The sequence below is a fragment of the Dama dama genome, chromosome 5 (assembly GCF_033118175.1).
Source record: "Dama dama isolate Ldn47 chromosome 5, ASM3311817v1, whole genome shotgun sequence".
Lineage (NCBI taxonomy): Eukaryota > Metazoa > Chordata > Mammalia > Artiodactyla > Cervidae > Dama > Dama dama.
In genome coordinates, this window is record NC_083685.1 from 124,139,296 (window position 1) to 124,190,634 (window position 51,339).

Here is a 51,339-nt window from a genome sequence, read left to right on the forward strand (position 1 = left end):
GTACTGGGTATTTACCCTAGTTTTCAAAGGGAGTCGGGCCTACCTGGGACTCAAGGGCGCTTCCCAAGGGGCTCTTGTCCCCAGTATCTTGAGTCACCGGGGGCTGGGAAGGTCGGGGGCGGGCCGGGGGCGTGGCGCGGCGGGGACTCCGCCCCGGGGCGGGGCGAGGGCGGGGCGAGGCGGGCTCCCTCGGGGTCCCCGCGGGCGGGCACTCGGGTTGCCGCGGCGCGATGGAGGCGCCGGCCGAACTGCTGGCCGCGCTGCCCGCGCTGGCCACTGCGCTGGCCCTGCTGCTCGCCTGGCTGCTGGTGAGGCGCGGGGCGGCCGCGAGCCCGGACCCCCCGGAGCCCGCGCCCCCGGAGCCCGCGCCTCCGGCCGAGGCCAGCGTGAAGCCCGCGCCGCCCGGCCCCTGCGCCGCGGAGCCAGCGGCCGCGCCCGAGGGGCCGGGGGAGCCGGCGCCGCCCGACGAGCCCGAGGCGGCGCCGGCGGAGGCGGAGGAGCAGGCCGCCGAGGAGAGGCAGGTACGGACCCGCCCTCCCGGGCGCCCCTTCCCACCCCTGGGCCCGGTTCCCCCCGCCACTCGGCGCCCCCTGGCGCCCCCGGCCGAGCCGAGAACCGGGCCCCCAACCTCGGGCCGGGCCGCACCGAGGAGGGCAGAGCCCTCCATCGGCAGGAAGCGAAGGTCCCGGCGTGCAGACTCTCAGCCCTCCCTCGAAGTGTGGCCGAGCCTCGGAGTTGCGGGTTGTCGCCTGGCTGGCTTTCCTCTGCTTGGCCTCTCCTCTGGCACGGGACACACCCACCCCCCTCCCCCCCGCCACACACACCCCCTCCCCCCCCCACACACCCCCCTCACCCTCCAGCCCACGGGATTCCAAACGCACGTGTCGGTGGCATGTTTCCAGGGCTTCAAGGATGGCAGTTGTCCTGAGAGTAATATAATAAAATAGAATACTTAAAGAAGGAAAACTGCGTTTTCTTTTTAGGCCTATTTGGAATCCGGATTCCTGAGTCATTTATGTGTGAAACCCATTGGGTGGGGCTGAAAGAAAAGTACTGGACCATTGCAATCCTTTTTGTTGTCCTTTTCAAACTGCATGGTGCTCTGCACACCTCACCTGGGGCTGCAGATAAGCCTGGCCAGTGTGCAGTGAGCAAGCAGGATAAAGCCTTCGTGCAGTGCAGCTGAGCATCCCCCAAGCCCACCCTCCTGCTTCTGCTGTCCTGCAGCTCTGTCCTGAGCCCTCAGTCTTGCTTCAGGATAGCCAAAGAGGTAGTCCTTAGTAGAACTAAGAGCTTCAGGATCTTAGTTCCCCAACCAGGGATTGAACCTGGGTCCCCAGGAGTGAAAGCGCACAGAGTGCTAACCACTGGACCACCAGGGAATTCCCCGATGTACGTCTTTACATTGGAAATCTATTTGCTAGCTGCACATTCCCAGGATTTCAGCGCCCTTGGACCCTCGGGGCCAGCACCAAGGGCCCAGACCCTGATCAGAACGCCTTTTTCTGACTCCCCGGCTCCTTTCCTTGCGAGGGAGGCTGGCTGGGATGGTGGAAACCATGAGCAAGCGGTTTTGGTGCGTTGTCAGCGTGCCTGCAACGCCCACTCTGAATTTTGCTGGACACAATGGTTTATACTGGAGAGAACCCTTTGACAGGAGGAGGAGGCAGCAAGTCTGGGCGGAGGCATGCTGAGTAATTGTTCCAGACCCCCTGTGAGCAGGCGCTTTGCTTGACAAGAGGGTGACGAATTGTGTCATTAGAGTGTATTCTAACCAGCTTGAGCAGAGTTGCTGTATTCTTCCCAAGGAGCGCCGAGGCCCTGCTGTTCTTGCTGCCCTCACCTGTGGTGTTGGCAGGTAGGGTTTGGACGCATGCTGATGTGTTAGCTTTGCTCTCCGTGTTTAGGATTCTCTTGGGAACAGGAAACGTGTAGGGGCTATTCTCAGGCTGCCACTTGTTCTCAATCGGCCCTGGTCCTACAGTGAACACATTGGCCCCTTTTCATCCAGAGGCAGGTTCTGGACTGAAGTTTAAAATGTCCTTTATGGACTTCCCTGGCAGTCCAGTGGTTAAGACTCCACATTTCCGCTGCAGGAGCCTGGATTCAATCTCTGGTCGAGGAGCCAAGATCCCGCATGCCAGGCAGTGCACTCGTGCGGTGCAGCCAAAAATTAATTAATGAAAAATTTAAAAAGTCCTTTAGTAGTGCTCAGTCATCTCCTGATCGTCCAGATTACAGCACTTCTGAAAGAAGTTTCTACCAGGCCTCTAGACTGTCAGTAATATATCTAGGTAACGGGTTTCGTGGTGGCTTAAAAAGCAGCCCTATCTGCCTCTGTCCTGTGAGGGTGAGTAGAGGCTTTGAAGGATGAGACGCCTCATGGAGGCTCACGTGTTGGGCACAGACTCGGAGCTGAACCCGATGCACTGCCCGAGCGGATGACCGTGACAGCTGAGGCTGTGTGTCCGTTCTTCGTCTCCACGTCCTGACCTGACATGACCCAGGCAACAGGAGAACTAAGTCTGTTTTCCTCCCTTGGAGGTCTTGCCCTTCCCTTTCGGGTCCAGGTCTCCAGCCTCTTCTAAGCTATGAAGCCCCTGTCGACTCCGACTGTGCATAACGCCCGGGACCAGGTGCTGGGGACACAGATATCAGCTGTTCCCTCTCCTCTGCCTTGCCGCCAGTGGGATTACTCTGGAAGAAGCTTCTAAGAAACTGTCCCCAAGTGGACTTGGGCATTTTCAAGAACGGGTCCCAGGGACTTCCCTGGTGAACCAGTAGCTGGGACTCCAAACTCCCAATGCAGGGGGCCTGGGATCGATCCCTGGTCAGAGAACTGGATCCCACATGCTGCAACTAGGAGTTCAAATGCTGCAACTAAGACGCAGTGCAGCCAAATAAATAAATATTAGGGGGAAAAAAGAGCAGGTCCCGGCGCTTTCTTCTGATGACCATGCTGCCCCGTCTTAGAGAGCAGGCCAGAAGGCCCGCCGGGAAAAGTAACTCATGTCTGGGTTTGGGGCTGCCGTCAGCCAGCCTTGGGTCTGTCTGTCACTAAGGGAACGGCAGCAGTGGGAGAGCAGGCGGGCCCAGCCCCAGCCCAGCAGAGCAGCACTTAACTCACCTCTCCCCTCCCCCCCCCCCTTTTTCCATTAACCAAGCCCCTTCTAATCCAATCATCTTCCTTCCCTGCGAGGCCTGGGAGGCCCAGGGGCAGCTGCGGCCCAGGCTCACAAAGCTGATTATTGAGAAGCATCTAGAGCCCAGGGAAGCTGCCTTCCGCTGTGGCTGCGGGTCACGGGGAAGCGACCCCGGGGTGCAGGAGAATCGAGTCGCTTGAAGGCCCTCGATGGGCTGGGAGGCTGAGCAACTGCTGAGGGAAAGGGGGTTAGATCAGGCAGGCCGGGGAGGCTGAGCGGAGAGCTGTGTCGTATTATTAAACAGCCTGTCATTTCTCTGAGGCATTAGTGTGGAAGTGGGCAGGGATGGAGGCGGCATGCCCACCCTCACAAAGAATTACGGAGAATGATGTCAAGAACAAAAGCTGGTCCCGGGTAAGGCCAGGAAGCAGCGCTTTGCGGTGCTGAGGTCGTTGTTGTTGTTTAGTTGTTTCAGTCGTGTCCAACTCTTTGCAACCCCATGAACAGTAGCCCACCAGGCTTCTCTGTCCATTGGATTTTCCAGGCAAGAATACTGGAGTGGGTTGCCATTTCCTTCTCCAGGGGATCTTCCTGTCCCAAGGATTGAACCCGTGTCTCCTGCATTGGCAGGCAAATTCTTCACCAATGAGCCACCTGGAAGCCCACAAGGTCCAGGTTAGGATTTAGGATTTGCAGACCTCTCACCTAATGGAGGCGTGGATTCCAGCAGGGCTGGATGCCAAACTGTGGTCATGGACAGAGGATCAATGTCACTCTAGAGGTGGAGTCGAATCACTCTGTCTGAGCCAGGACTCAGACATCCTGGTGCTCAGGCCCTCAATCTGCTCAGAAATGGAGAAGGGACTTCCTCTAAGGCTGCTGGCCAATGCAGCAGGCAGGGAGATGCTTAGAGATTGAAGGAGACTAAAGAGACAGGAAAGACAAATGAAATACCTGGTCCTTGATTGGATTCTGGATGGGGTGGGAAGCTATAAAGAATATTTTAGAGATAACTGGATCATGTTGCAAATGAATGATTTATTAGATCATTTTATTGAATCAATGCTCACTTTCTTGAGCGTGATGCCGGCATTGTGATTATATAGAAACATGTCCTTGTTCTTAAGAAGATGCACGCTGAAACATCTAGGGAGAACATGTCATGATTCAGATAGTTACACACACACACACACATGGATGTGTATGGAGAGAGAGTACAGAGATGGAAAAATGTTAACAATTGGTGAATCTAAGTGAAAGGGTGTAGGAGAGTTCATTGTATTATTCTTCTCTGTAGGTTTGGGACTTTCCAACATCCAGTGCTGGGAAAGAGGAACCTGATGGGGAATTTCTCAGGAAAGGGCTTGGTGTTTCGGGCAGTCCGTGGTGCCGATTTGATTGAGCTGCACAGCCTCCTCTGTCTGCCCTTACCATGTGGCTGGGCCCCTGTTCGCCTTCCTGACATTATCTTGCTCTTAGGCCCATCTTGATAGCAGCCTTGTCACCACAGGTCTGTCCCCCAGGGAGCTGCAGAGCCCCTAGCCTTCTCAGAATGACCACGAAGGTAAATCCCATCCCCCATCATCTGCCCTGACCTTCGTTAATTTTTTTTCTTTATTGTATTTTCTTTTCTTTTTTTCTCTTTTGTGTCCTGAGCTTCGTGATGTCAATGTAGCCCCACTTTCTGTTCTCCTAACAGAAGTCCGTTTAGTGGACGGCCAAACAGGTATCTGGCAGTTGTTCATACCACTTTGAGTCTTGTCCTTTGGTCCTCTCAGGCTCCTATAACACAAAGAGTACTGCTATAGATTGGCTGGCAGTCCATAGTACTACTATAGATTGGACTTCACTGGCAGTCCATTGGCTAAGAATCCATGTTTCCACCACAGGCAGTACAGGTTCGATCCCTAGTCAGGGAACTAAAACCCCGAATGCCCTGTGGAGTGGCAAAAGAAAAAAAAATCATTAAACAACAGACATTTATTTCTGCCAGTTCTGAAGTTTGAGGAGTCCAAGATCAAGGTAGCAGCAGATTCGGTTCTGGATGAGAACCCACTTCCCAGCTAGCCGACTGCTGTGTCCTCACACAGCACGGAGAACACTCAGGTGTCTTCCTCTTCTTCTAAAGGCCCTAATCTCATCATGGGGGCCCCAAGGTCATGACCCCAGTAAACCTCATTGCCTCTCCTCCAAGTACCTCTCCTCTAAGTACCATCACACTGGGGGTTCAGCATATGAATTCTGGGGAATACAAAAAAAATCTGCAACAGATCTAGTGATTTTCTGGGGGTGGAGGGACAGAAATAATCCAAATGTTAGCAAATTGGTAGAAGTAAGTAAGGGAAAAAAGCTGAACACAAAACAGGAATAGTGGGACTTCCCTAGTGGTGCAGTGGCTAAGACTCCACATTCCCAATGCAGGGGGCCCAGGTTCCATCCTTGGTCAGGGAACTAGATTTAACCGTGCACAACGAAGATCAAAGATCCAGCATGCACACGCAACTAAGACCCAGCACAGCCAAATAAATAAACATAAATATTAAAAAAAATGAGGGGGAATATTTTCTTCACAATAACTACAACAATGTACATCAACAGAGGATGAGATGGTTGGATGGCATCACCAACTCAACGGACATGAGTTTGAGTAAACTCCCGGAGTTGGCGATGGACAGGGAAGCTTGGCATGCTGCAGTCCATGGGGTCACAAAGAGTTGGACACGACTGAGCAACTGAACTGAACATCAACTAAACAAGATGACGAAAAGGGCTGCAAGCAGAGTTCAGCATTTAGTCATGTAAAAGGGTATGTTTTGCAAATTTCTTTGAAAGTGAAAGTGAAAGTCGATCAGTCCCATTGGACTCTTTACAACCTCACAGACCGCAGCAGGCCAGGCTCCTCTGTCCATGGGATTCTCCAGGCAAGAATACTGGAGTGGGTAGCCATTCCCTTCTCCAGGGGATCTTCCAGACCCAGGGATCAAACCCAGGTCTTCTGCATTGCAAGTGGATTCTTTACTGTCTGAGCCACCAGGGAAACCCAAAGTTCTTTAAGCCCATAATTTAATTTTTTTCTTATGAGAAAGAAATTGGGGCTTTCCTAATAGCTAAATTTTGCTCTTTCTTTCAGTGATAGAGTTTTGTTTGCATGTGGAAAATGTAGCTGTCAGTTAAAATTTTTCTGCTTAGTGGGAAAAGGAAATTCCTAAAGAACATACCTTAAGGGAAAAAAAAAGTGCCTGGTTTCAGAGAGTTAGAAGTAAAACACTGAGCGTGCTCACTTTTAGACAGCTTCTCTTCTGTAGCCCTTTCCTTCCCAGACCACAACGTGGGAGGGCTGAGACCAACTTAGACCTCCGGTGGACATTTTTTTCTGAGAAATGCCAAGTCCCTGGTGGCCACAGCATTTCTGGAACAACCTGACTCTGACCGCACTCGGTTTTGCCCTTGTTGAGAACAGATAAATGGAACAGGAGTCCGGAAACCTCCTCCTATCAGGCCCTGATGCACAGACAGAGCTGCTGGCTGCCCTTCTGATACCTCAGTGCTTGGTCCAAACCAAAAAGGAAGGCTGGAATGCTAACAGCAATCATTCCTTGTCTCTCGCCAGGGAGGTGGGTGCATGGGTCCCTTTCTCCTTACAGTGAATAGCTAAAGAATAGCCAATGAGATTGAATGGTCTGAAGGAAGTCCAAATGTAAGAATTCAGGGAACTTGCTTATCTAAGATTTTTGCCTCTGAATAGCCTTGGAGACTTGGGGAAGCCATTTAACTTTGGGTCTGAGTTTTCCCATCTACAAAACAGAGGGATTGAGCTAAAAGGAGGTCTGCAATCCGGGACTATTTGCTTTCTAGCCATCAGCTCTTGTTTCATGACCTGGGTAGCGAGCATGTGTGTGTGTGCACACATGTGTTTATTTGGCAGTGTTGAGTCTTAGTTCTGGCATTCAGAGTCTTCGTTGGTCACGTGGGATCTTTCGTTGCGGCGCACAGACTCTCTAGTTGTGGCGTGTGGGCTCACTAGTTGTGGCACTCAGGCTTGCTTACTCTGCTACATGTGGGAGCTTAGTTCCCCAACCAAGGATTGAACCCAAGTCCCCTGGCATTGCACAGCAGGTTCTTAACCACTGGACCACCAGTGGTGGTCCCTGTTTAGTATTCTCAAGTTAGAAATCCTTGCAGACATTGCTAACCATCTGGTCGAGACAGCCCTGAGCCTGGTCTCAGCAAGGGCCTAATTCTGTGACCTTGGCATTAACACTCTCCCGGCCAAGTTCTTACTTGCTGAACACTCAGAGTCTGAGATCAATCTCATGACAAGAAAATCCCTCCGGCCCAGTGGCCTCCTATGAAAATCAATAAGCCTACTCTAGGGTCAGACCGTCCTTTATCTTTATTCCTCATGATCTAAAACTGGTTTCCCTTCCTTGGGTAGAGATCTTAAATTCTGGCCATCTGTGTTCTGTTATTATCCTTGGAGTTAGTCATGCTCAAAATTCTTCAGCCTGGCTTTCCCCAACACAATGATCTCATTTCTTCTGACCCTCTCAGATTTGGTCAGTCTGATTTAGTCAGACGGATTTGATCAGTCCCTTGGTTTTCCTCCCTGTCCTTGACCTTCTCTGTTAATCCTGAAATGTAGAGAGGAGAATTCAACCTAATTCTCACTGATTGAGGGTCTGGTAGATGCCTGATTGCTGCCTCAGGGTTTTGTTTTTTTTTTTTTTAATGAAGCTTTTGATGTGCTCTAAATCCTATTTGTAGGAACAGTGCCAAAACCCGTTAATCTGATAGGATTGAATCTGGCAGGCTGATGTCTGAGCCAGACAGAGTGGCTTAGGGTTAGGGTTTGGGGCTTGTGAATGTGCCCTCAATTGGGATCTGAGGTCAGGGTCCAGGATGGTCCTTTTAGTCTGGACGTTTGACCACACCATCCTGCGGGCTGACTCCTGGTGCCCTGGGGCGATGTGCAAGGTCTCAATCTCTCTCCCCTCTCCTCCAACTCCTGCCCCTTGAGTCCGAGGATTACCAGGTGCTTTCCTTTTGCTAGAAAAGCTCATGCTCATAGTATCAAGTGGAGGACTCACATCTGGGCCCAGGCCACCCCTGCCGCCTCCCAGAACACATTGTCCAACATGGGCTTCCTGGTCAATAAGGCTGATGCAGGACTTCCCTGGTGTTCCAGTGGTTCAGAATCCACCTTCCACTGCACGGGGGGCTTGTGTTCTGTCCTTGGTTAGGGAACTAAGATCCCACATATGCCACAGGCAACTAGAGAACTCACGTGTGTGTGTGTGTGTGTGTGTGTGTGTGTGTGCACGTGCTCACTCAGTCATGTCTGACTCTTTGCGACCCTATGGACTGTAGCCTGCCAGGCTACTCTGTCCTTGGTGATTCTGTAGACAAGAATACTGGAGTGGGTTCCTGTTTCCTTCTCCAGGGGATCCTCCTGACCCAGGGATCAAACCCGAGTGTCTTGTGTCTCCTGCGTTGGCAGGATGATTCTTTACCACTGTGCCCCCACCCCACACACCGCAGCAAAGACCCAGTGCAGTCAAAAATTAAAGTTAATTAATTAATTTTAAAATAGCTAAGGATATCAAAATATATGCACCCAGCCCAGCACCATCCCAGCAGTTTCTTGGACATCTCCCTTGCCCTCTCTCATGAGCACCGCAGATAGCAAATCCGTTCTCCTGCATAAAGCCCCTCAGTGGCTGATAGAGTAAACCTCACCCTCTTACCCAGGCCCCTGAGGCCCAGCAGGACCCCACTTCAGCCTTTTCTTCAGCCGCCCCCCTCTGCCCAGCCCACACACCAGGCCTGGCGGACCCTCCCCGGCCTACATCTTCACAATTGCTCCTCCTCCCCATCAAGTCTCTGTGTCCTTGACCACCTTGGCGGATATGAAATCCCCCAACACGTCGTACCCTCTGGGCTGACTTCCTTCTCAGCTCTCAGCATGGGCTGAGGTCATCTTTTGTTTCAGCCTGCGCTGTTGGCCGCGGCGGAATGTCAGTGCGTGAGAACAGGGTCCTTGCCTGCCACGTCCAGGGCCACATCCCCAGCTCCTAAACAGACTTGGCGGACACTGGCACCACCAAAGTACCTGCTGAATGAATAAGCTGCAATAATAGCAAAAAGACAGGAAAACTCTGTCAGTTCCTGCTGACAGGCAGGCTCTGCCTCCCCGCAGAACCGCCCTGGGCAGCAGGAGTCTACTTCTCTATGTGCCCAAGGCCTTGCGTGTTGCCCGCCTGCAGAGCATCCCTGAAGTCACATATTATGCTCCAAAGAGGCAGGCGGCTCTGTAAACTAGTGATCTCTCCGACGAAAGACGAGTTCAAACACAGACTGGATAAGTGGCAATTCATCAAAGATTTGATCAGCGGGAGTTTTCTACTGGGTAGAAGCCACATTAAATCAGTGGCCTCCTAACATTTTTGAAAAAGAGTTATTCATTTATTTTTGGCTATGCTAGGTCTTCCTTGCTGCACGCCGGCTTCCTCTAGTTGTAGGGAGTGGGGGCTTCTCTCCGTGGCAGTGCGCAGGCTTCTCTTGCTATGGAGCACGGGCCCTAGAGCTGGAGGGCTTCTGTAGTTGCGGCTCGTGGGCTTTAGAGCTTGGGCTCATTAGTTGTGATGCATGACAGGCTTAGGCTTGTGGGATCTTCCTGGACCAGGGTTCGAACCCTTGTCCCTTGCATTGGTAGGGGGACTCTTAACCACTAGGCCACCAGCGAAGCCTGCCTTCTAAGGTTTTTTAAAAGCCTTGATACCTTTTACCCTCTTCAGTCTTCTACAGAAGGAAATCCAGTGCATGGAGGAGAAGTGGAACTGCTCTGGGTTGGGGCGGGGTGGGGAGGGGGCGATGGTCTCAGCCCCTTGGCTCCTCCCTCTCCCCTTGCAGTGGTCCCTGCAGCAGTTTCACATGGCTCCAGTGCTCAGCCGACTGAGGGTAGAATAACTGAGCTCAAGATCATCCAAGTTGGATCCAGTGATCTCAGAAGACCCTGTTCAGAGGAGGGAGGGAGGCTCAGGGGTGAACAGCCAAGGACAGATCTGTGCCTGAGGCTGTGGTCCCAAGGATGACCCTGAGTTCCAGCCCACCCTCTCCCCCCCAGCCATGCATGGTGGGTGGGAGGGGACAGCACTTCCCAGGAAGCTCTTAGACACTGACCTCACTGAGTCTGGAAGCCAGAGAGCTTCAAAAGCCAGGGGATTTTTGGATTGAACGTGGCAACCACCATTATGGGGCTTTGAAAAGGAAAAGCATGATAAAGTCATCATTTTAAGATATCCTCAGAAGAGATGATTGCAGGAGAGTGGAATGCCTCTGGTGCCTATGAAGGTACTGAGTGATTGAGGCAGGAGCAGGGAGAAGGAAGGGGTGGATCCCAGACGGCTTTCAAAGGCAGGGAGAACAGGTTCAATCCCTGGTTATGGAACTAAGATCCCACTTGCCACATGTCATGGCCCAATAGAAAGGAAACGGCAGGTTGGCATCAACATTCCCAGGCCATGATGAAGAGTCAAGATGCTGTGACCGCAGGGGAAAATTGGACAGGTTGAGAAGGGCCAGTTTGAAACATGAGATGTAAGTTCCTTGTCACAGGGGATGAGCCTTTTCCAGCTGCACCTGTGGAGCTGGCCTGAGTGGCCTCAGCTTGGAGCTCTCATCTGGAGGCAGGGATGGCAGAGTTGTTTTGATGGTGCAAGCAGGGAGCAGTCTGGCTATGACCTCTGCCAGCCCATCCTCCCCACCCAGTACCCGCCCAGCACCAACGCCCCGGGCACTGGCGCCGGCTTGGCTCACCCCACAGCCAACGCTCCCCTCTGAGTGCCGAAGATGAGCAGCCTGACTGCCTGATGAAATCCTCCTGCGAGGACTGCCAGCAGTGTCGAATCTGCTCCAGCCTGAGTGGGAGCCGGGAGGCAGCCCCTGAGCCTTGCCTGTTCTCGGGGCCCCTCTCAGAAACCTTCTCCAGAGACCGGGCCATTGATTGGCCTGTCCCAGGCTGCGGCTGTGGGCAAGGGATGCTGTGGGCCCCTGAGAGCTTCCTGTTATCTCCGTCTTTGCCTCCGCAGGGGAGCTGGGCCTCCTAGATGCCTGCCTGGTGGAGCCCTGGTCCTCCAGGTTTAAAATCAGTCTGGAGGGCATATCAGTAGACCTCACCTTGCTATGTCTTGGCTTGGTGAGGGGGACAGCATATGCCAGAGGAAATGTGGAGAATGTGGAATGACTGTCAGATGCAGCCAGCAGAATAAGTGGTTTTGGCTGAACTGTCTTACTCCCACATCCTTCCCCAGGGATCATTGGATTTGAACCTCTCCTTTACCTGTTTGGGGTTGGGGATCTCTTCAGCAGTTTGGGCATTGCCTCCTATTGCCCTGGGTCACACAGGGTTGGTATATCTTTTGTTGTTTTAAAATTTTTGTTGTTTTTCCTTTGGATTGTGTACATTATGTTAATCCTTCTGTTAACTTGCAGAATTTCTCTGAAAGAAATTGGTTGGCAAAAATTAAACTGAGTCAGTGTACTAACCTAAAAAAAAAAATCAGTCTGGATTAACTGGGAGGGGGGTGGGGATGGGGGTGTTGGTGCAGCTCAGGTGGGTGGTCTCAGGGTCCAACCGACCCTGTTTGCAGGACCCCAAGGCAGACTCACCTCCTTAGGCAGAAAGACAGACAGACAGACCAAAAAACACCTGTCTCGGCAGCCATTTCTTCCCATCTCTGCTCCACTTCAGCCTGTGTATCAGCCAGGGCAGCCATAAATGGCAATGAGCTGTCTGCAGCGTGTGCCTCTGGCTCCTGGGGGCTCCAAGAAGCCTCCTTCCGAGCCCCTCTGTGCCCTACAGCCTCCTACCTGCCCCCTCTGCCACCCCTCCCCTCTTGGCCTCTGGGGGACCCCCGACTTGGGCTCCTGGCCTTGGTGAGACTGTCAGGAGGCCATCCCTCCACTCACCTCCACTGATGGAAAAGCTGAATTAGATAAGTAGCCCAGGGACTTCTCTGGTGGTCCAGTGGTTAAGACTGCATGCTCCCAAAGCAGGGGGCATGGGTTCAATGCCTGGTTCGGGAACTAGATATATAGGCTTTGGTATTTGGTCACCTGATGCAAACAGCTGACTCATTGGAAAAGTCCCTGATGCTGGGAAGGATTGAGGGTAGAAAGAGAAGAGGGTGTCAGAGGATGAGATGGCTGGATGTTATCACTGATGCCCTGGACATGAACTTGGGTAAATTCTAGGAGATGGTGAGGGACACGGAGGCCTGGCGTGCTGCAGTCCATCGGCATGGGGTCACAAAAAGTCGGACATGACTAAGCGACTGAACAACAACTATATATATATAAACTAGTCTCTAAGACACTGGTTGGTGAGCTGACTGGGGTGTGGTCTCAGCCTCGGGCGTGCTGTGGGGGACCAGCATGGATGAACCTCTGCACTCAGTCCTTCCTGCCTCCTGTCTTGCCAGCGCATTCCCACATACTGCTCCCAGCTGCAGCTCTTATCTTCTTTCTCCCCATTTTTAAATTCCCGGTGGCTCCTCAGTGCCTTGTCTCATGTGAGTTCTCTGGTCCAGGCCCTGCTTTCCTGGCCTCCCACACCCTCCCTGCGGTCACAGCAGATGCCAAGGAGTCACTGAAAAAGCCGTGATGTTCCAGGCCTGGCCAGCTCTTCTCAGACCCAGCTTAGGATTCTCATCCCTCCTGAGGCCTCTCCCCGCACCACTCCAGCTCAGCAGAGCTCTGCTCCTTAGCCCCCACCCAGGGATCGAACTTGGGCCCAGAAGTGAGCGTGCTGAGTCTCAACCACTGGACCACCAGGGAATTCCCAGTAAAATCCTTACTGAAACAAAGCCTTGGATATTTTGCGCACAGTCTCACTTTATTCTTTTCCTTCGCTGTTGTGCACACAGCTGACCATCTTGAAGCACAGAGCCCTGGACTGAGGCTAAGAGCTCCCACCTCCAGAAGGGCTTCCATCCTTGTCTCAATCGCTCTCTTTCTGAAACCTACCCCTCTTATTGTCTGTATCAGCTCTTTTGGTTTTTTGGGTTTGCTCTGTTTGTTTGGGGTTATTTTTTGGCCACACGGCATGGTTTGCAGGATCTTAAGTTTTCCAACCAGGAATTGAACCTGCACCCTCCGCAGTGAAAGCGCTGAGTTCTAACTGTTGGACCACTTGGGAAGGCCCCAGCACTTTTGTTTTTCTGCTGGGTACACACTTTTTATAAACTAAGGGCAAAATGCAATTGAATGGTATTTTTTTTAACTTTTCTTTTCTTTTTTTTAAAATAATGGAAGCCTTTCCATTATTCTGTTATCTAAAAGCCCAGTAAGTAACCACCTCCCAGAGCAACCCCCCACTCCCCATCCCCGGCTGCTGAGCGGCTGGTATGTCAAACAGGCAACAGCCTCCTGGCAGAACTTGAGATGTTCTGGGCTTGCAGAGCAGGATGTGAGTGGACAGTGACAGTGGTCAGGACTTAGGCTGTTGGTGACAGAAATTCAGCTCAGGTGAGCTTTCGGGGAACCAGGATTTGAGTTGCTCACGTACAGCGGAGGCTGGGGTAGAATGACCTTGGGGCAAATCACAGCCAGGGAGACTCTCCACCCAGTGACCCTGGGTCACCCCCAGCTCCCAAACTCTCAGCTCTGGGACCAGAGGTTCCTTGTGCCCAAGCTGAAATCGGGCCCATGGTTCATATCCGCCTGTCAAATCCATCATAGGGCATGGAGGGGGTGGGGTGGTCTGACTGCCTCTCTAGCAGTTCCCACCAGGACCACAGGCTTCAAGGAACACCTTTTGAAAGAAGAGGGTTTTTGTGCAGGCAGAAAAGAGTAAATGGCCAATTCAGCAGTGTTTTCCAAACATCAAGTCTCACCATAAGAAATCTATTTAAATTGCACCCACGTTTATACAGTCACAGAAGATGTTTAAAACAGTATCTACCTCTACCACACATACACACACACACCACTATTTGTCTTTAATTTAATTTTGGGATACAGGGTGCCCCCAAAGTCTTGTACAGTTTTAAGTCTTAATAACTTAAGAAGTGTAAATGCTACAAACCTACAAAACACATTGGTTGAGTATTTACTTATTTAAATTCCTTTTATACTTAGTTTCCTGACATTTGAATGCTGTGTTTTTCATTTTAAGTCTTTGTAAGTGGCAGAATCCAGACAGACAGGGCAGCTAGAGGAGTCTCCTCTGGGCACCTCAGACACCAGGTCGACCTCCCTTGAGGTCACATCCAAACTGTCACGTGTGCATCCAATCCCATAAGATCACAGGGCTGAAATCACAAAGGCAATCCCATTAGTCACTGACCATCCGCTCATGAATGTTTTTTCAAAGTCTGGAAATCAACTAGAGCCACTGGACGGTGGTATTATATGAGTTTGGATAAGAAACATCAATATATTTTAAATGTAAATAACCTTTCAAATGTCATTTTGGGATATGTTTGGAGCACTTGTACTCCTAAAGTTATTAAATTTTAAAACCACACTGAGACAGTGGCTGCACATTTTTAAAATACTAGTAGCAACCTCTAAATTGCTTTCATGACCCACCAATGGGTCACAGCCAGTTTTTTTTAGATTTTTTTTTTTTTTTACATGGGCCATTTTTAACGCCTTTATTGAATATGTTACAGTATTGCTTCTGTTGTTTATGTTCTGGCTTTTTGGTGGTGGAGCATGTGGGATCTTAGGTCCCCAACCAGGAATTGAACCCGCACCCCTTGCATTGGAAGATGAAGTCTTAACCACTGAACTGCCAGGGAAGGCCAGTTTTGAAAAGCAGTACACTTCAAAAGTCAAGAGCAAAATTCAAATGTAGACCAGCCTTTCCCTAAGGGAGTGTTGGCAGGTCAAGTGACGCTGCGTCCCTTTGGACTAAAGAGGTCTGCATCAGTTCTTGAATTTCCCCTCTTGCATGGCAATTATCTAGGTTTATATCTTTCCTACTGGATGGTGAGTTCCTTCACAAAGGGAGTGTGCTTGCTTTTTTCTTGTTTTTCCTTTAACCTTCGTGTCCCTCTCACACAACAGGAGAATTGGCCTCCTCTCTAGTCTTGATATTGGGCTTATTTCTGGGCTCCAGCTCTTAGATTCATCGGTTTTTTTTTTTCTTTTTCCCTTCTTTCTTTTCTTAGAGGAAAATATAGGTATAATAGCCTCAAGCTCACTGTTCAGCGATCCCTATGTAGCATTTTTAAAGTGCAGTTCATGTGTATTATTAGAAAATCCAAATTATACCGAAATGGGTAAGATGGAAAGAAAGGCCGCCCCCACCAGCTCCTCTCTCCAGAAGCAGTCTCAGTTAATGGTATCTTGCATGTTCTTCTGGAAAACATTTTCTCTGCATTTATGAGTGTATGTATGTGTGTCAGTCACGTCTGACTCTTTGCGACCTCATGGACTGTACCCGGCCAGGCTCCTCTGTCCATGGAATTTTCCAGGCAAGAATACTGGAGTGAGTTGCCATTTCCTTCTCCAGGGGACCTTTCTGACCCAGGGATCGAACCCGTGTCTCCTGCTTGGCAGCCGGATTCTTCACCACTGAGCCACCTGGGAAGCCCCCGATGGTGCTGAGCTGCATGTAAACTGCTAAGTGGAGAAGAACCAGCTCCCACCTCCCAACCTGATCCTCCTAGAGGCATCTTGTGGGGTCCATCAAGAGAGAAAGTTACAACAAGAGACCCAAGGGAAACCTTTTGAGTTTGGCACTTACAACTGGCTTTTTTTTTTTTAATATTAATTATTTTGTCTGTGCCGGGTCTTAGTTACAGCATGTGGGATCTTTTAGTTGAGGGACGTGGGGTCTAGTTCCCTGACCAGGCATTGAACCCGCGTCCCCCAGAGCATGGCGTCTCAGCCACTGGACCACCAGGGGAGTCCCATGACTTGCTGTTGGGCTTGTGTAAACTTTGTCTCCCAGCTTAGCTTTCTCTGATTTGTTGGGGAGCCTGCCTGCCCAGTTTGCAGAGGCTGTGGGCCACTGGACCCCCAGGACTCAAAGCCTGAAGGCCTGGGTCTAGTTTGTCAGCTGTGCTGCCTCGTCCCCTGTGGGGCTGCCGTTCACGTCTGCGCTCCCCTCTCCTACACCTGCCTGCTCTGCCCTGTCTGCCGCTGGGCTTACTGGGTCCTCTCGCCGCGCCCTTCAGTCCCTCAGCTCCACCACCTCCCTCTCATCCTCCAACATTCCTGCAAGTTGAAGTCACTCCTTCCTCTCCACCAAGGCCATCCTGGGACATTCCTTCCAGCCTGCTGTTTATTTTGTCCGTGCGTCCATGGGAGAGAACTGGGCTGAGGGAAGTGGAGTTCCAATTTTGGGAAAATGTGATCTGAAATGGTCAGGGACGGAGAAAAGGTTGGAGGAAGCAGAGATGGAGACTGTGAGCGCAAACACGGCTGCTCTGTGATGCTCGGCAAGGCCTGGACTCCAGAGACCCCACCAGCTTTCCTCTCTTGCCTTTTGGGTTTTGTTTGGTTGGTTGGTTGGTTTTTTTTTTGGTTTTTTTTTTTTTTGGCTGCACTGGCTCTTTGTTGTGGCATGTGGGCTTTCTCTAGTTGTGGCACACAGGGACTTCTCTCTAGTTTTGGCACACCAGCTTCAGAACGTACAAGCTTAGTTGTTTTGCAGCATGTGGGATCTTAGTTTCCGGACCAGGGATCGAACCGGCATCCCCTGCATTAGAAGGTGGATGCTTAACCACTGGACCACCAGGGAAGTCCCACGTGCCTTTTGTTCTACTCACTATAGTGTGAGGTGGGAGGTGCCCAGTCCACTTATCAAAGTGGCACCCACCACTTGACCCACTTGGAAAAGGTAAAGGAGCCAAAGTGTCAAGGTCAAAAACATGAGTCTTTGGCCTAGTCTCCCCCCCATCATCTCGGACAACTGACACTCACACTGACATCCCTGTTTCCACCTGCTGTTGACCGTGGCCCCTTCTCAGGAAGGACCTCCCAACAATGCTCAAAGGACAGTGTGGGTGCTGTGTGTGATCAGGCTGTCCCTGGGTGGCCCCTGCCTCTCCCCGAGATGTCCTGTCCATCACTGCCCCACATCTCTCCTAACAGCAGATCCAGGGGTCAGGTTGCTTTGACCGAGGGGTCAAACACTGAATGATGGTCAGTTCACTTCAGTTCATTTCAGTCACTCAGTTGTGTCCGACTCTTTGCGACCCCATGAACTGCAGCACGCCAGGCCTCCCTGTCCATCACCAACTCCCGGAGTCCACCCAAACCCATGTCCATTGTGTCGGTGATGCCATCCAACCATCTCATCCTCTGTCGTCCCCTTCCCCTCCTGCACCCCAACCTTTCCCACCATCAGGGTCTTTTCAAATGAGTCAGCTCTCCGTATCAGGTGGCCAAAATATTGGAGTTTCAGCTTCAGCATCAGTCCTTCCAATGAACACCCAGGACTGATTTCCTTTAGGATGGATTGGTTGGATCTCCTTGCAGTCCAAGGGACTCTCAAGAGTCTTCTCCAACACCACAGTTCAAAAGCATCAATTCTTTCTAGTCCAACTCTCACATTCATACATAACTACTGGGAAAACCATAGCCTTGACTAGATGGACCTTTGTTGACAAAGCAATTTCTCTGCTTTTTAATATGCTGTCTAGGTTGGTCATAACTTTCCTTCCAAGGAGCAAGCGTCTTTTAATTTCATGGCTGCCATCACCATCCACAGTGATTTTGGAGCCCAGAAAAATAAAGTCAGCCACTATTTCCACTGTTTCCCCATCTATTTCCCATGAAGTGATGGGACCAGATGCCATGATCTTAGTGTTCTGAATGTTGAGTTTTAAGCCAACTTTTTCACTCTCCTCTTTCACTTTCATCAAGAGGCTCTTTAGTTCCTCTTCACTTTCTGCCATAAGGGTGGTGTCATCTGCATATCTGAGGTTATTGATATTTCTCCCGACAATCTTGATTCCAGCTTGTGCTACTTCCAGCCCAGCGTTTCTCATGATGTACTCTGCATATAAGTTAAATAAGCAGGGTGACAATATACAGCCTTGACGTACTCCTTTTCCTATTTGGAACCAGTCTGTTGTTCCATGTCCAGTTCTAACTGTTGCTTCCTGACCTGTATACAGGTTTCTCAAGAGGCAGGTCAGGGGGTCTGGCATCAAAGAGTAAGCCAGGTGCCTGGGCACTGACCCTTCTCCTTGTCTTGCAGGAAGAGGAGCAGGAGCTGGATGGTGAGGAGGGTCCACCGCAGGCAGGGCCTGAGGAAGAAGACGGTGAGTGGGACCCGGCCTCCAGGCTGCACATTGCTGCCCCCCCCCACCCCAGGTCGGCATTATTGCCTCTGGCTGTGGGGGCTGGGCTTTGCCATGGACCATTGGATTCCCGAGATGAGGATTCAAGTGGCCAGATGAAGGGGAGTGGATGGTGGAGGGGGAGAGGTGGGGGAGAAGGACTGAGAAGTTGGAGAACACTGAGGTCGGAGCCTGCTCCTCTCTGACCCCTGCCTTCTCAGCCATCTCCCTGCCCACCCGCTTTGCTCTTTTGGCCATCGCTTTTCCATCTGTACAGTATGCATGCATGGATGCTGAGTTACTTCAGTCGTATCTGACTCTTTGTGACCCTATGGACTGTAGTCCATGGGATTCTCCAGGCAAGAATACTGGAGTGGGTTGCCATGCCCTCCTCCAGGGGATCTTCCCGACCCAGGGATCAAACCCGAGTCTTTTATGTCTCCTGCATTGGCAGGCAGGTTCTTTACCACTAGCACCACCTGGGAAGCCCATCTATACAATATGAGTTGTCTGCAAATACAGATGGCCCATCACTGACCTTCTATTTCCTGCGGTGCCTAACTCCCTTCTCATCCTCACTTTGTGCATTTCATGTTTCTCTCAAATACCTCGGACCTATTTTACAGAAACTAAAGCCACTTTCAGGGCCGCCTCTTGGGTTCTGCAGGTTCAAGTTCCCTGGAGAGGAAACGTCTGATTTCCAAGCAGCTCTAGCTGACCAGCCAGACCTGTGTGGCCATCGGATCCAAGGTGGCCGGGGGAAGAGACACGGGGTGACTGGGAGCCTCAAGGAAATGGACCAATTCAGACTTAACTAGGTGGAAACAATGTGTTTGCCCTGGGCACCCACAGGGACCAGCGCCCCAGACAGATGGGACCCAACACGGCGGAGGGGGGGCCTCTGCTGGATCTGTCATGTTTTATTTCTTTATTTAAAAAGAAAAGGAAGAAGAAGAAACTGAAGCAAAAATAGCAAAGTGTCAGCACTGGTCAAATCTATATGGCATGTACCCGGAGGACTTATTACTTGCTGTACTTTTGTGTACATTTGAAATATTTCAAGATTTTTTAAAAGGGGGACTGTTGTTGTGATTTTTAAGTCAACAGCTGGCTGGGGCCCCAGAAAGAGAGGGCTGCAGGAATGCAGTAACCGGGGCTGGTGGTGTGGGCCAGGCGGCCAGGGTTGGGTTGGGGCTGGGGGAGGGGGTGTGTGAGGAGGCTTCCCCCACCAGGAGGCCCGGCAGGAAAGGGCCTTGGGTTTCAATCCAGACAGCTTTAGAGGAAGGGGGTGGGGCAGAAGGCTGCGGGGGACGGGGCTTGGGTGGGGGTGGACATCAGCCCCTTGCCAGGGGCTCCCCTTCCGCTGCTGTCCTGTCCCTGCCACGTCATTGGATCCTATTAGTGCTTTGGGAATGCAGAAGGCAAAAGCTGAGGCTGCTGGTGGCCCCGGAGGCTCCGCAGACCCCTCTTCTGGAACACTGTCAGACATTCCGCCCCACACCCAGCCGTGTGCAGGGTCGCCGGGAGCCCTCCCTCCCTATTCTACTGCTGCTCCTGGACGTTGCCTGTCCCCCAGGCCGCCTCCCGGCAGCCCTCTGGAGGCCGAGGCAGGAGAGGCCCCCGGCCCTCTGCAGTGAGCAGTTCCGCTTGCTAATTAATTAGTGTTTGCCAAGGCGCCTTCCCTAAGTGACTGGGCGGATTCACAGAAGACGGCCCACGAGGAAGTCCCCCTCCCCGGGGGGCTCTCACGTTGAACCCCTCCCTGGTCTAGCCGCCTTGGATGTGGCTGTGTGTCCCTCGATCACCATATGGGATTAAGCGAAAGCCTTTTCAAGTGGTTTGTTCTCTCCAGCTCGGGAGAAGCATCATCAGACCCGCCCCACAGATTGAAACCTTCAGCAGTACCCAGCTGGCAGCATTTTTCCGCTTTATGTTTCTAAAACATAGCAACATTATGACCTTGACATCGAGGTTAATCAGTTTTCTTTGTCCGTTGCCCCTTCCTGAGGTCCAGAAGCCAGCATGGCTGCGAGCTTGTTCTGATAATAGCTCCATGTGATTCTGCCCCTTGGCAGGTTCTTTCCTGGCCACCAAAGACCCCTGGCCCCTCAAATGGTGGCCCCGAATTGCTCAGCTTGGCTCCCAGATCCCCAGATGTCTCAGTCCAAGCCCTGAGCTGTTGGAAGCTCCCAATGCTGTGGGCCCTTGGCTCATCAGCCTGAGGGGAGAGCAGCTGATGGGAGCGGGGTCTCCAGGGAGAGGGGCGGGCTCATCCGGTCTCAGCACCAAGCCCCAGCCCCAGCTCACCAAGAGGAAGAATGTGCTCTTCATTCATTCAGCAAGTACTGCAGACTGAATGAAGAGCCAAGTGCAGAGTGAAGAGCAAAAAATATTCAGCTGGTCTCTGCATTTCCCATACTCAATTCTTTATACCTTAACAGAAACGTAATAAGGCCCCTCCCCCCCCCCCCCCCCCCCCGGCGCCTCGGCTGCTCATCTCGTGCCCCCCTGTCCCCTAGCTCCCTGCCACCCGGCCTCACTGGCTTCCTTGCTTTGCTAGATCCGTCTCCCCAGACCTGCAGCTTCACCTGAAAAGCCCTCCCTGACAGCCCTCCCTCTGCCATTAAACTTCCAAGCAGCGCCCTCCCCACCTTCCTCTCCCCTCCCACTGTCCTTTGCTGAAGAGCTCTCAGGACCTACTGCAAACTCTTGCTATTCTGATTACTCATCTTTGCTCGCTCTATACTTTCTTCCCTGCTAAGCCCCCAGCACCAAGCAGAGTGCTCACTGAATATCAATATTTGCTGAATGAATGAAGAGCAAATTAATCCCTGTCCAGACGTGGGGTGAGGGGAGTGCTCAGCCCTGGGGGCCAGATTCTCCTGCAAAGTCAGTCAGGTTGTGGTGAGAGCAAACACCACCCCCACGACAACCCCCGGGTTCTGAATTTGCATCCAGAACCTTCTTCCTTTGGCCGAGAGAGAACGCGAGGCTCAGAGGCTGCAGCCCTTTCCTGCCTGGAGCCCCGGCCAGCCTGTCATCACTGGGGACAACCGCCAGCTGGAGACCGTCTGGGTGGCCCCAGGGCAGGATGTGGAGGTGTTTGAGATCCCTGACATTTGAGTGACATAGAACAGAACTGAAAAAGAAGACATCTGTGTGGGAAGGCTATTTGCTGGTCTCTGCGTTTCCCATACTCAATTCTTTATACATTAACGGAAATTAGATAGGACAAGCTGTTCAGCCTCAGTCCCCCAGGCTGGCTGGAGGCTGTCTGCCCCTCACCTGCTGAGCTGAAGGACCATGTAAGGCCACTGCTTCCCAAGGGAATGCTCTCCACTGGACACTCAGCCAGGAGAATGCTCACAGCTCTTTCCTTTTCTGCCCTGCAACTTTCTCCCCACATCACACATGCCTGTTTTTCTCTGTCCAGACCCCCTGGTACACCCTCCCAGGCCTCTAGAACTGCCCTTCTGTACATTCCAAAGCAGCTACAAGGTCTTACAAAGGCTGCTCTGGGTTTGGCAAGCCTGGGAACACCCATTCAGTAATAAGTACTTTAAAATATATATGAAAATGAAAGTCGTTCAGTTGTGTCCAACTCTTTGCGACCCCATGGACTATACAGTCCATGGAATACAGTTCATGGAATTCTCCAGGCAAGAATACTGGGGTGGGTAGCTGTTCCCTTCTCCAGGGGATCTTCCCAACCCAGGGATCAAACCCAGTCTCCCACATTGCAGGTGGATTCTTTGCCAGCCACCTGGGAAGCCCAAAATATATATATATATTGTGTGTGTATATATATATATATATATATACATATTTATTTGGTGGTGCCAGGCCTTAGTCGCAGCATGTGGGATCTAGTTCCATGACCAGGGATTGAACCCAGGCCCCTCTGCATTGGGAGCTCAGAGTCTTAGCCACTGGACCACCAGGGAGGTCCCCCTGAGTACTGGTTTTAATGACCTATTTAAACACGCCATGGACAAGCCCACATCCCTTGTCCCATTGTGGGCTGGATGCGTTTTTTTGTTGTTTTTTTTTAATCACCGGTGGGAGGAGGGGCATAGAAGAGACCTGCCGACATGACGCTCCTAGAGGGCAGGGTGGGCACCCTCAAGCCCAGAAGACCCAGGACCCCGGCAGGAGGGTCGCCGGTCCCTGTTGCAGGTCCTTGTTACCCGGGACCCAGGGAGAGGCAGGGAACGCAGCGCCCAGGCACAGCCTGCTTCCCAGAGATAAGTGCCCTCTGTCTGACCGTGTAATGAGCACAGCAGCACTGGGGAGGGAGGATCAGGATGGGGGGAGAAAAGCCCTGGGGACAGCTGTCTGGCCAGAGCCCTTGAGGGAGAGCGGCCGACAGGCAGCTCGGAGGCCCAGCCTGGTCTTGGGAGAATGCCTGTGTGCTGGCCAAGTCGCTGCAGTCGTGACCAGCTCTGCGACCCCGTGGACTGTTAGCCCGCCAGGCTCCTCTGTCCATGGGATTCTCCAGGCAAGAATACCGGAGTGGGTTGCCATGCCCTCCTCCAGGGGATCTTCCCTACCCAGGGATCCAACCCGAGTCTCCTGCATTGGCAGGCAGATTCTTTAACACTAGCCCGGGAAGCCCCTTGGGAGAATGGATGGAACCAAATGGCCTGGCGGGGGCTGGTGTGTGTGTGTGTGTGTGTGTGTGTGTGTGTGTGCAGGTTTCATTCTGGCTGCCTCATCCCCGGTTCAAGTTCCTAAAAAGAGTTCCTGAGTGGAAAGGATGTAGGGAGATCCTTCCAGACGCAGGCCTGGGGTGGGCATGGGCCCCGTCTGCCCCTCTTCCAAGCGGGGAGCCCTCTCTGGCCCACATGGTTCTTTGGAAACTAAGGAAGGGAAAGGGGACTAAATTTACCAGAGAGCCCAGCACGCTAACCGGCTCTACTGGGTGTCGTCTCTGCAGGGGGCGAGGCCTTCTCCTTCAAATACAGCCCTGGGAAGCTGCGGGGAAACCAGTACAAGAAGATGATGACCAAGGAGGAGCTGGAGGAGGAACAGAGGTAGGCCGCCCGGCCCTCCTCCGGGCTGCTCACCTTTCTGGAGTTCGGGTGCCACTCCGGGAGCCCCCTTTGTTGTAGCGGGGAGAGGAGGCGGGGCTCCCACAAGCCACGCCCCCACTGCCCTATTTCCGTTTTAGGGTTTTTTTTCCCCCTCTCCTGGTTCCATTTCCCCCAACAGTACCCTTGGGAAACTCTGGAGGAGCGGGTGACAGGGAGGAGAGAGGGCGGCCGAGCCCTTTCTTGCCCCCCCCCTCCCCCACCGAAAGGGGGAAAGCGAGATGCTTGGGAAGAGCCTGGAGCAGATCCGGCTGTTCACGGTACACGGAGAGTTCATGACAAAACCAATCCATCACTTCAGGACAGAGCACGATTCTTTCTGCTCATCTGCCTGGCAGCCAAGCGCCCCCGCCCTACCCCGCCAGCACCCTCCAGCTCCCCCATTCCCACCCTCTCCCCAGCACCGGGCCAGCAGTCCTTTTTTATCTGTTCTGCTCCGTGGAGCTCTGAGGCAGCTGCAGCCACGGCAGCAACTCATTTTTAGAAATGGGTTCTTCCCCCGCCCGTCGCCAGCCGGACACCCACGCTGACGCATGGGCTTCCCTCCTAAGGGGCAGCGGGACAGCGGGGACGGGTCAGGGGAAGAACCGGTGGTCTGACAAAGGCCAGCCTGTGGCCTGGGGTCCTTTTGGTTCAGGCACACATCTCTATTAACAAATGGGGGCGTGTTTCCTGAGCCCAGTAACCCGGAGGGGCTGGGCGATCACTCCCCACTGGCTACCGCAAGCTGGATTCTAGGGTCAGGAATGGAGGCTCTGTTATTCCAGGATCTAGATTCTATTATTTCCAACCCACCCAGCATCACTCAGGAGTCAGAAAGTGCTCTGCCCACGAGAACCCCTTTTCCCCTTCTGGAGCTGCCGCCAATCCTTCCAAACCTGGCCCGGAAGGTTCTTCACCGGGGGGTGGAGGGGTGGCAGGGTGAGCCCGGCCTGGGGGAGGTGTCCCCCCACTCCTTGGTGCCCACGCGCCGCGGCCTCTGGGTGTGACCCGGTTTGCTGCCTTTATATTTCAGGATTGAGCTGACTTCTGACCTCACTTCCCTGTAGCAAGTTCCTTAGGTCCTGAGCCACAAATATTCTTGCAAATCCTTTTGGTAAGGAGATTGACTTCTTAGATTAGTGGTGCCTCCTTCATCCTGTCTGTGACTGTCCCCATCACGACTGTGATCTAAATCTCTCCTCCTCCGCCGCCTTCATAACTGATTAATTCATTTCTGTGCACCCGGGCCGTCTCATTCTCATCTAGCTCAGGGCTCCTGGGCCAGGAGGCCCCTTTCCCACGGCCCAGGGATTCTTGGAGGCCCAAGTCCCTCCTGGACCTAATGAACCAGCTACTTGGAGGACCAGCGCCCCCTTGTGAGCCTGGGGGGAAACTGTCCTCCCGACAACGTGGTGTTCACCCCTGCAGCCTTAGTCCTACCCTAAGAAAGCTCCAATACTTTGGCCACCTGATGCAAAGAACCAACTCATTGGAAAAGACCCTGATGATGGAAAAGATTGAGGGCAAGGGGAGAAGGGGGCGACAGAGGATGAGATGATTAGATGGCATCACTGACTCAATGGACATGAGTTTGAGCAAACTCCGGGAGACAGTGAAGGACAGGGAAGCCTGATGTGCTGCAGTCCACGGAGTCACAAAGAGTTGGGCACCTCTTAGCGACTGAACAACAACAAAAGAAAGAACAGTGCCCAGCAGAACCCTGTGCCAAGTTGTGGGTCAGGCGGGTGGTTATGATCAGAGCAAGGGTTGGCAGAGGACTACGGCCCTGTTTTTGTAAATCCAGTGTGACTGGAACCCGGCTGCGTTCATTTGTTTTTCTGTGGTCTGTGGCAGCTTTTGCACTGCAGGGGCTGAACTGAGCAGTGTCAGAGGGACCGTGGGGCCCATAAAGCCTAAAGGAGTCGGAACCTGGCCCTTTCCAAAAAAGGTGTGCAGCCCAGCGTTAAGGATGGAGGGGGCTTGATGTGCCTGTGGGTCCCTCAAAGGCCCTTGTGGGCAGAGGCTGTGGCCAGAACCCCGGCCTTATTCTGTGTCTGCTGCAGATGTGAGGGACCATTAGAAAGGGAAAGGCCAGTTAGCCGACTGGATGGCAGGATCAGGCTGGGGTCAGACTGCCTTCGTCTCTGGGTTCAAAGCTGGGACGTCGGGCAGGAAGAAGGAAAGTCCTTCCTCCATGGTGTCCAGAGAGCAGACTCTGTGTTGGCCGGGGGGCGGTGTTGGGGGGGGGCGTGGTTCTTTCCCGGCTGGATCTTTGGGGCTCTCCAGATAAGTGCTGTTCTGTGGGAGTGGAGACTGCCCGAGTACGGCTGTTGGGGTGAAGGTTTCTCACCTCCTCACCTGCAGGCTTGGTTATCACAGCCCTGCCCAAGCTGAGAAGGAGGGACTGGGGGACTTAGTGGCCCGTGAACACGGTCCTCCCAGGACGGGGCTGGAGTTCATGTTCATTTTCATTACCGCCCCTCCCAGCATGCTCCCGGGGCTGCCCCACACATCTGCCTGTGGGGTCTGCTCGCTGTCTCCCTGCACGTGGTCAGCTGCACGTGGTCCCTGCACGTGGTCAGCCCACTCAGCACTGCACGGGGCCCCATGATGCCCACCCTTCTCGCATGGTCCTCGCATGGTGATGCTTGGGGTTGCAGAGGCTGGCAAGTGTGGCTTTGTCTTTCCATCTACAGCGAGATAGATCCCCTGGGGACCAGGAGAGCTGATGGGAGTGAGACAGCTCTGGTCCTGGTTAGGTTCAGAAAACTGCCTTGGGATTGTCAGGGTGAAAAATACCGTCAAACCACTAAAACCACAGGCCAGTGAAAAGTGTGTGCTCTTCTTTGACTGTCAAATTCTAGTCAACCAAACTCTGCTTGTTTCTAATCCCTTTCCTGGCATTCAGGGTCCCCATCACGTGGCAAGCGGGTTAAAAGCCCATGCTGCAAATTCTTGACTTTAAATTCACTAAGCCGACCAACAGAGTAGTATGGGTCCCCCCCGCAGCTCTTCTGGGAGGTGCCACAGGCAGCCTCAGAACGTGGCTGGGATGGGGGACTTGCAGGTTGAGACTGCTCCCCACAGCAAGACACTGCCACTCACCCCCAAGGCTAGTGAAACTGGCGAGCTTGACTGGCTTCTAGCTTGGCAGCAAAAAAAGAAAAAAGGGACCATTGGGCACTCTTTTTGTTGTACACCATCCCTTCTTCCCATCTTCTGGACCAGGGAAAAGTGGCACCCAGGGGGTAGACCAGCTGGCTCTGATAATCAGGACCCGGGACTCAAGCACCCACTCCATTCTGAATGTCCCCAGGACTGGCCTGACCCTTTTGGAAGTGAACACCACTCTAGTAGATGATGTTTGGAAATGCATAACTGGCAAGGGTGAATGGATCTTCTGTTCTCTACCTCCTGACGTGTCTGTGAATCATCCACCAGCATGAATTTCTAGAAACACATGCTGGCTCACGTCCACATGAGGGCGCCAGAGGGATAAAGTTGGATTCCCCCGGGGCTCCCTCAGCGCTCAGTGCTTGACTTGTCCTTTAGAAAAGGTGCACACGCCATTTGCCTCATCTGGGGAGTACATGTCCTTAGAAGCCACTGTCCCCAGAAGGGACAAAACCCACCTAGCAAGGACAGGAAATAATCTTTGGTGAGAGGACCAGGTTAGAACGGCACAAAGCCAAGAATCTGACCCTCGCAGTCTGACCTGCCTAACTAAATATAGGTGAGGCCTCAGCCCACCCACCTACATATGGCTGCCCTGCTCATTGACACTTGGGGGACCCTCCCCGCCAACTACCTGCTAAGGGACCCTCCCTGTTAAACAAGTGAGCCCCAATCTGCCCAGCTACCTAATTGAGGGCCCAACCTGCTCAACCGCCTACATGTGAGATTCAAACTGCGCAAATACCCAGTGTGGGACCCTCCCTGCCACCTACCTACAAGTGGGCTTCAACCTGCTCAGCTACCCACATGGGCACCTGAACCCCCGAAATATCTAAGTGAGGGACCCTACCTGACCAACTAAAGTCTGACACTCACTGCCAACACTCTGCAAGTGGGACCTGCCCTGCCTAACTGTCTACTTGTGCAACTCAACCCGCCCAGCTCCTACCTGTAGGACCCAACCTGAATGAGGGCCCTGTCCTGCTCAGCTACCAGTGTGAGCAACCCCTACCTGCTCAATTACCCACGGGTAGCACCCAACCTGCCCAGCTACCTACACGTGGACCCCAACTTGCTCAACTACCCACAAAGGGACCCGACCTGCCCAGCTACTCAAGTGAGGGATCTAACCTGCCTAATTACCCACGTGTGGGTCCCAGTCTGCCAACTACCTACAACTGGGCCCTTGACCTGCTCAACTATCAGTGTGTGGGCCCTGACCTGCCCAATTATCTAACTGAAGGTCTACCCTGACCAACTACCTACAAGTGGAAACTTAGCTGCGAAACTACCAACCCGTGGGCCCCTATCCGCCCTACTGCCTAATTGAGGACCCTCCCTGCCTAACTACCCATGTGTGGGATCCCCAACCTGCTCGGTCCCCCACACTTGGGACCCTCTTTGGGACTGCTTAACTGCCCGTTTGTGGGACCTGAACTAAATACACACGTGAAGGACTCGATCTGCCTACTGACCTACAAGTGGGACCTGTTGGCCTAACTACCCACACATGGGGCCTGACCCTCTTCCCGGCAGGCCTGGCAGAGGGTCTCAGGCTGGCTTTGGTTAGAGGGCCATCCTGCTGCAGGTGACGAGAGGCAAACTCCCCTGGGGTCTGAATCCTAGCGTCTGGGCTGGCTTCTGCAATTCCAAACGTTCCCCTTCCTCACCCTATTTCCCCCCTTCTTTTCCTGCAGTAGGATGGTATGAGTGAAATCAATGATCTTTTCCCCTTATTTCTCTTTACAGAACCGAGGAATAATGAAGTTATCCTTAGGCTCCTCCTAAAGGCTTTTCCTTTTGGCATCTTAAAACTTGAGCGATACAGTGGAAGCCCCAGAGAGGAGCAAGTGGGCTCCTGGGGTGCATTTTCCTACATAAATCTGCCAGGAGTCGACCCCCCCTCCAGGACTTTTCTTGGCTGGGAGGGTCCACAGTGCCTGGGGTGATCCCTTGCAGAAGCGTTCCTCCCTGTCTGCGTGGATTGCTTTGTTTAGCTGAAGGATTTTCCTGGACTTTTATTTTCCTTGTCACTTAATGTTCCTGTTGTCCACACACCCTTTACACCTGAGATATTACCAGTGTCACCAATGCCATCATTTTAAAATCAGTATAGTTTCATCCCAGCCCTTCTGCTTTTCATCACCGAAGCCAAACCAAGAGAGACATTGAGGTGTGATAGACACATGATGGGGTGCTGCCTGGGCCCACTGGGTGCTCAGGGGGGTCGACTGCCCTGCTCCCCCTTAGGGCCCGCTTCCCCTCTGTCTTTAGCTGGCTGGATTGGGGGGTGAGGGAGACGATGGTTGATGCATGGGCAGCAAAGCACCAGAACCAGCTGTTGATTTCCTCTGGCCCTTGCCCCCCACTTAGAGCAGGCTTGGATCCAGCCCTCTTGTTGCCAAGAGCCCTTTTCACCATGTTCTTACCAGCTCAGCTGCATCTTCACCTTCACTTTAGCAGAAGCAATAATGGTAGTGTTCGCTTAAAATAGACGTTTCAGTTCTGCCTTTTCCTCGGTTTCATAGATGAGTTAGAACTTCACCAGATCATCAGATGGGGTCCGAGATCCGTTTCTTGGAATTTTATATTGGACGATATTTATACTATACCAAAAACTAATCTGCAGTTTTTAGATTTATTGGTTAAAACATTTTTTAAAGCACTAAGTTTATAGGAAAATTTCTTTTTTTATCTAATGCAAGGCTGGGAAATGTTCAATGTCAGTTTCCAGGGCATGTTACATTCCCAGGGACCTTCTCCTCCAGGTCTAGTACTTTAGGTTCATGGGTTTAGGACAGAATAGGGAACAAAGGAAGAGCCACACAGAACCACGTAACAAATAGCAGATGTGCTCCTGTGAGCGGCCCCTGCCCCACACAGCGGTAGTAAGAGATGTCATTGTCCAGGCCAGTGTCTGATTAAAAAAATAGGTGACTCTCTCCAGGTTATGAAGTTTGTCTGGACACTTTCTGAATGTGGCTTGCAGGCACCAAACCTCATGTACTCCTTATGGCTTGGATTTCTGTATTCAGCCTTTGGTCCAATAAACTTTGAGTAGATGGTCTTGATTACTGCGTGTTTATTTCCATTTTGCTTTGTCTTTCAAAAATAATCTTTTTGAACCCATTAAAATTCAAGCTCGCTCTCTCTCAATTGGTGCCTGTTACTCTCCAGCAAAGTACAACATCCTAGAGACACATGGGAGGATTTGTGTTCCTTTGGGGGGTGCCCACTTGTACATCTGAATTCCATCCAAGGAGCTCAACTCACAGCCTCTTGACCCATTGTATTCCTTTCTTCAGGCAGTAGGGTACCGCGGACTTCCCACAGGTTCCTTCTCCTCTGGATAGGAAAGTGGATTGTAGAAATAACTTCTCTAGGGTGAGTGAGAGAGGCTTGGATGTGGGACTTCAGTATTTCAGCTTCTAGCTGCTGCTCTAGTCAGAAAACCAACAACTTGCTGTTTGGAGATAGGGGGTTATTGCAGAAAGAATATGTTAGGACAAGTGTAAGACCAGACATGGATTGGGAGCCCCCTCTAGGCAGGATAGAGGTGCCGGCTGGACAGTGCTGTGCCCTGCAAAGCCAGGGTGCCCAGAGCCTGTGCTGAGGCCCTGCCTCCTGGTGGGTCTGCAGGGACTAGAGCAGACCTGCTGTTTGCTTGACACCCTCTGAAGGTGGCCTGTGCCGATCTGCCGGTAGAGTGTGGAGGGAGGAATCACAGAAGCCTGAAACTGGCGTGGTGAGCCCGTGCCAGCAGGCAGGGCCGAGCCAGGCTGACAGCACAGCAGGGCAGACCAAGAAGAAAGCAGCCCGCGGCAGCCGACCGTCTCCCCGCCCTTTCATGTTTGCGCTGCTGGGAGGTGTCCTGCGCTGGTCAGATGACATGGCCCGGCTTCACAGAGATGACAGACATCACCCCCAGCCCCCAGCCCCCCCAGCCCAGGTGCAGTGAACCTAAAGCTGATCTCCAGCCAGGCCTGTTCCCTGGTAGGAAGGGCAGAGCCCCTGGAAAAAGGCACCCCTTCCTCTGGGCAGTGAGACTCCACACCCCCACTTGCCCCTGGGCCAAGCACCCTGTGCACATATCTATATGCTCCCCTGTTTCCCAGCCAATTGTGTTGTATCTTCCTCCACTTTTGGCTCAGCCGTCTAAACTAGCGGCCCCCAACCTTTTTGGCACCAGGAACTGGTTTCGCGGAAGACAGTTTTCCCACGGACGGGGGCCGGGGGTGGGAGGAAGTGGTTTCAGAACGGTTCAAGCACATTACATTTATTGTGCACTTGACTTCTATTATTATTACATCAGCCCCACCTCAGATCATCAGATCCTGGAGGTTGGGGACCCCTGCTAAACGAAGGCTGTTTCTAACATGTCTCTTCCCAGGCTCGCCAGTCACCTGTGGAACACCTCTCCTTCCTTGTGGCCCACCCCCCAGGAGATGTGCAGTCAACATTAAAGGGAGGCCCATGGGGAAGTGCAGTGACAAGAACCTCAGTGATAACCTGGGGTCCCCAAATCTCCAGGGCAGACCCCAAGACTTAGAATCCCAGTTAGTAGAAGGCTCTTTTCTTTTCTTTTTTTTTTTTTTAAGACCAAAAGAGCTCCTGTGTTAAGAGCGGGTTTTGTCTTTGTTTCATTTCCTTATTCTGACTCTACGGGAGGCACAAGCCTCTGTCTCTCCCCGGCTTGGGAGCATCTTTTTCCTCTTTATCCTTTCTTCTTGACAGAGTTCAGAAGGAACAGCTGGCTGCCATCTTCAAGCTCATGAAGGACAACAAGGAGACGTTTGGCGAGATGTCCGATGGTGATGTGCAGGAACAGCTCCGGCTCTACGACATGTAGGCCGCCTCCGCCCGGCAGGACGCCGTGACAGCTGGGTTGCGAGAGCTGAGCCGTGACAGCTGGGCCACGACTCTGCCCCCACCTGGGACCCACACCCTTGCTATTCTCACACTTTTGTAGGCTTCCCTTTATCTTATGTACATAGATGTAGAGATGTAGCATATACAGAGTTTCTCAGTTCTTGCAGTTTAGATATCATGTTACAGGAGTCAGGATAGTTGTCCTCAAAGGAGAAGAAAACGTCCCTGAGTCCTTTGGCTTCTCTTTGCTGGGGAGGGCCCAGCTGTGACATGGGTTCCCCTTCGAAACTGTCATCTGATCCAAACTAGATCCTAGGCAAGCAGCTGCCCAGAAGGGCTGGCTCGAAGCCTCAGCTCCCCACCCTGCCCGCCCCCCCAACCCAGCACACAGTGTGGAAAAGATTCAGGGATGCTGTAAGGAGGAAGAGTATCAGGTCCCGCTGCCCGAGTATCACGCCAATTAACACTACACCTTCCTCTGCCTTGGAAGAATTTCTGGAAGCTTCTGTCACTGTTTGGGAGCAAGCCATAGGGGAGCATCTCTAAAAAAGTAAAAAAAGTCTGATTCAAAGACTCACCTTCCATCCTGGAACAAAGCAACAATATCAGAGTTGGGACCCTCTAATAGTATCTCTTATTTAACCATGACACTTACTTTATATATAATTAAGATTTCTGTGAGGGCTCATCACGCACCTAGACCTGTGCTAGACACTGTCAATAGAAATAAAATACGCAGCACAGTCTCTACCTTTGGAGAAATTAAAGTCCTATGGAGGAGAATTCCCTGCTGGTCCAGTGGTTAAGAGCCGGTGCTTTTACTGCCGAGGATGTGGGTTTAATCCCTGGTCAGGGAACTAAGATCCTGGAAGCTGTGAGGTACAGCCATAAACAAACAAATAAAAATCAAGACCTTTGGAGAAGCCAGGTGCACATGCAGGAGAAGAAAACCTCACCAGTTAGCATTCAATAAAATGCCAAAATGACCTCATGAAGAGTGTCTGGACCACCTTAGCACATCAATAAAGTTCTGTGAGTCAGTGAATGCACAATGATGACAGTAAGAGCCGTTCTTTAATGCTGTCCAGATCCTGCTTCTGATCACCCCACTGGCTGAAAAATCCATAGCCAATTGAGTTAAGGTGGGATTGCTAAAAGGATAACCTAAGAAAGTTCTTGAAAATATTTTTTATTTGCTGAAATAAAACTACACATGAAAGTAAAAGCAGCAGTGGCGTTTTACAAACCTCAATTTAATAATTATCACGGGGAACACAGTGAACTTTCCTTCCCCCTCTCTTGCTTTTTAGAGTTTTTCCCAGACCCCTTCCCCCATCTGTCATAGTAATTGCTTTAGCTTCTTTGCTGACAGTTCACAACAGGAGGGTTTGCTCTCTGTGTTTGTTGTTATATCCAAATGTCAGTATTTTTTTCTTTTTTAAAATATTATTTTTACCTTTTGTGTCACTGCTGTTTTAAAATGTTATGACTTAAGTATTGTTTGTTTCCTCTCTCGTGTCCCAGGGACCACCCCCGCCCCCCCCACAACCAGGTTGTTTTCTACCTTCCTGCCCGCCCTAAATGCATGTCAGCAGAACTTGCACTGCCATGCAGCCACTTTATGTCTCTTTCCTCGCTTCCTTCTTCCAGTCCTTCTCTCATTTTATCAAACAAACAAATGAGTTGTGGGTACTTGAGTCAAAATTCTTATGACTACAGAAAAAGTACATTGAAGGAAATTGTCTACACTTGGTTCGGCTAAGATATTCCAACTGCAAAGAACTGAAAAGTCCAACTCAGTTATCTTAAACAAGAGGAGAACCAGGGCATGAGAGGAGTCCAAAAGCAGAATGGCTTCAGGTCCAGAAGAGACAGGGCCCAAGCTATAACTCTTAGCTTGGACTTCCTTGCACTGTGGGCTTTTGTCACAAACCAGCTCTCCTTATGGTTGCAAGATAGCTGCAGGAGTTCAGATGTCACGTTCACAAGCAGGAAAAGGTACATTTCTTGCTTGTGTCTCTAGGAGTAAGGAGTAAGGCACCTGAATCAGGTGCACCAACTGGCCAGAATGTCGTGTGTCCATTCCCTCATCAATCACTAGCAAGGAGATGGGACCACCATGGTTGGCTGAGATGCCTGGGGCTGGGACCAGCATCCCCTAAGCACATAGTCATGCAGAGGAGCGGGTCACTGAACCTCACTGGGGCTCTGTGAGAAAAGGGTAGGGTACAGATAGACAGGATCACTCTGTCACCTGATGGTGACTTGGAAGCCAGTGTCTGAGTGCCCAGCATACGTGACACTCCTGGGTAGTGGTTCTGTTGCCCAGGCTCTGTACCTCTGATGTTCTGCAGAGGCACTGCAGGCTTGCTACCATCATTGGGTGACTTTGATGCCATTTCCAGATAAGACCTGGCTTCTGTTTATATGATTTCTGTCACTTCATCTGCTTCACTGGGACACCAGTGGCCAGAAGAGTCCACTTAAACACATTTTCAATTGACACCCATATGTCCTACCAGATATCAATATTGCTATAGATCAGGAAAATCGAAGCCCCTTCAGGAAAATGTACTTGCAGAATCAGAACTTGTTCTTAGAAGCTTCTGGGAGTCAGTGCAACAAACACATGGCCTTCTCTGCAAGCTGAAAGCAAAAGGAAACAACCATAAGCGTCTGGAGAAAGAAAATTAGATTCCATCAGGGCCATTGCATTGTCCTTAACAGAGAACCTTGCTGAATTTTGGACTTCTGCCAATCTCATAGGTCATAATGTTAGCTCAATAAAATTTTAATTTGCATTTTTCTTATTATGAAAAATTTCACACGTCCATTTTCCCTGCTGCACAATTTCATCCAGTCACTAATCGCCTACATTATATACTCTGAGAAACCACACGCCCGCAGATTGGACCAATCACTTTCCAGGGCCAATATCCCTTGCGGCGTCTCAGTGGCTCAAGCATCTGCTAATCTATAGCGAAAGGCGGAGCCCTCGATTGCCATTGGGTACCGCACCCTCCCATCGCTCCCCGCCTCCCTCTGAGGCGGGAAGTCCCGTAAACCTGGTCGCATCCCGTCGGGTTTCCTCAGTGATTGACAAGAGCCTTTGTCCAATAAGGCGCGCAGGCTGCCACATCCCGCCCGCGCGAGGCCTTGCCTTGCTCCTCGGCGGCGGAGGCTGCCCTGGGGCCTGTTCGGGGACCGGGTCTCCGCAGAGTGCGCGCCCACAGGGCTAACTTGTCGTCCAGCGCCTCTCGGTGGCCGCGCCCACTGGGCTCAAGTCAGAAGATCCGTCCCCTCACCGAGTTCCCTGACGCTTAGGGGTGCGACCTGGCGACATGTCCCGCCTGGGGCCGCTTTCCAGTTCCCTCCTGAGGCCAGGCTCTGGCAAGTGAGCAAGCTGACCACCGTGTTAGACCTATGATTCGAAGATGAATTCGAGCCGGTCCCTGCACCCCAGTGACTCTCCAAGCCCGCCCTGAACTCCCAGGCCACGGTCCTGCCTCTGAATCCAACACACCCTTTAACCTCCTTCGGTGTTTAGGCAAAATCTAACAAATCCTCCGATCAGGCAACTCTACACACCCATATATTCTCACCAAGGTATCTGGTATTAGGCTGACCTTCAAGAAAGGGCAAAGTGAAATGAGTCACACCTTCTTTCCTCTGTGCTCGCCCTTTCACATTATGCCCCAGGCGCTTAAGCTGAGGTTTACCAAAGCAAGCTCTGAGTTCAGTGTGAGATCAAGTTAGACTTAGCCTCTCTGAATGAATGGTCAAATTGTTTCCATTCTGACACTTAAGTCCGGCTCACTGGAGGCTCCACAGCGCTAGAGGAGGTTCCACCGACATCGAATCTTTGGGCCTGATGGCGCCTGGGTCCTCTACAAAATGAAAAAGAGACCCATGCTCCAGAGCATGCAGAGTCATCAGAGGTTACTGAACTGTTAAGTAATCCTCAGTCTGCAATCAGGATTTCTTTATAAATTTCTTTTTTTCCCCCCTCACCTCTTTAGGTGCCTGAATTACCTTTTGTGAGGGCTCCAACAGGGGACAGGTTAAATTGACAGGCTGTCAGTTATTTAGCTTCTTCAAAGGTTGATCACACTCACTTCAGAACTGTGTGAGGTGGTGTCTTTGGTTCTCTTGTAATTAGCATCAATGATGCTGCAAGTTCAGTTTTAGGAGAGGAAGCAGCTGGCAAGGGGAATAAAATTAACAAAATTGTTCCAGGAAGAATGGCGGAAATGAGAGCAAGGGAGTCAAAGCACATAGGATTCAGATCTGAATGTTGAGTGATGTGAATTGGCACACTTACCCTCTCAGACATTTATTGAGTCTGGCTTCAAGCACAAATGCTACGCTAGGTGATGTAATGCAAAATGCCTCGCTGAGAGGCAAGGTGAGAGGGAGGTTCCCTAACTTTTCAGAACACTTGCTGAATGCCGAAAACTATGTGCCTTGCCAGTGTTCTCTCACGAATCTTCACAACTCTGTGAAGGACATAACATTCTCCTACAGAAGAAAACAGGATTCAAAAAAGATTGATGATCCAGTTTTTAAAAATGAGCAAAGGATCTTAATAGACTTTTCTGCAAAGAAGATATACAAACGGCCAATGAGCACATGAAAAGATGTTCAACATGCAAATGATATGTAAATCAAAACCACAAGGAGACATCACTTCAGGACCGCTAGAATGACCATAATTTAAAACGACAATAACAAGTGTTGGTGAGGATGTGGGAAAATTGGAACTGCCACATACTGTTTTTTTTTAATTTTATTTCTTTTTAAACTTTAGTTCCCTGACCAGGGATTAAACCCACATCCCCTGAAGTGGAAGTGCAGAGTCTGCCAGGGAAGTCCCCTGCCCCACACTCTTGATAGGAATGTACAATGATACGGCTACTTTGGAAAACAGTGGCAGTTCCACCCAGTATTAAACAAAGAATTGCCATGTGACTTCACAATTCTACATATATACCTGAGTGACATGAAAACATACCCTTACACTCACCACAGAAAAAGAAACGGCAATTATATGATGTGATGAGGTGGAAAATTACATGACATGATGGAGGTAGAAATAATTTTGCAATATATACATATATTAAATCAACACATCATGCTTCTTAAACTTACACACTTTTATATGTCAATCATATCTCAATAAAGTTGGAGAAAAACAAAAGATATGTCCATACAAAAACTTATAAATGAATGTTCATGGAAACATTATTTATCAGGACTAAAAGGTGGAAACAACCCAAATATCTATCAACTGATGTATGGACAAGTAAAATGTGGTAAATCAAAATAATGGAATATTATTCAGTGATAAAAAGGAATGAGGTAGTTACTTGCTACAGCATGGATGAACCCTGAAGCTTTAATGCTAAATGAGAAAAGTCAGATACAAGAAAAACACACTTTGGGACTTCCCTGGTGATCCAGTGGTTAAGAATCTGCCTTCCCATGCAGGGGAATGCCTGTTCCATCCCTGATTGGGGAACTAAAATCTCAGATGCCACAGGGCAATTAAACCTGAGCGCCACAACTAGAGAGAAGCCCCCATGCACCACAAGTAGAAAAAGCCCATGCCCTGTAACAAAGATCCAGTGCAGCAAAAAAAGAAACCCCACATATTGCTTCATCCGGTTTATATGAAATGTCCTGAGTAGGTAAATTTATGGGGCTTTCTTTTTTTGGGGGGTTGGGGGGGGGGTGGGGGCTTTCTTTTTGACTCAGAGGTAAAGAATCTGAATCTGCCTGCAATGCAGAAGACTTGAGTTCGATCCCTGGGTGGAGAGGATCCCCTGGAGAAGGAAATGGCAACCCATTCCAGTATTCCTGCCTGGAGAATCCCGTGGACAGAGGAGACTGGTGGGCTACAGTCCATGGAGTCACAAAGGAGTCAGACATGTCTTAGCGACTACAACAGGCACATGTATAGACACAGGAAGGAGATTAGCAGTTGCCTGCGGCTGAGAATTGGCTCAGGAGGAAGATGGTATTTGGGGGAAGAGATGAAAGCACTCAAAATTGATTGTGATGATGTTTGCACAACTCCGTGTATATACTAAATAGATGAATGACATGGTGTATGAATCATGGTATATGAAATATTTATTTTTTTTATTCTGATATATATAGTTTTTGCTTTTGTTTGTGTTTGGTGGCATTCCAGCCCAAATGGCAACATGAGCACATATTGTGAATGCCTCTTTAATCTTTTGGGTTTTGTTTTTTTTTTTTTAATCTATAACCATAAGGGGGAAAAAAAACATGCCTTGGGTGTGTAACAATTTAACTAATGTTTCTTATGAGCCTGTGCCTGGCTCTGTGATGAGAACTTGATGTTCTGTGTGATATAGTCCTTATGGAAAAAGTGGTGTGTGGTAGCTTGGGCCCCTGGGAAACCAACTCTAAAGTGGAGATTATCATAAAAGAGGTTCATTAGGAAGTCCTCCTGGAGTCAACGCCCGTGGTGAGAAGGGAAGGGGGCAGGACTGGATTGAGGGAGAGTTCAAATCCAACACAATCTCCATAGAGGCCAAAACAGACTCTGTGGGGAGTTTTCAAGATGGGATGACCCTTCAGAGCCTATGGAGTGTGAGGACCAGCGTTTAATACTGCTTTGCCCATCAGTCATTAGATGCTGGCTACCCTGAGAAGAAGCTTGTTCTCACCAATGAGGCAGCTCGCCATAGGGAGGGAGCTTTACTTTATTGTTTTATGTGAACAAGTAATAGCATTTGGTAATAGATTTCTGGGCTTCCCTGATGGCTAAAGTTTGTTTTTGTTTTTTTTTTTTAAGTAATTTTATGTGGAAAATTTCAAACATATGCAAATATAGAGAGAACCGTGTCATAAAACCCTCCATATAAACTGCTATAAAGGTCCTACTGTATAGAATATTCAATATCTTATAATAAACCATAATGGGAAAGAATATGAAAAAAGATATATATATAACTGAATCACTTTGCTGCACACCAGAAACTAACACAACATTGTAAATCAACTATATTAAAAAAAATAAATTACAGAAACAAAACAAGACCCTCTGCGCTAATCACTCAGCTTCAACAATTACCAATGTTTTGCCAATCTTATTTCATTTCCTCTCCTCACCCCAGCCAGTCTTTTTCAGCCAAACACAGACATTATGTCATTTTACCCATAAATACATCAACATGCATTTTTAATGAGTATTTGAAAAAAAAATCATGTGCAACTGTTCCACTTAATAAAATTAATAATTCCTCAGTATCATCTAATCTGATTGCTTAGCTGTTTGTTTGGGTTTTTTTTTCAGATCAGAATCCAAACAAGGGCTACACATTACATTTAATGATTGTGCCTCTAATTATTTACATAATAATCTTTCCTCCATTTAAAAAAAAATCACATTGATTTGCTAAAGAAACCAGGTCATTCATATGTCTTATAAAATCTTCCACCTTACAGATTTGGCAGGTGGGGACCTCGTGGTATAGTTTTCCCTAGTTCGTTACACCCCATGTTTCCTGTGACTTGGTGGTTAGCCCCACGGGCTTGTCATATTCAAGTGCGTTGGTTTTGGCCAGAACTCTTCACAGGTGGTACCACGTTTAGCGGTGCCAGGACCAGCCAGTGAACCTGGGTGGAGGCAGTCTTATCCCTCCAGGATCCCACCTCATGGCTTCAGCACTGATGCTTATTGCCTTAGGGCTTGCTAAGGGTGGTGGTTTTCTAATTCTGTTATCCCTCCTGCACTTGTTACGGAAATTCTACAAATAACTTTCTTTTATCAGTTCTTTCCTTTCACTAAAATACAGTTTGAACAGGAGAGAAAATATTTTACATCGGCTCCTGTGAGCCTTTTTCCCCTTTGGTAAGTTTTTTAAATTTTGAAATAATGTTTGATTTACAAAATAGTTACAAGAGTAGGACAGAGAACTCCCACAGACTTTTCATGTAGATTCCCCAATTGTTTGCATCTCACCACTTTTGCTTAATCATTTTCTCTTTCATATATACAACTTTAAAAAATTTTTTTATTGCAAGATATTTGCTTTACAATATTATGTTGGTTTCTGCCACACATCAACACAAATCAGCCACAGGTATTCATATGTCTCTTCCATATTGAACCCCCCTCCCATCTGCATGTATAATGTTTCTTTACCCGCAAATACAACAGTATATAGGGGCTTCCCGGGTGGCTCAAGTGGTAAAGAACCTGCCCGCCAATGCAGGAGACGCAGGAGACATGAGTTCGATCCTTAGGACAGGATGATCCCCTGGAGGAGGAATTGGCAACCCACTCCAGTATTCTTGCCTGGAAAATCCCATGAACAGAGGAGCCTGGCGAGCTACAGTCCAGGGGGTCACAAAGAGTCAAGACGGGGTGACGGAGCAGCCACACATGATAGTGTATATTTCCTAAGAACAAGGACATGCTTTGAAATAACTACGAACAATGGTCAATACCAGAAAATTAACATCAGTACATGCTATTCTTCAGTCTATGATCTTATTCAAGATTTGCCAGTCATCCCGAGTCTTTTATTTAAAAAAAAATTCTACTTGAAGATCCAATTCAGGGTTAAGCATTGCATTTAATTATCCTGTCTCTTTAGTCTCCCGTAATTTGGAATGGCTTCCAAGTCTCTTGATCTTTCGCAACCTTGACATTTTTGAAGAGCACAGGCCAATTATTTAGTAGATTCTGTGATCTGCTAACACAATTAGTCTTTGATAGCTTCCTTGCTTTCTGGCAAAACAAGATGTCCCAAGTTCATCTGTACCTTAACTATTCCTTATCCTAATGACCATTTCTCTGAAGATCCCTGGTTTCTTTCCATGGGAACCAGGGCTTTGAGATGGAAACTGAATTCTGATGATGCTGCTGTTGATGGGGAATGAGAAGTGACTGGGGGCAGCAGGTGGGTGAGCAGCACCCACTGGAGCAGGGCTTCCCCCCCCCACAACCGTGCCCCATCCCCCTTGTCTGGGGGAACAGCAGTTTCAGACTGGCCTTTGCGGATCAGTTTTTCTGACCAGGAAAATCTGGGAGGAACATATGGCTGCTGTCCACTGGTGTGGCTTAGGATATGGTTTAGCCAGTATAATCCCTGAGTACACCCATTTTTCATGTTTTGTTTGATGGCCTGGAAGGTTTCTTTGTTTTTTTTTTATCTAACACTAATTTATTGTAGTCAACTGGAGGTACAAACACAGACCTGGGGCATCCAAAGTCTGTCAAGGAAGGGTTAGAACACCTGTATAAACATTAGGTAATTGAGCAAAACAGAGCTCCAGCCATAAACACACACAGCGCCTCAGAGGAGTTGCTTTGTCCCAGTTCCGTCAGCCCGCCTGTGCATCTCTGGAGACCATTGTTCTTGGTTAGAGTCCTGCCCACTGTGGTTTAGAAGGGCTCCACAGTGGGGAATGGCTATTCTATCAGCCATCCTCTCTCTTGCTCTCATGAATTATCTGAAAGAACAAACGTCTTGAGTGATATGCAGTCCTGGGTGCTGGGTTTCTACTATTCCCCTGTCCTAAGGACCACAGCTCCCAGGGAAAAACGGGAAGTCTGGAGTCAAAGGACAAGAAGAGGTTGCCTTCCCTTGGGATGCTAAGGAGCCTGCACATTTGACTGCTAAGTTTTCCAAATGGAAGCATAGCAGAAAACGCTCCAGGGTTGTCTCAGGACACTACTGCAGGTATCAGAGAGGAGGGGGATTGGGGAGGAGGGGGAACTGTGGTCCAGACAAGAATCTAAGTGCAGCCTTTTCACTGAACCTCAGCTCAGTTCTCTATTTTCTAAGCACCGCTTCCCCACCATTCTACACCAGTTGCCTTTCCTGTCCCTTGCAATGTCTTGGGCAGGTTCAGTCACTTAGGCTGTTGAAACTCAAGTCAGCTGTTTCGAATTCCACTTGCATATCTGAGGCAGAGCTTCATCAGCTCCTCTCCCGGGTACAAGCTGGGGTATTGACTCTGGTAGCTGGGAGAACAGGGGAGACTGGACGTGGGTGTGGTCTGATTCTATGGCACCTCTCACTCCCTCTCTTTTCAAGGCCTAACTTCCTAGCTTCCCTGGTGTGGAGAGCATGAAATGGAAATCCCTGGGTTGGGAATTAAGGGGGAACCAAGTGGCACAGTGGTAAAGAATCTGCCTGCCAATGCAGGAGACGTGCGTTCATCCCCTGGACTGGGAAGATCCCTGGAGAAGGAAATGGCAACCCACTCCAGTATTCTTGCCTGGGAAAGTTCCATGGACAGAGGAGCCTGGTGGGCTACAGTCCATGGGGTCTCAAAGAGTCAGACAACAACATGGAGCATATGATTATCTTTTGGAATATTGGTATGGTTGTTGTTGTACGATTGTGATCAGGCATTTAAAATACTATGTATGACAAAGCCAGTAGCTGATGCAATAATGAAAGGTGAGTCTATTCCTTCTCTTTATGCACTCTTCCACGTGAAGAGTGATGCTTCTGCATGGAGCGGGTACAACCACAGAGATCATGGTCTCACAACACTGCCTCGAAACACAGGTAGTTTGTTTGGGGTAAATGGATTGTCCAACTGTGCCTTATAAACTGGAGGGTACTTCTGGTCATTTCTTCTGAGACATTTTGGAAAATTAAAATTTACTGAATCTTTCTGTTTACCTTTAGGTTAAAATTTTTTAAGATTTACGGATCGTACTCGGCAGTCTGCTTGACAGCATCTGACTTGCAAACATAAAATAGTTGAATTCTTCCTTATGTGTTATTTCTGGTAAAGGATCTAGTTATACTTGTGCATATTTAATTATCTGCTGCTCCCGCCTAGTCCCCTCAGTCGTGTTGTTGTGGAATCCGGAGTCGCAAAACACACCTCGGAGGACACTCAAGACAGAGGAGTGCAGTTTATTAACGCCAGCGGGTCCAAGGGGAATCAGTTCCCAACAAGGACCCTGATGTTTCTGAGAGGCCCGGTTTTATACCCCCCATGACATGACTGGTTACATGTTAGCCACCTCTTTGTTGTATATGATTGAGTTTTACAAGTGGGTGCTAGGAGAAAAAACAATTAAGGTTAGAGGGGGGAAATGATGATTATGCATCAAGGGGGGGAAATGTCTCCAGGGTTAATCTAACAGGGGCAGCAACTACAATCTCTGTTTGCCATCTGTAGGGGGGGAAGTCTCCAGGAGAACTGGTTTTTCACTAGCAATGGTTTCCTCACTCTTGGGCAGGGTTCAGGCCCCATTCACATCCTGTCTTTAAGATGGATGACAGGCTTCAAGATGGAGTCTCTCCTGCTTTCCTCACATTGGCCCCAACAGTATCTGACTCTGTGCAACCCTACAGACTGCAGCCCACAGGCTCCTCTGTTCATGGGATTCTCTGGGCAAGAGTACTGGAGTGGGTTGCCATGTCCTTCTCCAGGGGATCTTCTGGCACCAGGGATTGAATCTGGCTTCCTGAATTGCAGGCAGATTCTTTACCGCTGAACCACCAGGGAAGCCCATTTAATTATCTAGCTTTTATCACTTAAATTGTTTTTAAGTTTAAAGCATCATGTGTTCATATGCATTTTAATTTGCTATCAGAGCCAAAGCTTGAATTTTTTTCATCTAGCCTTTATGGGTAAAACTGATATCCCACACCAAAGAGTTTTAGCTATGATCTTGCAGAATTCAACACTTGTGATGGTGAAAATTCAAAATAAAGTAAAAGCATCTTTTGTTGAGTTGTGCAATCATTTATCAGTGTCTCTATCTTTTAAAAATCTATTTATTTAGCTGCACCAGTTCTTAGTTGTTGCATGCAGGATCTAGCTGCCTGACCAGGGATCAAACTTGGGCCCCTTGCATTGGCAGCATGGAGTCTTAGCCCCCAGACTACCAGGAAAGTCTCTATCAGTCTCTTTACGACCTTTAAAACAGGAATTCTCAAGAAACCGTTCTTTTTTTTTTTTTTAAGACTTTGTGTGGCGGGGGGGGGGGGGGGGGGGGGGGGGGGCGGGGGACCAGTTTTACAGTCTTTATTGAATTTGTTAACAACATTGTTTCTGTTCTATATTTTGCTATTTGGCCATGAGGCATGTGGGGTCTTAGCTCCCCAACCAGGGATCGAACACATACCCCCTGCATTGGATGTTGAAGTCTTAACCATTAGACTGCTAGGGAGGTCCCCTGTTGTCTTTTTAAAGGGTAATATTTCTAGATTCAGCATTCTGAAAGGGAGAAAGAAAGAATTGTTAGGAAGAAGATCTGAATTCATGACAGAACTCCAGGAAATGCTACTTGGAAATGCTAACTAATATACTTACTGTCAGACCCAACACTTACAGGAGTGTTAAGATCAGTCACTGGAGTCAGTGGGAAGCCAGGAAGGGATGGTAGAGAGGCCCAGACGACCAGGCTTGAGTAAGGAAGAAAGACACCAATGTCAAGAGTGAAGGGGGACAGAGAGCTAAGACTGACCGTCAGAGAAAAGGCTGAAGAACATAGAAAAATTGCAGAGGGTATCCTGGGGAGAGCTGAAAGGGGAGACAAAATACTTGACAATGTCCAAAGGAGCAGAAGGCAATCGGAGAAAGCAAAGTATAGGCCCTGTGAACACACAGATCTCAAAGTTCCCTTTATGAGAATCTAAAGAATGAGACACTGAACGGAAGAGTCGATTTGCCCTTAAGGAGGACATCACTATCAATGCGAATCACAGAGGCTCACGGCGATGGAGAACCAGGGCTGGACATGCTATATTCCTGACAGTGAGCTCTCTGGAGGCAGGCCTGCTGCCACCTTGTTTTTTGTTTGTTTGTTCATAATTTTGTTTGGTTATTTTGGCCATGCTGGGTCTTTGTTGCTGTGAGTGAGCTTCCTCTAGTTGCAGAGAGCAGGAGCTACGCTCTAAGTGTGGTGCTCCGGGCTCTCATTGCAGTGGCTTCTCTTCTTGCAGAGCGCAGGCTTAGTGGCTCCAAGGCACGTGGGTTCCTTCCAGATCAGGGATCGAACCTGTGTCTCCTGCATTGGCAGGTGGATTCTTTACCACTGAGCCACCAGGAAAGCCCCTGTTTTTGTTGTTTTTGCCATGCCATGCAGCCTATGGGATCTCAGTTCCCCAACCAGGGATTGAACTCTTATCTGGAGTCTTAACCACTGGAGAATCAGGGAAGTCCCCTTGTAAATCATTCTTATCATATGATCTGGTCAGCATTTGCCTTTATTGATGGCAATGATGCAATTAGGTGATAAAAGTTTCCATTGAAAAGCCACTATAAACCCATGTACTATGTTCAATTAAAGAGTCAAGGCTAGGCTAAAGCTTAAGAACAAAACACAATAAATCTTCCTTTAGAGGCAGAGAAAAGATTCCATTAACTTCTTGTTTCTGAAAAGCCAGCTGGTCAGAGAAAGGGTCAGTGCTCTAAAATAAACACCAACACTCGCACCAAAAGACCAAAAACAAGCCAAAGCACGTGATACACCCAGGTGGGGCCTGAACTCCAAGGACCAGGTGGTTCTCAGCCAGCGAGAATGAGCTCCTAGCCTGGAAGCCAGAGCTGTCGGTTTTAATACTGTGTTGTGGAGTTGACGCTGCAAGCATGAAAGAAACTGTATGCAATTAGTTCCTTCTTTTCAGAGAGCTGTTTAAATGGCATATTCTACTGGCAAGTGGTTACATAAATGACAGCGCAGCACAAAGGACCCAGGTGGGAAACTGGATAAAACCCCTCTGATCGAGGTACTGTCCCTCTTCGCCTGCTTTTTCAGGCTCTGGGCACAGTCAAAACCTTCCCTGGTGGTCCTGACAACACGAATTACTGTCTTTCTTGGCATGACTTTGCTGCACCAAGGTTCCCATTAGCATTTTCTTGTTCTGCATGCTTTGAGCTTTTTTTTTTTTCTTAAAACATCAAAAATATAACTCCTTAGGGGATTTCCATGGTGGGCCAGTGTCTAAGACTCCACGCTCCCGATGGATTCGATCCCCGATCAGGGAACTAGATCCCACCTGCTGCAACTAAAGATCCCACATGCCCCAGCTAGGACCCAGCACAGCCAAATAAGAGAATTTTTTTTTTTTAATTAACTGCTCAGAATATATTTCCCAAAGCTTTCTACTTCACTTCCACCTTTTACAAGAAGCTTGAGTTGTGTGAGACAAGTTGTTCTGGAGAAATACCAGAAACGTGGAAGAAAGATGGATGTGTTCCCTAGTGACCACATGACACGCATCATACAGCAGTCCAAACAAGAAACAGAAGCACATGTGTTTATCACCGCAAGTGCTGTGTTAAGCAGACTTTTCGGATTATCTAGCACAAACCATGAAGGGAATCAGCACCACCCACAACCTTCTAGAGCTCCCGTCATCTCCTCCTGGCCAAATCTGAGGGCCAAGTCTCTGCCGAACACCCGCACCCCACCTTTAGAACCTGCTCCAGATCAACACCCTCTGTGGCTTCTCTTCACACGTAGAATAAATTGCATGTTCTGCTTTTCTAGGATAAGGACATATACAAGGAAAAATTAAGACTCGATTCCCCTGTTGAAAGTAAAGGAAGAGATACCCTTTCTCCCCCACTTTTCTTTTTATTTTTTAAGTTTTTTTCTTTTTTATGTAGATCATTTTTAATGCCTTTTCCTGGTGGGTCAGCTGGTAAAGAATCCCACATGCAATGCAGGAGACCCTGGTTCAATTCCTGGGTCAGGAAGATCCCCTGGAGAAGGGATAGACTACCCACCCCAGTATTCTTGGGCTTCCCTGGTGGCTCAGACTATAAAGAATCCCACCTGCAATGCAAGAGACCTGGGTTCGATCCCTGGGTTGGGAAGATCCCCTGGAGGAGGGCATGGCAACCCACTCCAGTATTCTTTTCTGCAGAACCACCATGGACAGAAGAGCCTGGCAGGTTACAGTCCATAGGGTCGCAGAGAGTCAGACATGACTGAGCGACTAAGCGTAGCATAGCGTTGAACCTTACAATGCCGCTTCTGTTGTTTATGTTCTGGTTTTTTGGCCATGAGGCATGTGAGATATGAGCTCCCTGACGAGGGATCGAACCCCTATTGCCTGCCTTACGAGGTGAACTCTTAACCCTGGACCACCAGGGAAGTCCCTCCTCCCTTTTCTTAGAGTGTTTGCTTTGGAAAACACTTAGATTCTTTGTCTCTTTGAAATGTATGTGACTTCTTAAAGCTAAATAATCTTCTCACCAGACCTGGGAAATCTCCTTTTTTAAACTAATTAATTAATTCATTTTATTTTTGGCTGCACTGGGTCTTCGTTGCTGTGTGAGGGCTTTTCTCTAGTTGCAGTGGGCAGGCTTCTCATTGAGGTGGCTTTTCTTATTGTGGATCACAGGCTCTAGGGCTGTGAGCTCGGTAGCTGTGGCCTACTGGCTTTGTTGCTCCATGACATGTGGGATCTCCCCAGACCAGGGCTCGAACCCATGTCTCCTGCATTGGCGGGTGGATTCTTAACCACTGGACCACCAGGGAAGTCTCTTGGAAATGTCACCCTCAAGGATGAGTGAGAGCCACCCATCCCCCAGTTTCTCTGGGAGCTCAGAAGCCTGCATGCATTTCTCTCTGGATAAAGTCAATTAGTGAATGCACTGATGGTCCAGGGGTTAAAACCCCATGCTCCTACTGCGGAGGATACAGGTTCAGTCCCTTGTTGGATAAGTTTCTCGTGCTGCAAAGTATGGCCAAAAAAAGAGAGGGCCAACTAGTGAACTCAGGCGGCCTCTCCAGCCACCAAGGGCAGTTAGGATGAGGGCTGTGACAAATGGTGCTGCCAGGGCCTCTTGATTGAGAAGCAGTCACTGTTTATCATGCGAACATGTTTTTGATGAGATGTGTCTGCTCGCCTGTAGGAAAGGGTGGGATGTCTTTCTGTCTGCCACTTCTTGGTGGGTGGCCTCTGATACACAGCACATTCTGGTTTAATGCTTATTCGACAATGAAATTATTTTCTTTCTCACCTGCCTTTGTGGGGAGGTTTTCTGGGTCAGGAGGAGGAGATTTTGTTTTAAGTTCCCCCTACCCTTATTTCCCTTCCTACTCAGCTCCAGCCATGGCCACGCTGGCTGACCTTTGCTCGCATCTTACAGAGTGCTGAGCATGCTCCTGACTCAGGGCCCTACATTTCTAGTTCTATTGGTTCAGCCCAGTTTCTGCCCATAGATTTCTCGTGACTTGGCTTCCTTCCTTTACCTGGTCACTCCCCAGAGAGCCTGTCCTTGATCACAGCTCTCACCCCTCCCTTTCTTCATTTTCCCTGATAGCACTGACCACTATCTGTTCATTGACTCATCTCTGCTGTGGAAAGTTAATCTCCATGAGGTCAGGACTTGATCTGTGTTGCTCATCACTGTACCTGCACATCGAAGGTGCTTGACATTTATTTTTGTTCAGTGGCTAACTAGAATCTGACTCTTTGTGACCTATGGTCTGCAGCACACCAGGCTCCTCCGTCCTCCACTGTCTCCTGAAGTTTGCTCATATTCATGTCCATTGAGTCAATGATGCTACCTAACTATCTCATCCTCTGCCACTCACTTCTCCATTTGCCTTCAGTCTTATCCAGCATCCCAGTCTTTTTCAATGAGTCAGCTCTTGGCATCAGGGGGCCAAAGTATTAGAGTTTCAGCTTCAGCATCAGTCCTTCCACTGATGGGAGGGGAAGTAATAATTAAAAATAAATCTCCTGCGAATTCCCTGGTGATCGAGTGGTTAAGACTCTGTGCTTTCATTGCCAAGGGCCCAGGTCCAGTTCCTGTTCAGGGAGATAAGATCCCACAAGCCTCGAGGTGTGGCCAAAAAAAAAAAAGTCTTCTGCCAATCCTGAAAAAGTGTTAATGTTAGCTGCTGAGTCATGTCTGACTCTGTGACCCCATGGACTGTAGCCCACCAAGCTGTTCTGTCCATGGGATTCTCCAGGCAGGAATACTGAAGTGGTTTGCCATTCCCTTCTCCAGGGGATCTTCCTGACTCAGGGATCGAATCCGGGTCTCCCATATTGCAGGCAGATTCTTTACCATCTGAGCCACCATCCTGAAAACCTCTCCACAAAGGCACTTTCAACACAATTATTAACATTGCAGGTGGCCTGTCGTGCAATTTGGCCATTAATTCTCAACCCTTCTTCTCTAGGTCCTGGTGGAAATCTGGGCTAGATGTGGCTAGGGTAGAATTTTCCTGCTAGAGTCTTGTCCCCAGCCTTCCTGGTGCTGCCTTTTGAGAGTCTGTCCCAGCTCATTCTGTGGGTCTCACTGGCCATGATGGGAACAAGGCCTGGGGACCCCTGCTGTCCTTGTGCTGGTTAGGCCTCCTCCTCTGTGGCTCCAGTGGACCCGCGTGTCTTCTGCCACATGGTGACATGCCAGTTTACAGCTCCTTAGCAGTCCAGTGTTTAGTAATCACTCAACAAACGCAAGTTAAATGAATCCACCAGCAAAAACTTTGATTTTGAGTCATGTTGTTTTTAAGAATTAAACAAATAAATGCATTTATTGGCTGTGCCAGGCGTTAGTTGCAGCACAGGATCTTCACTGCAGCATGCCTATGGGGTCTTTTATTTTTGGCATATGGGGTTGTTAGTTGTAGCATGTGCGATCTAGTCCCCTGACCAGGGGATCGAACCCGGGCCCCACGCACTGGGAGCTTGGAGTCTTAGCCACTGGACTACCAGGGAAGTCCCCATGTCATGTAGCTTTTAGATACCTGATGACACTGGGCCCCAGTGTCTATCAGACAGTTATTCCTCCAAAAGGAGAAGCAATGGAATGGTAGATGACCTCCAAAGCCCTGGGGAATGGTAAACTGTGATCTTAGAAAATGAATGAGAGTTCTATTGTTGATATTGGAGCCTTACGAGAACAAGAAATACCATAGTTGTGTCCAGAGACTGAAGACCCATCATCACACAAGTCTATTAGTGTCTGCCTGGCCTTTCCAGCAGCCCAGAGGGCTCACAACAGGCCATTTGATCCAGTTCAGTGTCCAAGATAAGCACACTTGCTGAGTGTGACCATCCAGGAGGTAGAACATTCTGTATGGAAGAAAGGCTAGCAAGCCAACTTAATATTGAATCCTTGCCTAGGGCACCCTTAATCATTGACTTCTTCATTAAACAGCAAAGATTCATGAATGAAAGTTCCATTTTTTTTTTCCCATTTGCACCAAATTACATTATTTTTGCCTTGGTCTTCCTATGAGAAAACTCTAAGAAATGGATATACCCATTACTAAGAAAAATACTGTGGTTTTGGGAACCAGAAGCATTCTAGCTAGAAAAAAAAGGAAATTTTGGCCAAAGGGGAGTATAGAATGGTCTCACCTTCAGACGTGGACAAGAAGGGCCTCTTCCCTGGACCCCATATGGTAGAAGGCCTCACCTCACAAACATACATGTACAGACTTAAAGACCAGTGAGCACATATGCCACTTTTCTGGTGCTCATAGCTGCCATGGCATGACCCATTACCATCAACATACAGTTTTGTTTTGTTTTGTTTTGTTTTCCACTGTGCTGAGTCTTCATCACGACACACAGTCTTTCTTTAGTTGCAGTGAGCAGGGGCTACTCTCTAGTTGCAGGGCATGGGCTTCTCTCGTTGCAGAGCACGGCTCTAGGTCGTGTGGACCCGGTAGTTCTGGCTTGAGGGCTCACTTGCCCCACAGCACGTGGATCTTCCCTGAGCAGGACATGGGAAGTCAGGTTAAAAGATTTTTGTTTTAATTTTTTAAGAAAAAACAATTTTTTAGCAATGACGACCCAGCACAGCCAAGAATAAATAAGTAAATAAAGCAATGTGTATCCCCCCAAAAGAAATCTAAGGGAGAAAAGAATCTGAGCAGAGACATCAGAAGATGCACACTCTATACAAATCAGGAAACAGAATTAGTTAAGGATTAAATAAAAAGGGACTTTTCTGGTGGTTCAGTGGCTAAGACCCCGCACTCCCAAATGCAAGGTTCATGGTCAAGGAACTAGATCTTGCATGCCTCAATGAAAATCGAAGATCATACGTGCTGCAGCTAAGACCTGGCACAGCCAAATAAATATTATTAAAATATTAAATATTAAATAAATAAATATTAAATATATAAATAAATAGTAAATATTTATAAATGTTTAAATAAATAAATACTAAAAATAAAACAAAATAAACACATAGTTGACATACAACTCAGTTGACATACTCCTGTGTATCTATCCAAGAGAAGCAAAACCATATAACCACACAAAAGCTTGTACACTGTTGGTCCTTTATTGGACCGGATTCCGGTGGTCCAGAGTTGACGATGAGAGAGTGAAAGAAGGAAAGAGGCTAATATTCCCTGGGTTATGCAGCCGGCTTCCGCGCTCCAGGGAATCAGCCAGAAATAGAGAGATAGAGAAAGAAAGAAAGACACGGGGACCCAAGCTCTAATGGAGCAAAGGTGTTTTAATCAACATGGCGTGGGCATATATACTATCTTACAAGGTAGTTATTCTCAGCAAAGATAAAGATTAAAATTCCATACTTACAAAACATAAGGCGATCCCTATTGAAGAGAGAAGAGGGTATTTATCACCATAATGAGAAACTAACAAGGGAAATGCCTGGATTCCTCAGCCCTGGGAAAGACGTGCCTCTCCTCTTAATTCCTGAATATTCAGGAATTAATAAGGGCCAGAGGATTCCTGACAGATCCAAAAAAGCACACAGGAAGCCTCCTGTTATATGCTTCCTGACAATTCCCCCTATTTTATTATATTTGTAAAGAAGGTCCTGACC

At 49.5% G+C, this 51,339-nt stretch overlaps 1 protein-coding gene across 3 annotated transcripts; it reads left to right on the forward strand.

Moving 5' to 3' along the window:
• The first annotated feature begins 227 nt into the window (after positions 1-227).
• Positions 228-32,779, forward strand: MXRA7 (matrix remodeling associated 7). Of its 3 annotated transcripts, XM_061144734.1 has the most exons (5): positions 228-521; positions 18,358-18,421; positions 23,376-23,472; positions 24,545-24,625; positions 28,435-29,756. In XM_061144734.1, the coding sequence occupies exons 1-4, from the start codon at positions 231-233 to the stop codon at positions 24,576-24,578; spliced, it is 486 nt and encodes a 161-aa protein (XP_061000717.1). In that variant the 5' UTR covers positions 228-230; the 3' UTR covers positions 24,579-24,625; positions 28,435-29,756. The 3 variants fall into 3 exon arrangements, with proteins under 3 accessions (XP_061000717.1, XP_061000716.1, XP_061000718.1); XM_061144733.1 differs by lacking the exons at positions 24,545-24,625; positions 28,435-29,756 and adding an exon at positions 31,420-32,779; XM_061144735.1 differs by lacking the exon at positions 24,545-24,625.
• The last annotated feature ends 18,560 nt before the right edge of the window (positions 32,780-51,339 follow it).

Bases quoted from the DNA above. Each gene is read 5' to 3' on its own strand.
- MXRA7 (XM_061144733.1), top strand. From the start codon at position 231: ATGGAGGCGCCGGCCGAACTGCTGGCCGCGCTGCCCGCGCTGGCCACT. The intron at 18,422-23,375 runs GTGAGTGGGACC...TCGTCTCTGCAG, and splicing joins AGGGCCTGAGGAAGAAGACG to GGGGCGAGGCCTTCTCCTTC. The intron at 23,473-31,419 runs GTAGGCCGCCCG...TCTTCTTGACAG, and splicing joins GAGCTGGAGGAGGAACAGAG to AGTTCAGAAGGAACAGCTGG.